The sequence below is a fragment of the Hibiscus syriacus genome, unplaced genomic scaffold (assembly GCF_006381635.1).
Source record: "Hibiscus syriacus cultivar Baekdansim isolate YM2019G1 unplaced genomic scaffold, ASM638163v2 tig00110076_pilon, whole genome shotgun sequence".
In the NCBI taxonomy this organism is placed as follows: Eukaryota; Viridiplantae; Streptophyta; class Magnoliopsida; order Malvales; family Malvaceae; genus Hibiscus; species Hibiscus syriacus.
In genome coordinates this window covers 1181974-1254062 of record NW_024062586.1, presented here as the reverse complement: position 1 = coordinate 1254062, position 72089 = coordinate 1181974, and the positions used below count along the sequence as shown (strand labels likewise).

Below are 72089 nucleotides of genomic sequence, written 5' to 3'. Positions count from 1 at the left end.
ATTCACTAATTTGTTCTTTCTTTTGAGGCCAAAGAGATAACCTTACAACACCCTCAAGAATATACCCCAATTCTTAAGAACACTCTTTCCCAAAGAGAAGATTACAAATTTGCAAACTTACAAGGAAAACCTCACAAGGTAAGATGTTTGCACAATTCTAGAACAAGAAAAGAACACTCACAAATAATTACAAATGAGCACAAATGGTGTTCTTTGAAAGCAAAATGAATATTGAAAGGAAAATTGGCTTGATTTGCACAAACTTGGTGTTTGATGCTTTCTCTCTTGTTTTCTATTATTTCTTATCTTTCAAAGGCTTCAGAACTTGTTTAAATACACCTTGAATCACTTCTGAACGTTGGGGATGATTAGTGGAGATCATATAGCCGTTTTAGTGTGAAAACAATTAATAAAATAGCTTGGAGCGTGGGGGGAATCGGTACCCCCTATGGGGAATCGGTTCCCTAAGTGTAAAATTCAAATATTTCGACCGTTATACAAGGGGGAATCGGTACCCCTTGGGGGGGAATCGGTTCCCTCCGAGCATATTGGAATTCTCGGAGCCAAACCATTCAGGGGGAATCGGTACCCCCTTGGGGGGGAATCGGTTCCCTATGAGCAATTTGGAATTTTTGGCTTTGAAATGGTTCGAAATACTTTGTAAAATTATTTTGAAATTGTTTTAAGATTAAAACTTAATTTTACACTTGAGTAAGGATTAAATATGATTTTTGAAAGATTTGGAGTAATGTTTTGATATTCAATAGTTATATCGAATATACTTAGAAAATTATTTGGAAAATCTTAAAATTCATTTAACTTAATTTGTTATATCGAACTATCAAAATGTTTTCAACAACTGCCCATGTTATATTAGTGACATGTACATTATATTCGTTGGGTTGCTTTATCAGGTGTAATTTAAAAAGGAATATGTAATATTAATTTAGAATTGTTTTGATTTTTAGTTAATTTTAGTTATAATCGTATTTATGAATGAATATTATTATGGCTGGTTTTAAATGGTTTTTAAATTAAGCAATATTTATGCAGTGATATATATATATATATATGATCAGTTTTGAACTGCCTACTTACTGACTGAAATTGAACTTGTTTTCAGCCATTAAATTTATTTTACGGTTTTATACGAATAAGGTTAAGGTTTTTAAATTGAAGTAGAGATGGTTTACACTTAAAATGAGGTTTTAAGTCTTTATGCTCAATAAATGTTCATCATGTTAATGTTACATATGTGGCTTGTATATCGATATATATATGGGCTATGAGTGTTACATTTATTGGTATCATAGCAACAGGTTTAGTCGATTCTCGACCTAAACAGAGCTTGTGTTGTGTTAGAAATATGTACATGCCACTAGGATGTCAAAATTACAGATCTAGTATGGTTATGGTGCTACTCCTTACTAATGTGATATAGAAATAAATGTGTTAGTTATCAAAAGTTAAGAATTAGAGTATGAATGTAGATAATACTTGAAATAGAATCGAGATTAAAACAGATTCAATCGGATTTGGAGAGACTTTAGTATCTTGCCCTAGTAAGGTTAGGCCTGTCAGAGATTTTCCTCTATTTTGTTGAAGATATACCCCTGTGTTTAATATGATAGTTGAAATAGAGGAAACTATCAGAAAGTTTGGAAAGTATATAAGAGAAATCGAGATTTAAAGAGATGTAGGAATTATTGAAATTATCGATGATTTTGGATGTCTACATGTAAGTAAATTGTTTGTTAAAGTGTAAAGAAAGTTAAATTTTTAGTGAATCATATGACAATTATGCTATCTTTTGAAAGGATTTAGAATGAGATTGAAAGAAAGCAGTTGTTGATTCAAAAGACTTGAAGTGTTTCACGATTATGGCAATTGGAGTAAGATTATAGAAATGAGAAAGTATATTAAGAATAATTTCAAATGATAGGGTAGCAATTTACCATTGAGAATAGAATTCTTGAATAAGTTATGCTAATAAAAGATTGCCTTAAATAGACATTTTTTTTAAAATTTATTTATAGTAACAAAATCGATAGGTCTTAGCGTCAGAGTAAAATAGATAAGTAGAAATTTCTTGATAAAATTCAAGGAATGATATTCTCGATGAATTTTATGGAATTACCTTCTGATGAAATTGAGATCATCATGGTAAATGTAATTGACAGTTGAACAACTGAAGTTAGATTAGAGGATATTTTGATAGTTTGAGAAATTTTAGATGTAGTCTCTTATGAATTATTTGGATTACTTCTTGATCGAGGAGTGGAGTCTAAAATTGATATTCTCAGAGTATAGTGTTAATTTTGATTGCGCACATCGGGTGGCTTTGATAAAATTCAAAGAGTTAAAGGTACAACTACAGGAGCTATTCAACCGAGGTTTTATCAGATTGAAAGTATCTTCGTGTGGTATATTGTTGCTCCTTAATAAAATAAAAATGAATAGATGTAGCTATATATAGATTACCATCAGTTGAATAAAGTGACAAAGAAATAAGTACTCCCTTTCAAGGATCGATGATCTATTCGATCAGCTCAACGGAACATCAATACTTTCAAAGATTGATCTTCGATCATGGTATTACCAATTAAAGATCAAGAGTAAAGATATTTCAAAGAAGATTTCTATAAAGATAATATGATTTTGTAGTGATGTCATTTGGACCAATTAATGTTCTAGCAACAACTATAGATTTAATTATCTTCCTAAGACAGTTTTCAGAAGTTAGTATGGACAATATGAGTTTACGATAATGTCATTTAGTTTAACGAATCTTCTAGCGACATTTATGGATTTGATAGACCAAGTATTTCAGTATACTTAGATTAATTGGTGGTAGTGTTCATCAATAATAATTTTGATCTATGGTAAGATCAAAGAAGAACACGATGCATAACTTTGTACAACTCTTCCAACTCTTTGAAAGAAAAGTTGTATGACGTGTTAACAAAGTGTAATGATAGTTATGTAAGGTTGTGTTCCTTGGCCATGTGGTCCTAGTTTAGAGGATAAGAATATATATATCAAGGAAGCAAAAGATATAGTCAAATGACAAAGTCCAAAAAAATGTTTTCGAATTTCAAAGTTTCTTGGGACTTGTTAGTTACTATTAAAGGTTCATAAAGAACTTTTTGATGATTGTTTTCCCTCTAACCAAGCTATTGAGGAAAGACGTGTTATTCATTTGGACATATAAGTGATAAGAAAACTTCAAGATGTTAAAAGGAATACTAATATAAGCTCCAAAGTCAGTGTAATCAAAATCTGGAAGGATTGTGTGATTTATAGTAACGCGTCTCATAATGGTTTAGGATGCATGCTCATGCAAGAGGAAAAGCTAGGGCTTATGTTTCAAAGCAACTAAAGAATCGTGAAAGAAATTATCTGACTCATGATCTTGAGTTGGTAGTAGTTGTGTTTACTTCATTGAATTAACACTACAATCTATATGGTGAGTAACGTTATATCTATGCGAATCTCAAAAGTCAAAAGTATGTATTAACTAGAATGGGTGAAAAAAAGGAAATGGATTAAATTCCTAAAATATTGATGACGTACGTAACTAATACCACAAGGAAATAATGAGGTGACTGATAGGCTAAGCCAAAAGACATTTATATTTTGAGAGTTTTGAATACGTGATTGTCTTTAAGGAAATATGGTGCTCTTATTGTAGAATTAAAGTTAAAGCCTATGTTGCTAGATCAAATAAAGCATTTTCAAAGAAAAGATGGAATGTTCTTGTCAAATATAGAACAAGAATAAAAAGGTGAAACCAAAGACTTTAAGGTTAAGTCTGAGGGATGTTTATATTATCGGGGAAAAAGTTAATATTAGAAGAATGTATGAAAAGAGTTATCACCGACCTTGTTTCTAAAGGGATAACATGTCAACAAGTTAAAGTAGAGTATCAAATGCCTTCTGGATAATTATAACCAATTTCTATCCCTTAGTGGGAATAAGAACGAGTTACAATGGACTTTGTAACTAGAAAATATTATTTAAGACAATCTCAAGATAGTTGTCGATTAACAAAAGTCTTAACCGAATTTAAAAGGGAAAAGAGATAATTCATTAAAGTGGTGGTAAGTATTTCTTAAAGTGTTAATCAAATCTTTCTCATGTTATCACATCGGAGGATATAAAGATGCAATCATAATTTGACTTATGAAATCGATATTTATTAAAGTTTGTAAAAGAAATCAAAGTTGGAAAGCTAATTGCAAAGGAGAAAAGATATGAAAAGCACTGTTTCATTTATTTACATCAGGTACGATTGAAAATTCGAGGACAAATTTTCATAAGGGAGAAAGTTGTAATACCCCAAAATTTTGGTTAGTGTCCAAAATGTAAATTTTGAAAGTTTAGTAGCCAAAGTTTAAAGTTGGGAAAGTTTAGGGACCTAAGTGGTAATTTTCCCAAAAAAATATTCCATAAATGGATATTTTACTCCTGAGATTCTGTTGAAAACATTTTGATGTTTCGATATAACAAATTAAGTATGAATGAATTTTAAGATTTTACAAATGATTTTCTAAGCATATTCGATTTAATTACTCGAATATCAAATTATTACTCCAAGTCTTCAAGATCAATTTCAAACCTTACTAAATGTGTAAAATTGTGTTTTATACTTAATATATTTTTGAAACAATTTTCACAAAGTATTTTAAACCAAAATCAAGCCTAAAATCAATTTTCAAAGTGATGCACCGATGCACCAATCCATGCATCGATGCACCATGGAATAAATTGAACATCGAATGCATTTCATGCATCGACGCACATACTATGCATCCATGCACTCAGTGTTTTATGAAAACATCAAATACATTTGATTCATCAATTCACCAGCCATGCATCGATGTACTCTGGCTATTTTGAAACATCGAATGCATTTCATGCCTCGATGCACTCTTAGTGCACTGATGCACTAAGGGTCCAACGGTCAAAATATTTGAATTTTACACTTGATGCACCGATGCACCTTGGGTATGCATCGATGCACTGATGCTCTCAACTGATTTTATTAATTATTTTCACACTGAAACGACTCTATTGACTCCACTAATCATCCCCAATGTTCAGAATCATTTGAAGGTGTATTTAAACAAGCTTAGAAGCCATTGATCAAAAACAAGAATAAACAAGAAAGAAGAAATCATAGAGAAACAAGAGAGAAAGCATCAAACATGAAGTTTGTGCAAATCAAGCCAATTTTCCTTTTAATATTCATTTTTCTTTCAAGAACACAATTTGTGCTAATTTGTAATCATCTTTGAGTGTTCTTATCTTGTTCTAGAATTGTGCAAACATATTGCCTTGTAAGGTTTTCCTTGTAAGTTTGCAAATTTGTGTATTTCTCTTTGGAAAAGTGTGTGCTCAAGAATTGGGTATAATTCTTGAGGGAGTTGTAAGGTTACTCTTTGTCCTCAAAAGAAAGAAAAAAAATAGTGAATTTGTTGGAAAATCCTTAGTGTAGATAGCTAAGGTAGTGGACGTGACTTTGGTTGAGAAAGTCTAACCACTCTAAATCGCTGTGCAACTTCTTTCAATTTTCTGCAAAAAGCTTCCACCAAATTTTAAATTACCAATTTACCCCCTCTTGGCCAATTCTGTTGATCGATTAACTCAACAATTGGTATCAGAGCCTGACTTATTTGAAGGTTTAATAGCCTCTTGAGTAGATTCGGGAAAGTTAAATCGATAAAGATGGCGTCCACTTCCGGTTCATTCTCCATGGAAGAATCCATACCAATTGATGTGATCCACACTTCAACGGAACAAATTAAAGTCGTTGGAAGAGGTTTATAATGATATTTATCCAAGCATTTGATATGGAAGCTTGGGTGATAATCGAGAAAGGGTATTCTTCTCCTACTAAAAAGGCAAAGAAGTGGAGTGATCAAGAACAAAGGCTATGCACATGTTATGTTGTGCAATTGATCCTAATGTATATAAAGGAGTTTCTTCTTGTTCAAGTTCCAAGGTAATGTGGGATAAGCTTGAGGAGATCTATAGAGATAAGGAAGAAGAAGAACCAATAAAGGTGATGTCTCTATTAGCTCTCACAGAGTCAAAGGTATCTTCTAACTCAAATAAATTAAATTCAAAATCTTTTAATGAGTTAGAAGATGCTTATGATGAATTATTTTTGAAGTTTGAGACCATGAACTCCAAATATAAGAATTTGATTTCTAAATTTATAGCTAAAAATGATCTTCTTTTGAAAGCTAAAACAGACTTGGAAAAACAAAATGAAATGTTGAAAAAGGAGTTAGAGCTTTCAAAACTAAAATCTGAAAACTTTGAAAAAGGAATTTTCAAATTAAACAAACTCCTTCTAGAAACGAAAATGGATTTTGAAAATCAAAATAAACTCTTGAAGAAGGATTTAGAGCTTTCAAAAATGAAATTTGAAAGTATTGAAAAAGAAAATTTTGATTTGAAAGTTAAGCTTGAATGCTTAACAAAAGAAAAAGAGATCATTTTAAATAATTCATCTAGTTCAATAATGAAAATATGTTCACATTGTCATTATCATGGTCATAAGGAACATACTTGTCCTTTAAAGAAAGGAAAAAGATTTAAAATTAGACAAGTATGGGTTCCAAAAAGAACAAGGGGCATTGAAACTAACTTTCATGGATCCAAAGCAATTTGGATACCAAAATCTACTTAAATTCTCTTGTAGGTGTGTGGAAGCAATGGTGATGAAGATGATGATATTCAAGATGCTCTAGCCACACATGAAAAATGAATGGGTAACCTCTAAACTTAATGTTTTTATTTTGTTTGGTTGCTCATTTAGTTTATGCATGCATGAGGTTTTAAATGTTGAATAATTTTGTTTTATCTCATGTATGTTGAAAAACATTGTATGATGAACATAGTAATTTTTGGTAATGTTTTATAAACTCTAGTTCATCATATTAATTTTTGGTCAAAATTGTTTTTAAAATGTAATTGGTATCTCTTTAACAGTTGATATCGATTTTTCAAGAACTTTGGTTTTGCAAAATTTTGACCTTAAATTTTTCTTAATGTTTATGCATAGATTTTTATTTAAATATTATAAAGTTTTAATGCATAACATTTTCAAAAACTTTATGCATGTGCTCTTATTCTCGATAATCAACATTGCATAATGTTTTGTATGTGAATGGATTAAAGCATAATCTGATTAGGTGAATTTGACAAAAGATACAATGTCTTATTTTTAAATTAAGTGTTTGCAAAATTGATTGACATTGCATCTACTTTGATTATTCTTGTTGGTCATAGAATAAGAAACATTTACATGGTGCATTTAGATTCTATAGATATGACTAATTTATGCCTAGTTGCTAAGGATGAGCATGATAGTTGGTTATGACATAGGAGACTAAGACATGCTAGTATGAGCGTTTTGCAATGGCTAATTCAAGGTGATTTAGTTCTAGGGTTTCCTAAACTAAAATTTGATAATGATAAAATCTGTGATGTTTGTGCTAAAGGAAAATAGAAGCGAGTTTCTTTTAAATCCATTAACGATGTATCAACTAGTAGAGTATTACAATTGATCCACTTAGATCTTTTTGGGCCATCTAGAACTACTAGTTTGGGTGGAAAACAATATGAATTTGTCTTGGTAGATGACTATTCTAGATATACTTGGGTTCTATTCTTAAGTACTAAAGATGAAGCATTAGAAAAATTCATCATGTTTTCAAAAGAAATCCAAAACGAAAAAGGTTACTCTATAACTAGTGTTAGGAGTGATCATGGAACTGAATTTGAAAATCTTGGATTTACTGAATTTTGTAATTCAAATGGTATTAGCCATAATATTTCAGTACCTAGAACCCCTCAACAAAATGGAGTTGTTGAGAGAAAAAATCGAACTTTAGAAGAAATGGCTAGAACTATATGAAATTTTTAAAAATAAAAAGCCTAACATTAGCTATTTTCATCCTTTTGGATGTAAATGTTTTGTTTTAAACAACGATAAAGAAAACTTTGTCAAATTTGATGCTAAAAGTGATTAAGGAATTTTTCTGGGTTATACTTTAAATTCTAAAGCTTATCGATTATTTAATAAAATAACTTTAGTTGTAGAAGAGTCTATACATGTTGTTTTCGATGATAATCCCCATCCGAGGAAGGATTCTTATTTGAATGATGATGTAGGTGTTATAAATACAAATGACGTTAGACATGATGTTGGAGAATCATCATTAAAGGAAGAAACGAAAGATGAGGAAACCCATGATCCTCTCGAGAATCCAACCATTGAATAAAGGGAAGTATCTTACCCAAGAGAGTACAACTATGTCAAGGATGGTGAAATTGTAGGTGATCCATTAAAAGGGGTAACAACTCGATCTTCTCTTAGAAATATTTGTAATTTTGTTGCATTTATCTCATGCATAGAGCCTAAGAATATTAAAGAAGCATTAAAAGATGAACATTGGATTATGGCTATGCAAGAAAAGTTAAATCAGTTTGAGAGAAGTAAAGTATGGACATTAGTTGAAAGGCCTAGTAATAAATCTATTATAGGTACTAGATGGGTATTAGGAATAAGCTTGATGAAAGTGGTAATATATTAAGAAACAAGGCTAGACTTGTTGCTCAAGGCTATACTCAAGAAGAAGGCATAGGTTATGATGAAACATACGCTCACGTAGCTAGGATGGAAACAATTAGAATGTTATTAGCATTTGCATGTTTTCATGAATTTAAATTATATCAAATGGATGTTAAAAGTGCATTTTTAAATGGTTTTATAAAGGAAGAAGTGTACGTGGAACAACCTCCAGGTTTTGAAGATTTAAAATTTCCAAATCATGTTCTTAAATTGACAAAAGTGCTTTATGGTTTAAAACAAGCTCCTAGAGCTTGGTATGAAAGATTGTCAAACTTTTTAATTGAAAAAGGTTTTTCAAAAGGGAAGGTTGACACTACATTGTTTTTAAAGCATAAAGGTAAAGATTTATTAGTAGTTCAAATTTATGTTGATGATATAATATTTGGTTCTACTAATGATGTTATTTGCCAATAATTTTCTAAGCTAATGCAAAGTGAATTCGAAATGAGCATGATGGGGGAGCTCTCATTTTTCTTGGGACTCCAAATCAAGCAAATAAAAGATGGCATCTTCATCAATCAAGCTAAATATGTCAAAGATACGCTCAGGAAGTTTGGACTGGAAAATGGGAAACCTCATGACACTCCAATGAGCTCATCAACAAAGCTTGGCATAGATGAAGGAGGTAAATGTGTGGATGCTAAATTATATAGGTCAATAATTGGCTCTTTGCTTTATCTAACTTCAAGTAGACTTGACATTATGTTTAGTGTTTGCTTATGTTCTAGATTTCAATCATGTCCTAAGGAATCACATTTACAAGATGTTAAGAGAATTTTTAGATACCTTAAGGACACTCCTAGTTTAGGACTTTGGTATCCTAGAGACTCTAGTTTTAGCTTGCATGCCTTCTCTGATGCGGATTATGGAGGATACAAATTAGATAGGAAAAGCACCTCCGATACTTGCCAATTCCTTGGAAATATGCTGATTTCTTGGTTTTCAAAGAAACAAAATTGTGTTGCATTATGTACCACTGAAGTGGAATATATTTCACCTGGTAGTTGTTGTGCACAAGTTTTATGGATGAAACAACGACTTTTTGATTATGGAATTGAAGTAGGTATCATTCCTATCAAGTGTGAAAATACTAGTTCTATTTGTCTCACTAAAAATCCCATCCAACACTCTAGAACTAAGCATATTGAAATAAGACATCACTTCATTAGAGAACATGTCGCTAAGGAAGATGTAGTTCTAGAATTTGTTGATACTTTGCATCAATTAGCGGATATCTTTACAAAACCTTTAGACAAAGAAAGATTTTAGAGACTTACGAGAATTAGGTTTAATTGACCTATCATCACTTAGTGTTTAAATTAATTTTAACATTTTTAAGAATAAATGAAAAATGCTTATAATAGTAATTTTTGATTGCATTTATTGCTATTAGTTAGGGGGAGTTTATATTCTTTGGTGAAAATTAATTTTATGTTCAAATGTTGTTTAAGGATTAATTTGATTGATTGAAGATGGTTAATTTTCAATATATGAGTTTCCAATACCACTAGAGCTAATTAATTTAGCATTTTTGAGTGTTTAAAACGGATTTTTGACATTTTTGTGCTTAATACATTGATACACCTAACAGTGAATCGATGCATCCTTGAATGTTCATCGATACACCATGAAGGTGCACCGATTCACGCCTTGAATGTGCATCGATGCACAAGGTCATGCATCGATGCATTATTAGGTTTTGGGGTTTAAAAGGCTTATTTTATCATTTGTCTCAAACCCTAAAACTACACCTTCTTCAGCCGCACGCCTCTCTCACTCTCTAAAATTCTCCTCTTGCTCAAAATAAACGAAATTCTGTCAGAATCTTCAAGTTTTTCATCTATATATCCTGCTGCTATCATTAAATCGTGCAACACAACATCTCATTCTCATCAATCCGAAATTTTCAAGGTATTTTTCTAAAAACTTCTAGTTTATCATATTTTGATCTTAAGAGTCTTAATTAGTTCTAGGATGAACATTATATCGGGCATTGATTGTTTGATAATTTCAAACAAAATTTTACAACCAATTTCATCAAAAACTCACAAATTTTAAAGAATTTTTGAATTTTTGAAATTTAAAAAAATCAAAAATATGAATTTAATTTTTAAATTTGATTTTTTTGATGTAATTATGTTGTCTTCATAAAAACTATAATATTATGATTTTTCAAGAATTATTTTCAAATAGTTTTCAAAACCTTGCCCGTTAGGATTTGGTTTAGAGAACATTGAATTATTGAGGACTCAATTGAGTTTTGGGATTGATTGTTGTCCATACATGTGTTTCAAATTGCATGTTTCATTTCTTTTCCGATTCCTAAACCATATCTAATCCCAAACGCCCTAGAACTTCATCGAGTCGTTCTCATTCAAACAACCTCCTAATCCTATTCCTCCTCCACCTACATCTCTTATAGGATCATGTTTTAATATGCCTGAACGTCATAGAGACGACTTGTACTCTAGGTACATAAATTCTTTCTAATCCTATAGAATCCAGGAAGAGCGTATTCCTTCTCTTCAAGCCATGATAGATATTGACTTCGAATACCTTCCAATTCTTAAAACTTGGAAGTTTGATAAAATGTTTCACCTCAAACCTATCGTCTATCATCAGTTAGTCCGTATTTTTTACTCCAATGCGGTATGCATCAAAACCAAACTCAATATGGAACTACAACAATTAGATCATATCTTTTAGGCCAATATATTAATATTGACCCCAAGACTATAGCTTTCCATTTTGGGTTAGATGACGAAGGGTTATTTAATGAAAATGAAACTGTGGATTATCCCTATATTCTAAACGCTAGTGTTAGTACTCTACGTTCTCATCACGATCATTTTCTTTATTTGATGATCTCTTGGTGGTTTAGACCATCTAGAGGTAGGTACTCTACTCTTCGTGCTAGGGATTTATGATGGATGCACTGTCTCAAGAATAAAAACAAAAAAAATCTGCCCCACATTATTTTTAGTCAACTAGTGGATATCATAAACATTGTTCCCTCAAAACATGTCGAAACATTAGTTTATGGATGTCTTCTTAGTAACCTTTTTATCAAACTTGGTCTAAACGTCTCTCTTGAAAATCCAATTCCTCTCCAAAACCCAATCAATCTCACCTCATTGAAGAAAGCAGATTGGAAACAAGACGAGGAAACCGGTCTTTGGGTCTTTCGACGTGGTAAGCAAACTCCGGGAGTGAGTTCTTCACGAGCTGCTCCTAGCTCCTCTCATGCTCCTCCTTCTCCTCTGCTCTGGCTGCTGATGATGATCTAGAATTTCAGCAGCTCATGCAAGATATCGACGATCACGTACTAGAGTATGAGCCTGCACCGGAACTAGCACGGTAAGAAGATCAAACGCCACCATATTTTCGATCTTTCTTAGAGTCATTTGATCTGAGGTTTGCCTCCATGGAGTCTCAGATTACTGAGTTTCAACGGGAGATACGTGAACGAATGAACGCTCTCACTCTTGAAGTTCGAGCTCATTATCATCCTCCCCCCGATCCTCCGATGGAGTAGATTTGTTTCCTTGTTATGCTTTCTTGGTTTTCTAAAACTTGGATTGATTTTGATGTTTCAGGATTGTTTATTTTAGATCCTTAAATGTTTGAATTTGTCAGGAGTTATGTTTTGGATGCTTGGGTGACTAAACTTATTATATATATTTGATTTGATTTTAACTTTATTATTTTGAGTTAATGTTTCTTAATTTTTGCATCATATTAGTTCATTATGACCAATTATGCCATTTCACATTTGATTATGAATATTGATTACGAAACTAATGGCTAATATCTCTTTTGATATTTGATCTTAGCAGCTTAAGCTATATATATATATATATATATATCAATTGATTATGTTTTTCAAAACCTTGTTTAAATCGATTTTTAAGTCTTTTTGATTTAACAAAAAGGGGGAGAAATGTTAAAGTGTTAAAATGTTTTAAAGGGGAGAAGTGTTAAAGTAAGGGGGAGTAATTTCAAACTTAATTTTTCAAAATTTATTTTCAAAGAAAATCTTAAAATTACACACATGTTTTTTTATATCAAAAAAGGGAGATTGTTGAAGACATTTTGATGTTTTGATATAACAAATTAAGTATAAATGAATTTTAAGATTTTACAAATGATTTTCTAAGCATATTCGATTTAATTACTCGAATATCAAATTATTACTCCAAGTCTTCAAGATCAATTTCAAACCTTACTAAATGTGTAAAATTGGGTTTTATACTTAATATATTTTTGAAACAATTTTCACAAAGTATTTTGAACCAAAATCAAGCCTAAAATCAATTTTTCAAAGTGATGCACCGATGCACCAATCCATGCACCGATGCACCATGGAATAAATTTTCACATACTTTGCATCGATGCACTCAGATTTTTATGAAAACATCAAATGCATTTAATGCATCGATGCACTCACCATGCATCGATGCACTCTTAGTCCACCGATGCACTAAAGGTCCAACGGTCAAAATATTTGAATTTTACACTTGATGCACCGATGCACCTTGGGTATGCATCGATGCACTGACGCTCCCAACTGATTTTATTAATTGTTTTCACACTTAAACGGCTCTATTGACTCCACTAATCATCCCCAATATTCAGAATCATTTGAAGGTGTATTTAAACAAGCTTAGAAGCCATTGATCAAAAACAAGAATAAACAAGAAAGAAGAAATCATAGAGAAACAAGAGAGAAAGCATCAAACATCGAGTTTGTGCAAATAAAGCCAATTTTCCTTTCAATATTCATTTTTCTTTCAAGAACACAATTTGTGCTCATTTGTAATCATCTTTGAGTGTTCTTATCTTGTTCTAGAATTGTGTAAACATATTGCCTTGTGAGGTTTTCCTTGTAAGTTTGCAAATTTGTGTATATCTCTTTGAAAAAGAGTGTGCTCAAGAATTGGGGTATAATTCTTGAGGGAGTTGTAAGGTTACTCTTTGTCCTCAAAAGAAAGAACAAATTAGTGAATTTGTTGGAAAATCCTTAGTGTGGATAGCTAAGGTAGTGGAGGTAGACTTTGGTTGAGAAAGTCAAACCACTCTAAATCGCTGTGCAACTTCTTTCAATTTTCTGCAAAAAGCTTCCACCAAATTTTAAATTTCCAATTCACCCCCTCTTGGCCGATTCGTCGATCGATTAACTCAACAGATTGGGGTTTTATTGAAATTAGATTCTTGATCCGAAATTTGTGTTAAAAACTAGAAAGTGTTAAAGTTTGGTAAAAATTCGATAAATTGGATCGAATAGAAATTTCAAGAAAATTTGAAAGGCTTTAAATTAAGATTAGAAATATTATTTCCACATGTTAAAATGATAGAAAATAATATGGACCATTGGATTTGAGAATTAATTTCCATGTTCAATTTGGACCGTTGGATGAAAATGGAAAGATTGAAATTTTTAGAAAATGGAAAGATTGAAATTTTTAGAAAATGGAAATATTGAAATTTTTAGAAAATGGCATGGGTAAAGTTGGAAAGGGTAATATAATTGGTTTATTTTTACTTCTTATTTATTATATGGTTTATGTGGATTGGTATTAATGTAAATATCAAGTTTCATTAAGGTAAAATGGATATTTCTCATTAAATGAATATTTTATTCATTTAATCTTAAATAAAGGCTAAATTAACATGAAATTAACCACAATTTCATGAAACCAAGCCATTTTTCAGCCACCATTTCGTGCTCCTTCATACCTAGGTAAGAGAAATTTTTATTTTTAAGTTTTGAGCAATTTCCTTTGGAATTGGTCTATTCGAAAATTGTTCTATTCAAAAAATGCTATCATTTGGTACCATTATTGCTTGCTAATTTGGTTTGTGTTCAAAGATCCCAAACTCTAGGGTTTATGTTCACATTAAGGTTTAAGGAATTGGTGAAGGTTTTTGATGTTTTAGAGGTTGTAGAATCATTTCAAAGCATGATTGATGATTAAAATCACTTGTACATGGTTATATGAACATATAAAGTTTTTTTTTCAAACCCTAGCTTTAGGGGAAAGATGTGTTTCGATGAAATTAAGTTAGGGTTTTGATTGTAGAGATTGTATAAGGTTGAATTGATGTTGATTTCATGCTTGAATCAAATCAAAATTGAATAAAATCATGAAACCCTAGTCTTGAACTTTTAAAGTATTCAACCTAAGCTTGAAAAAGAGAGAAAATTTTAGAAAAATTATGCAAGGGTTGGAAATGATGTAAGAAGTATTCCACAAGCCTTAGAAAAATTTAGGGATTATTTGGTAATTTTTGAAATTTTGGGGGACCTATTTGTGGTTTGATGTGTAATTATGCAATAGTTGATGTACTATGCTAGAAATTAATGTTTGAGTGTTGAAATTGATGTTAGAATGTGAAATTTGATTATTTTGGAAAGTTTGTAAAAGTTGAGGATAAAATCACAAAAATGAAACGCTGGAAGCTTAAGTGAAAATGTTTGTGAAATTTGGATTAAATAGAATTTGAATGGTCAGTTGGAAGTGTTAAGGCCATCATTTATGTTGTGATATGGAATTATTATCGAATGAGCATTGAAAGAATTTTTTGGAGTCTATTTTATGTGTGCCTATGTTAGTAAGAAATTTGATATATTTGGTAATGATGTTCATTTAGATTGTGTTGGAATCAAGATCAAAAAATATTAAAGCTAAGGAGAAGCTTAAAGATGGAATGTGAATTTCTAAGGAAGGTTTACAAACTAAGGACACCAGGTGTGGGCATTTATTTCGTATTTATGTTTCGAATAAACATTGACTTGCAATGAGCCAATGTTTGAGTTATGTTAAGAAGTTACTCCTAGTGTTATATGAAATATAATTTAATCTTATATGTTGATTTAATAAGCTAATAGAATTATTGAATAAGTTAAGGACACTAGTTGGTGAAATCTGCCTAGAAATTATGTTCTGAATAGTATGTTTAGAAAATCATCAGAAATTCTAAAAAAATGATTGGGGGATGAATTTTATACCATTGAATTTGTATATAAGTCTAGTTTTTTTAGAAAAAATGGAAACAGATTTAAAAAAGTATACAAAAAGATAAGAACTTTTAATTAATGATAGGTCAGAAAATAGGACAATAGATTCTGTCCAAGATAACTTTTGTCAGTCATTTTTGAAAATATCGCTATAAATTGTACAAATTGAACTAGAAAAATTCCTTATATGGTTAAATTCTCATTCGAGTCTAGTTTCCATTGGTATAAACAAAATAATTTTAAAATTTGTAGATTAATACTTAATAATATTTCTTTGAAGGTAGCACAAACTATCAAAATATGAAAATGTGATAAATTCGTGAAGAAATGAATTGGAAGCAAGAAATGAAGCTTAAATTTTGATGATGTTTATGTTTTGATTTGTATATAAAATATTAATGCGAGTGTATCATAATTTTTTAATTATTCTGATTGAGGATGACTAGCGATAAGTCAACCTCGTATTATTTTATTTTAAAATTATAGTTTATGTTTTAATTTTGGAATTATTTCTATAATATTTTATCAAGTTTCATGAATGAGTTCGGGTATGATTTACCCATTTTATATTCTACGGTTATGATTTTAAAATAATTTTGGTTTGGCATGATATTTTTTAAATGGTTATGAATCAAAGTAAAGCCCATTGTATGTTGCATTGAGAGTCGTGGGTACTTGAGGTGGAGTGATTCTGATATACTGTGGTGTTACCAGAAGGTATACTAGTATATATTCTGATGTGATTGCACTTTGTGTGCACATCAAGATTCTGATGATAGCACTGTGTGTGCTTATATATGTTCCGATTATGATATACTATGGTGTACCAGTGGGTGCACTAGTATATATATTATGATCTGATTGCACTTTGTGTGCACATTATGATTCTGATATGATAGCACTGTGTGTGCTTGTATATTCTGATTATGATGATAGAACTGAAGTGATTATTGCGCTCACTCATCTGACTCATGTATCTTGCATTCTCATAAATATGCATTGGGCTATGAAAATGAAATAAGGAAAGTTCTGAAAGTGACTGAAAGGAAAAAGAATAAAAAAATGAAAAATATGAAAGTTTTGAAGTGTCTCTGAATGGAAAGTATATGCAAAGTATACTATTTCTAATGTTGATTATTGTGATTTTGATGAAATTATGAGAGCATGATTTTCAGGTTTCTGATGAGGAAAAATACGGTTTGGAAAGCCCGGTTTGAAGTTTTAATGTTTTTATTTGAATTACAGTTTATTGCTTATATTTTATGGATTTTATGTTTTAGTTATATTTCTGTCTCAATAAGTTTTACTTAGTGCGTGATGATTTTCATGCATAGGTTCAAACCAAGTAGAGGATGTGAAGTGAGGAGTTTGCTAGCAGCTTATGGAAATCCAACTTACCGACAGTATCAGTAAGACATCCTAACTTTTACTTATTAGTGGCATGTACACACTACAAGAAAATATACCTTTAATGACACACGAACGATGACACACGCTAATTTATGACTTGCAAAACATGTGTGTCATTAAAAAAATGTCATTTTTTAAAAATCTGAACGATTTATGACTTACAATAATGTGTTTCATATTTAATAGTCATAATCCAAAAAATTTACAAAAACACAGAGTACAGTTTTAAATGTGTGTCATCTTTAGGAGTCGTATTTTAATTCCCCCCCCCCCATTATTTTCATCCTTTCCCGCTTCTTCCCCATTGATAATCAGTTCACGCTGTGCTTCCTCCTTCTTCTCTTTTTCCCTTTTTCTCTTTGCATCAGTTCATTGGTTTCGCCATTCACGACAATGCAGACGAAGAAGTCAAAATTCAAGGGTTTCCACAGGTATTCCTCGTTCTCTATTCACGACCACCGACTCTACAGGGTAATCGAGCTCGACAATGGCCTCATCGCTTTGCTGGTCCACGATCCCCAGATTTACCCCGACAGACTTCCTGAAGGTTCTCATTTTCTAGATGAGGCTAAGACTGAAGGGAAATGGTTGAGAGTAGACTTGCTAGTGGGGCTGGATTCGTCAATACGAAAGAGTTAGATTCATTTGAAAAGGTTTCCATTTTTCTTTGAAATAAGTTTTTTCAAAGTAGATTTTATGTAGTTTGAAACTGGCTTCTTTGACTATGCTGATACTAATGGTGTGCATTTGAGTCATGGTGGGGCCTATTTTTTTTGTCATATGCTTTAGGCAGATCTGTTGTTAATGCTTCCATCTTTTTCTCATGAAACCTAGGACGTCATAGCTTTTGCATGCAAAATTCTTGAATGAATGTTAAAATCCCATCCTTTTTCTTTGTCTGTCTCCTGTGTGCACCAGATTCTGTTGTTGAACTGCATTGTTGGATTGGCTGATCACTTGGTTTGTTTTCCATCATACATGTAATCTTTGAGGGAACAAGCTAATGATAAAATGTTTTATGAATAGAAAAAGTGAGATTCCTTGAAAGTAGAAGAATCGTCAGAAATATAAACGCGCACTATAATCATAAAGGTTGAAAATTACAATCATATAGGATAGTAGTAGCTACGAAGCCCACTTTACCATCAATAAACAAACATTACTGCAATATAATGTTTGGCACCGATTATCAGATTCCCCATGACCTTATAACTAGGTGATGCTTCTTTCTCGATTTATACCGGAAGGATTTAGCACATGTTTTTAGAAATCAAAACCTTAGTTGATACCATGTGGAAACTAAGAAAACATGTTTGTTTTACAGTGTTTCTACATTTCATTAAAGTTTACAGAGTTAGTCTTTGTCCGCCTAGTTTTGCTCTTTTAGGAAACCTTACAACTATTACAAAACATTTTAAATTTAAATTAGAGATAAGGTTAATCCAATCTAAACTAACTAAGAGAAATAACAAATAACAAGTTGCCTAAGTAAATCTACAAATCACAAAGACATAATTGTTTTCTCCGTTCTCATCTTGCTGCGGCTCTTCTGTTATGCTTGTATGGATAGAACTCTTGCTCTCATATTTGCCGCAGTCTATATGTGCCTTATTTTGAACTTGTTGAATTGTGGCATCATGTTGGTTTCAGGCATTAGAGAGTGTTGAAGAAGCTCTGAAAAGACTGGAAAACTTGCTTCAAGAGTTGCATTGTTCAAGTTCTTACTCCGAAAAAGAACAATTACAGGCAGCTTGTTTGACCTTGAGAAAATAAGGAAACGAAAGAAAGAGGCATAATTTTTGGAGGCATCTTTCAGAGAAAAAGAAGCTTTTCTTCGACAGGTTTCTTCCTACCCCTCCTACCTCTTTTTCTGTTAATCTTAATTTTGTTAAATACTGTATATTCTAGTAATGCCTTCCCTATGGAATTTGTGCCATAATGGCAAGATGGCTTTAGTTTTTCAGTACCACATTAGAAGATAATTTTTTTTCCTTTTGCTTTAATAAAAGTGCACTTGGTACATGGCCAAGAAAATTGATATCAAAGAAAATTTCCTGCTATGTGTATTTGCAAATTAGTGTAATTAGTTTCATGGTGTTAGTTGTCGATCAACACTAGACTACATGAGTGGCTTTTCCTTTTTTGGTAAATTGCATGGTTGACTTTGCAATAATATAAATTATCTTCTAATGTGGCACTGAAAAGCCAGAGCCATCTTGGTATTTGTCCAAAGAAGGTAGTGCATTGCATATATTTTATATTTCATGTAGCTCATTGGTATTTACTAGAATGTCTTCCTTTTTATCCTGGCATTGCTAGAACATCAAAAAAGTCTTATGGACATAAAAGTAGACGAGAAGGTCCACCTAATACTAAAGCTATTCCTGAAGTGTTGGTGTTTGTTCTCATTGGATGCAGAGCTTTATTAAAAATAGTAGATGGCTGGAAAACCCTATTCTATTTTTTTGTGGGTTTCAAAGTAACAATCTATGCAAAAAATGCAATGTTGTTTCAATGTTATTATTACTTTGCTTGTTTTACTTCTTTTTCTATGATTTTAGTGGTAAAAGGTGGTTACATATCTTGGAAAGAAGTTCATAAAAAGGTCAATTAGGATGCCTAATCAATTTAACTGTAACCTGCTTCATTCTAGCTCATTTTATTATCCGTGCTTCCATCATTCTAAAGGAAAAACCTAAAAATTGTTGAGGAACTTTCTATTTTGTTGCTTTCTTGTAATTCTCATGCATTTAGTTTCCTTCCACATAATTTTTTCCCCTTAGTTTTTGGATGATGTTAGTAATTAATTCTTATCTTTCAGGTGTTAATTAAATTTGTATCTTGTAATCCATTGTGTCTGTTTTGATCATGCAGGTTAGGTGAAGTAATTGACAGGATTTTGTCTATATTTACGTGTTATTGTAACTAAATAAATTTGTTACAATTTATTATAGTGATAGTGAAAGAATGTTATTTGTCATAATTTTTTATATTGAGAAATTAATATTTGTTATAAATTGTTATTATGATCGGGCAAATTTGTCAAAAAATAACATAATTGTTATTTTGAGAAAATGTATTAAGTTACAAAAATAACCGATTTCTGCCCCCCACGTCGATCGCTTGACCTAACTGTTCACCGTTTTGGCGCTCCATCTCTAAAGCTTAGATCGACTTCTGAAAACATGTTGCATGGTCAATTAGAGACGGTACAGTTACAACATTTTGGAGTGACATATGGATCTCTGAACTTGGAACTCTGCGCAATCATGCTATGTCAAAAATCCTCGTCGATGATTCGATCACAGTAAACAATTTTACTAAAATATCAAACGGTGAAGTAACATGGAACTGGAACCTTCTGAACCGAATCCTTACCCCCAGCAACCATTCCATTCTTCTTTAATTCCCATCTACCATGCATCTCCTTGGATCGAGATATCTGCTACTGGAACATAAACATCGACGAATTTTAATAGTGAAGAATGCCTATGAAACAATCTCAAAATCAAGTTGGAATGACCACAACCCGAACTGGAATCTAATCTGGAAACTTCAATCTCCAGATAAAATCCGATGCTTTCTTTGGTTGGCTTACCGTGACAGACTCCTTGCAAATCATATCAGGCGTGCTCGTGGATTTACTCATGAGTCATGATGCTTCTTGTGGACAATCCATATCGCCTGACGAGACGTTACTTCATATTCTCCGTGATTGTAAAATTGCCCGAGATCTCTGAAAACAACTAGCTCCAAGCACATATGTGCCTGCATTCTACACCCTTCCCCTACAAGAATGGATCTTAGAAAACCTTCGCACCACTTCCCAAAGTGTTGCTGCTAAATGCCCCTGGAGTTTCACATTCTCAGTCACGACTTGGCACATTTGGAAAGGACAAAACTCAGCCATTTTCCAAAACATACTAAACACAACAAACTCCTTGCTTCGAGCAGGATTGACGTGGGCAAAATGTTTGAACGCCTCATCTACTAGATCACCGGTAGCTATGAATCGCACTCCTTCGATGATTCAATGGAGCCCGCCTAAAACGGGATTTATTTGTTTAAACACAGACGGAGCAGTCTCGACGGTCTCTAGACAAGCTGCAGCAGGTGGAATCTTACGAGACCACCTTGGAAATTTTCTATTGGCAATTAGAACCACTGTTGTTGTTGCTTATATAATGATCTTACAATATGGAAAACATCAGCATCATCACCTCTTCAGATTCGTCGGAGACTTATCCTCCCGTTGATGAGGCATGCTTATAATAAGGAGGCATAAAGGAGGCTTATCCTCCCGAGAGTGCTGAACAAGGAGACATGCTTATAATAAGGTGTATTGAATCCATTGCTTTCGAGGGAAACATCGGATACTTATCCTCCCGTTGATGAGGTTTTAGAGGACGGAGAGATGCGGCGCACAAAGAGGATAAATGGCCAAGTGAAAAACAACACGCATGAAAGGCTAGGGTTTTTGTGTTCTCATAAATATTTTGTATAATTAGGATACGAGTCCTTTTATTATCATGTATTTTCATTTTTGTCCCTTATTGTTTTTTCTTTCCATTTGATCACTGAATGTTTCTTTACTATTTATGATCGTGGTTCACTGTTTTGTTTTACTACAATTTAGTCATCATTTTATGCTATTATGTTTTATTTTTATATAACTATTACCTTTTTATTTTATTACATTTTAATCCCATGGTTCTTTTTGTTTGCATTTAATTTCGTTGGATAATTTATATTCCTTTCAATGTAGTCATAGAATCTTAATTTTAGATCAAATCCTTAGGTTTAGATTTCTTTTAAATAAATCCCTACTAGAGTAATTAGACATAATATCAAAGAAAAAACTCGTTTTATTTTTGCCTTCATGATGAAAGAAGAAATATAAAGTTGGAATAATGATCTGAAACGGTTAAACTGAGGGTTTTAAAAAAGTATTTATAACATAAATACAAATAAATTTCTCAAAAACAATTTCCCTTTACAAATCAATTTCCTTTAAAATAAAATATAGGGAAATTTCTCTCCTAAATAAAACCTAGGTATCCGTATTTTTGGGTCATCAATACCGTATTAATATTTATTTAATTTATATTAATTTTCAGAAAAAAATACCTAAGGCTCTTGTACATTTAAAAATTCAATTTGACTATCAAATTACTGTTGCATTCAATGCGATCTTCAAACTTAGAAAAAAAAACAATTAATATGACCCTTTAACCAACAGCTTCTATCATTAACCATTATGAAACTATATAATAAAAAATATTAAAAATTGGTATACAACTAAGAAGAGTATTGTAGTGAATATAACATGATAAACGGAAGAAAACTTTACCTAAACTTAATGTAAAAAATTTAATAGGAAATTTGTCCAACTATGGTTAATATATATTGTTCAAAACTTACACGGATCGCCTTATATGAGGGCTTAAGTTAGCTTGTTCATTCTCAATCAATATATATATATAGTTCAATTTTTTAGCAATTTAATTTTCATTTTTACTATTTTATTTTTTGTGTATTTTAGATTTTTGTTATTATGAATAATATTTTTAATTAATAAACAAGCCTATGAACTTTTTGATAATATATTTTTGTTATTATATTTTATTTGAAAATTCCATTTAATTATATATATATTATCAGAAAAAAATTAAATTTTTTAACATTTTATTTTTTTATAATAATAATTATATTTTATCATTATAATTAAATATATATATATCTGAAAACATAATTTTTTATAAAAACATGAATCTTTTATTAATTTAAAAAAATGAATTTTTTTGTGATAATTTTTCTATAAGAATAATTATTGCATATAGTTACAAAACGTGTCACTATATAACATTTTTGCACCAAAAAATAGGAAGAAATATTTCTAATAGTATAAGTTTTCATAATTATTAAAATATATAACAACAAAAATAATTAATTACAAAAAACTTAAATTTTATTAATTACAATATATTTTGTTACTATATAACATTTTTGACACTAAAAAATAGGGAGAAATGGTTCTGATAGTATACGTTTTCATAATGATTAAAATATATAAGTACAAAAATAATTTATTACAAAAAAGTTGAATTTTATTATTTGATGTGATAATTTTTTCTATAAAATTACTATAAATTATAGTTATAAAAATTGTCAATATAACTTTTGAAACAAAAAAGTGGAGAAAATAGTTATGACAATTAATATATGATATTACTATAGTTAAAATTTATAACTACAAATATAATTTGTCACAAAAACATGAATATATTATTTTTTGTGACAATGTTTTTTGTAATAATTATTAACATTTATATTTATAAAAATTTCACTATGTGATTTTTTGGCACAAAAAAATATGAAGGAAAATCTTTGTGAAATATTTTTTCACTATAATTAAAACATATAACGACAAACATTGTTTTTTACTAAAAACTTGAATCTTGGTATTTGTTGTGAATTTTTTTGTAACAATAATTATAGCTTATAGTCACAAACATGTCACTATATGATTTTTTTTTGTACAAAAAATTGGAGATAATCATTTGTGACTATACATTTTGTCACTATAATTAAAATATATAATTACAAACAAAATTTGTAACTATAAGTTATAATTATTGTTACAAAAAAAGTTGTCACAACAAATATGAGATTCAAGTTTTTAGTAAAAAATAGTGTTTGTCATTATATGTTTTAATTATAGTGACAAAATATATTGTCACAAAGATTTCTCTCCATATTTTTTACGCTAAAAAAGTCATATATTGACAAATTTTGTAACTATAAGTCTTAATAATTATTACAAAAAACATTGCCACAAAAAATAATGATATTCACGTTTTTGTGACAATTTTTTTTTGTTATAAATTTAGCTATAGTGATAACATATATTGTCATAACTATTTTTTCCACTTTTTTATTTCAAAAGTTATATTGACAATTTTTAAAATTATAATTTACAGTTATTGTTATAGAAAAAATTATCACATCAAATAATAAAATTTAAGTTTTCTGTAATTAATTATTTTTGTACTTATATATTTTAATCATTATAAAAATTATACTACCAGAACCATTTCTCCCTATTTTTAGTGTAAAAAATGTTATATAGCAACAAAATATTGTCATAAAGATTTTCCTCCAGATTGTTTTGCCAAAAAACCATATAGTAACAATTTTTGTAACTATAAGTGTTTATAATTATTACAAAAAACATTGTCACAAAAAATAATGATATTCATAATTTTGTAACAAATTATACTTGTAATTATAAAATTTTAATTATAGTGATAACATATATTGTGATAAATATTTTCCTCCAGCCAAGAAAAGCTCAAACAAGCATAGAGCCTGAAGAAGAAGAAGAAAATGAGATATGGGGGAAAGGAAGACTCAGATTCACTTTTTGTCAGACAGGTAAAAGAAACAAAGTCGGTGGCTGCAACAAACAAGAGTTGCCTCGCCAAGCAACGACCTTTTGTAATACCCTAATTTTTTCTGAACGATTTAAATCCGTTGAAGGCGGTCGAGTGTCAGTTTAAAGACGTTCACACATGGTTGTCAAATTGGTTCGAGTGGCTCACCTGAGCGAAAAGAGTTTTGGGCTTTGAGAAATGTCAAATGTTTATTTGGGTTCATTAACCATACATTTTTATGATTGAATTTTAAAGCTGAAACATGGGATACCCAAGTTAAGTACCAAATTCAAATATCCATTTACAGTCCATTATACAAAATACAACCGAAATTAAATTTTCATTTCATATTTAACCCTTCACCCACTTCAATTGTACCCAATCCCATACAATTTCAAGACCCAAATACTGGCCCTTACAAACCCCAAGCCCGTCTAGCCATCATCAAAACTTTTGTGAGATAGGGCAACTAAAAGGGGGACTCTCATTCTCAACTGATCCAGGGAGAGCAATAAGAAAATTCTCACATTCTCTCACTTCTGCTGATCGAAAAGAAAATTAGAAGTGTTACGATTAAGGTTCAGATGCAAAACGACAAATTTTCAACCGTCTATGGCGACCTCGGAGGTAATCAGCCGAAAGATCACCAGAGCGATGGAGTTTACTCTTCCTCCACCACGACCTCATCCTCCTCTTCCGCCGCCTTCGCGTTCCGCTCTACAATCCTCGCATCCTCATGCAGCAGCAACAAGATATGGTCAACCACCATAACCTCTGTCTCACTCGTCTCCGTGAAGCTGCAATAGAAGCTGAAGAACTCCGTCAAGAGAATTCCTCTCTTCGATCTGTCAACCAAGACCTCAACAAGCAACCCAGCGTGCTGATCCAAGCCTCTGTTTAGAACCATTTCTCGTCGTCTGATTACGACACCTCGCCGTTTGAGTTGGCGAACGCGTTGCAAGGACTTTATCTTGGTGGTGACGCTGTAGGTGAGGTGGATATTTCTGATGAGAGTCCGACAAGCATGATGGAAGGTGCGAGGGACGTGGAGCGGGTTATGTTGGCTAAAAGCATTTCCATTAGGTCTAACGGATATCTGAAGACGATGAATCAAGCTAGAGTGAGTCATCGTGTTATAACTCGTGGACTTACTCGGATTGTAATACCTCTCAACTCAGTGGAGCGGTGAGTTTATTTTTCCTTTTCTTTTAATCTTTCTAATTCTGTTTTGATTCAAATTCGTTATTGCAATTAATATCTTTTGTTTCATATTTATGGATTTATATCTAATAAGTGAATACATATGAATATGCTATAACCATTCATCCAAAACAAAGTTGGCTGAATTTATTTTTATCAAATAAAATTTTAATTGATGTGTTATTATATGATTTATTAAAAATATAATATAAAATCAGCTGTTTAATAGAAATAGCCGTCGTAACTGGTTTTCGCCTGGGCATGAAAATTTTACTTGGCGGAATGGTTTTTTTAAAATATTTAAGGAGTCACCATCGGTCTTTTGGGTCAGGTAGGTCGAATACCTAAAAATTATCTTTTAAAAGAATTTTTAAGAAAACATCAATTAAAAGATAAACTGGTCTGTTTTTTAACAAAAAAAATTGTTCTTTTTAATAATAAAAGGATTCGTGGTCGATTACGTTTGGGGAATGATTACCACTCCCACAACGCTAAAAAATTGATACTCATTAATTATAAATTGTCTCATTATTGGAAATCTAAAAATTCAAAAATATATTTAATTCATAATCCTATTATTTTAAATTTATTAATATAATTTTAAGAAAATATATTAATATATATATATATTTATTTATTTATTTTTATAAATAAGATATTTATTTATTTAGAAATATCAGAAAATGACTTCTAGGTGCTTTAAGACAGTCAATTTTTTAATATTAAAAAATAAATAAATATTAATAAAACATTAAAAAATAATATATATAATTTATAAAAGTAAAATATTTATTTAAAAATAATATATATAATTTATAAAAGTAAAATATTTATTTATAAAAAAAATATCAGAAATGGACATCCAGTTGCTCTAAGACTGCCTTTCTTAATATTAAAAATAAATAAATATTATGAAATTATTATATGATATTTCATATAAATATTAGTGAATAAAATAATAACAAATAAATAAATAAAGTACTAATTTAAACATATTGAAAAATAAAGGACAATATAGAAATAGAATAAAATTGTATTAAATAATGACCAAAATGAAATAATTTAAAACTGTGGAATTAAATTGTAAAATATATAAAAAGAATGGTCAAAAATGAAAGTAATTAGAATCTCATTGATTAAAATATAAAATATCAAAATTAAAGGACATAATTCGAATTATTATAAAAATATAATTAATAATAATGTAATTTAACCTAATTAATTATTGGGGATCAAAATAAAAGTAATTAAAATTACCAGGGACTAAATAAAGTATTTACCCTTAAATATTTATAACTTACAGTGCAGTGACTAAAATATAATAAAGTAAAATTGAAAGTTGTAATTAAAAGGAACATAAACTGATTTCAGTGACTAAAATAGAATCTTACAAACTTCAAGGGTCTGCGTATGTGGTTTACCCATTATGAAATTACGCATATACCCCTCCCCAAAGCGGTGTCGTTTGGAGAGGGGTATATAAGCCCAAAAGTCGGCCGACAACCATGATACGCCGCCAAACACTGCAACGGTGGCCGGAATTTATAAAACCATTCCAAATCAAAGCTCTTTTAACCTTAAAGCCAAATCTGGTATCCTTTTCTCCTAAAATACCCTAGTATTTCCTAGATCTAGGAAATTACATTCGAAATACGAAGATTTTCGGCGATGTTTCGAAAGCCTCCGATGACAGAGTAACCTCTTTTTTTTTTCTTCTTTCGAATGGTTATGCGTTCGTCTTTGTTTTTGGATTGCTCTCTGTTTTTTGGGTTGCTCTCTGTCTTTTTGGATTGCTCTCTATCTTCTCTTTTTCCTTTTTGTTCTTGCTCGCCACCTTCTTCTTTTGTAGGTGTGATGGCTTTTATATCCATGGAGGTATGCCCTTCGAACTGGTTCCAGTGGTGATTTCCGGTGAGTCACCATACTATAGTGGTGACTCACCTTTGTAGCCACGACGTGGAGGGGGCAGATGGTGATTCTGGAGTCTTCAACGGTGAGGTGGCGTGGCACTGTAGTGTCGGCAGCGGCTGGACGAGACATCTGGCAGAGGGAGTGTCGGCAACGAGCGGCGTCGGGTTTCTGGAAGCTTGAGGCGGCGTCGCGTGGCCCTAGGGTTATGATACCCTAGGGTTTCTTTGTTGGACTGTATCAAGTTCGTTGGATCAGATTAGATCCAACGGCTGAGGATCTGCGGCGGCTGGGATAAGATGAAGGAAACCCTAGAAGGGTTCTGCTAGGCCTGGATTAGGCCTGGACTGGATTGGGCCACCGTGTTTGGGCCTCTTCTTGGGCTCCGGGATTATTGTATTTTGTAATTATTTATTTATTTAATAATAAAAATAAAAATATATAATTAATATTAATAATAATAATTTTAATAATAATGATAATGAAATGAAAAAATTAGTGTTTACAACTGCCACTCTTTGCTCATTCTTGTGTTAACAAGAATAGAGCAAAGACGAAAAAGACAATAATTTTTTCATTTGGCTTCTTTTGGAGTAATGCACTGAAGGGCTTACAGATGTTTTGAAAACATCATGCACTGAAGGGCTTACAGATAACCCGAAGGTTTGGAAACATCATGCACTGAAGTTTTGGAAACATCATGCACTGAAGGGCTTACAGATGACCCGAAGGTTTTGGAAACATCATGCACTGAAGGGCTTACAGATGACCCGAAGGTTTTGGAAACATCATGCACTGAAGGGCTTACAGATGACCCGAAGGTTTTGGAAACATCATGCACTGAAGGGCTTACAGATGACCCGAAGGTTTTGGAAACATCATGCACTGCAGGTCTTATAGATGTTGGAAATAGTTTACTAAGTAAAAAAACTATGGAAATCGTTTTCTTACTTTTCAACAATTTCATTTTTAGAAAAGATTAAATGAGAAACTTTGGAAAACGTTTTTCTCATTGAAATAACTTGTTGATTGGGTAACATGCCCCAAAATAATACTTCTTTTGTCGATTGCGTCCATCTATTCTTCAGATGTTTGCGTGATTCTCGCATTTGAGGTTTTGAATTCTACCTTCTTCTTGTAAGGTATTGTTCATCATGAATCTTCTTTTTCATATGAAAATCCGTAAAACCTTATGTTTGAATGCAATTAAATGTATCAATGTAATGTTTTTTCTGTTATGCAAATGATGTTCTTATGAATGCATGAATGTTTAGGAAATCTTCATTTGACTTCAAAGTGGTGAACTCGATCTTCCTTCACTTCATCATTTATTACTAGGGTTACCTTTGGATATCAGTGTAGCAACCTATGCCATAAAGCTGAAGAACCATATGATCAATCTTGTATCTTTGTATCTTCTTTGCTTGCATTAAAATCTCAGAAGAAATGTTTCATTTATGGAACTCTTGCCGTAATCAGAATTATGACCTTGATTCCCCATTTTTATCTTTGATAACATCGACTTTATTTGCTTGGACTTGTGTAGAAATCCAATAAAGGTTTCATATTTGAAAAAAGAATCTATCATCTTTGAGAAAATCTATCATCTTTGAAGAATGTAGATGTAGATATGCCTGACTCAACAGGGATTAATTAGGAGATCAACGTCTGTTTTGATTTGACTCTTGCAACACATTATAAGGAAGATGTATCATAATTCCTTTCATGTCTCCACATCTAATCAGATCTAGAACAACAACCTGTCATTCAACTTTAGTTGGCTCCACTAGTTTCTTGTTGTTAAAAATTTCAGCTTCCCTTCTGTGGAAAGAAATCTTCATCATATCTTACTTCTAACCTTGAGGTTGAAAAAAACAGACTTTATCTTGCATCAATAAATGGAAACCATATGATCACAACATTCGTTCAACATCAGAATAACTGGTTCGTAAAACATTTGACAATATTCATCCAACTATGGCTTCTGCACAGATTTCTGGTCAATGAAACTCTTTGCATAGTGTCAAAGCTTTTGTATGATGTCACAAGACCACTTGAGAAAAAAACTCAGTGGGAATACAAGTGAAATGTTGGCATGTTTCATGACCAAAAAGTTGGTCAAATTCACAAAATATGCTAGTACTAAATTGAATAAGAGATACCAACTGATCTTGATATCATCTTGAGCAAGGCAAGTGTGATATCGATCACGTTTTCTTCCGTAATGAGCATTGTAGGACGTAGAAACACATCAACTATAGGAGCCATGTACAGAAGAAGGTTCATGGAAATCTTGCTGGTGTAGATGAAACGCACATGATAAAACAAAATAGATGAAAACTCAATTCAGCCTGGCTGGCAATGATAACCCCAGTAACAACGGGAATAAGAATAACATAAGCTGAGCCTCTTTATTCAATGTCATCAAGTAAGCGAAAACCGTTGTGAAAAACATCTTCGTATCCCCAACAATATGATTGAAACTAACTGTAATGAATCTTAAAGAAATATTTCTAATCATCACGACACACAAAATACAAAATTCAAAGCTGAGATTTTGAGGAATTGAACCCTGGATCGAGTAGTCTATATGGGGATCATTTTATTCATACAACCGTGATGTATCTTAACAAAGAGCACGTTGTCATGTGATACATGGTTAAGAAGATTGGGTATTTGAAACCATATTTGCCGAGTAAATATTTGTTCAACAACAGGACCCTAATACAACTGCCTAATGAACGAGGCAATTATGTATAGTCAGCTCTACTGTCATTGTTTCATTATCTTCTTTTTTCATACCTTTATGTCTTATTGGAAATATTTTCTCAAATCAATGATCTTTCCACAAGATGATATAGGCCTTCAATATGCCCTAACAATTGTTGATATGAACGTTCAAAATGTGTCAGCATTCCTGATTATGATTGAAATGGGCTTTCAGCATACCCCAACATTTGCTGATACAAACGTTCAAAATGCGTCAACATTCCTGATTCTGATTGAAAGGGGTTTTCAGCATGCTCATTTATTTGCTTCTTGTTAATCCGAGCCTTCAAAATAACCCATATGGATCTGTCTGAAATAGCCTTAAAAATGCCCCAACATTCTAAACCGTAAGGCTTACTCTCAATATTTGTTTGATTTGAATCTCATGATCCCCACGAGGTCCAATTTTGACAATGCACTGTTGTGGGTACTTGTAGCTTTATTCATGCCTTAAATCTGTTTATCTTGAATACTCTCATTCTCTTCTGAATGAGGTGCCCATTTTTGGATCTAGAGGGATCTAGTCGGACAGAGTGGTATAAATCGCTTGGTAATTCATTTCAGGCTGACACAATGAACCTTGTTTTCAGTGAAGGCTCTTGAAAAGTTTGTATCCATGCAATATGTTGATTCTGATAACTACTCATATGATTATGAAGCGATCTTTCAGGATGATTTTGCAGATATTGATAGTTCTTCTGATACCGAGGAAATCCTGAATTGTGATTATGATGAGGAGAATAAACTGTTATACTTGACGAAAATGTGGTTCTCAGAGGCTGAGGCTTTAATAACCATGGAGAGATGTGGTCCGGATTCATCAATTGCAGAGTTGACAGATTTTATATGTGCTGCTCAAATGGTTAAGGCTGCTGACGCCCTTCTTCCGGTATAAGATAGGAAACCATTATGCAATAACCCCAATTACAAGAAAAGGCTAAACTCGGGTTATGATTTTTGGAAAAGGAAGAAGCAGAGGAAGCTTGAAAAGAAGCTTCTTAATAAAGACGATCATATAGTTCATCTTCCAAACCAATGATTGGTTTTGGGGTTCCTACCGAACCAGATCAGATAACTCAACAAACACTTCCAGAAGAAGTTATTGGGCCTCTTTATTTCTACTATGAGAATATGGAACTTGCTCAAGTTGGTGTTTGGACCGAAATTTCATGGTACTTATACGATGTAGAGCCAGAATTTGTATATTCGAAGTATTTTTGTGCTGCTGCATGGAAAAGGGGCTACATTCATAATCTGCTAATTGAGAACAGATTTCCTCTTATTCTGCTTCCTCCACGCACCATACATGACGCTTTTTCATTGACAAAAATGACCTTCCTGGGATACCAAAAACAAAGTTGAACTATTTACAAACATGTACAGGAAGTGTCAAATTGACAGAAAGGATCCGTAAGGCTCTTGAAGCTTATGACGATGAGCCACCTTCGAGTGTCTAGAAGTATGTTCTTGATGAGTGTCGAAAATGGAATATGGTATGGGTTGACAGGAATAAAATTGTTTCACTTAAACCTGATGAGGTGGAAATGCTTCTAGGTTACCTAAAAACCATATACGAGGAGGAGAATCTGCTAGAGACATGTTCCCCGGTGGTATCAATGTCATGTCTCTTTTCTCTGGGATCAGTGATGCAAAGGTTGCCTTATACTGTCTTGGCATACCTTTGAAAACAGATGTGCAAGAACTGAATGGTGATCGGTTGGAGCAATTGATGAGATGTTTTGATTCGACCTTGTTGTTAGTGGCATCCAGTGTAACAACCTTACAGGAAGAAATAAACATCATCGGGATGAACTTGAAGATTTTTGTTGGTTTCTTTTCTTGCAATGATTGCTACAGTGACTGCGTCTTCTGCTGCTTCAAGATACACACCTCCATATCCCACTCTTCAAGTGTAGAATCTGTTCTAATGTCTTATTCTGTAGAAGTAGCAATAATGTGTCAAGACTTGAGCCAGTATCACAGTATAGCCAGAGTGCAGGTGATAACTTGTCCATTCCCATAATACACCTTAATGGGACTTATATATTTGTGATTTAATCTTCTAGAGAACATGGATTGATGGTTGGGGAACATAATTTGTCTGGTGATGCTTATCGCCCTTAGCATGAGATGGATTGCTAATGATGTCACAGAAGAGCGTCACAAGTTCGATTCTCCGGATTTTTTGGACTCTCAGACCCCTTGCCTTCAAGAATGTGAAATGCTTCATCTTTTGGGATCACTTTATTTTTCTACAATAGAACTAGAATAGACAACAATTTACTTTAAGGACCTTCCTCATTTGAGATTGTCCTGTTTGAAAATGTTTTTCTCCATTCTTTATTGAAGAATGACACAATTTTGTAAAGTATTGCCCTTTACAGGTTCACAATAGAATTAAATCATAAGACATGAAATTAATGAATATCAAATAAATCAACTACTCTTTTAAATCATTCAAAAATCACAGTCCTATGGCAAGTGTCAAAATTATTGACTGATTTAAGGTGTAGGTTGATTATGGTAAAGTGAGGTCTCTCAGGTTAGTCCAACATATATGTCTCTTTGGGTTTCCATTAACTTGAAGAAATGATTGTTATGCTTATCTGATAGAGATACTTCTCGTTGTTATGCTCATCTCATAGAGATACTTCTTATTTTCAGACTCTCAGGAACATCTTTGGGATGTGTGGTGCTTCATTAAGAGCTTAAGATCGTCTCTTATATCGTTGTTGCACCATTTAATATTCGAGCCGCCTTTTCAGGTTTTCAACTCGAATCCTCCTTTGGTTTCAAGATGTTATTCAAAATTTACATCTTGAACCCCCTTTTATCATTTTTCATATCATGCATTAAAGATTTTAAAAACCAATTTTTGCAAATAAAAATTAATCTTGAGAGGCGGAATGAATTATGAAGATATTCTCTTTTAATTAGATGCCTTCAATCTTACTTTGCTGGGGATTTTTCTATAAGATTCATTCATCTCCAGTATTTCTTGCGCTTCTTGTTAAATATGAATCTTTGAACTAATTGTACTTGATCAATTTTGTAACTTGAGGCTCCATAAGTCACTTATCTTGGTTCAATTTTTTTCCTTTTTTCTTTTTTTTCTTTAAGTATAATATTTCTTGACAGAATCTGAGTTTATTTGGTTTCTCAGAACTTTCCCATCCATTTCTGGCAAAATCAATGCTTCTCCGGAAAAAGGCCCTTTTTTTACAACATATGACCCTTCCTAATTATACATCCATTTCCCATGGAAATCTTTATGTATAGGCAAGATCTTTTTTAAAAACTAGATCACCCTCTTGGAACTCTCACTGATGTACTTTCTTGTTGTGATCTTTCATCATCCGTTTCTGATGCATCTACCCATGGTAAATAACATTCAATCTCTTCTCATCAATAAGGTTTAATTGATCAAATCAAGCTTGGGTCCCTTCAACCTCCTCCAATTTTACCTCCTTCAATATACAAAGTAGTGGGAACTCAACTTAAATCGGTAAAACTGAACAATAAGGTATTGCCCTAGTGATGATCGAACAGTATTTCGATATGCATATAAGGCAAAAGGTAGCTTATCGTGCCAATCCATGTAAGTTTCAGTGGTCTTTGTAATGATCCTCTTAACATTCTTATTTTCTCCTTCAACTACCCCATTCATCTTTGGGCAATATGTCACTGAGTTTGCATGCTTAAACTGTGCGAAAAGTTCAGTCGTCTCATACATAGAATTTTTTGTAAAAAGAGGTATCTCCAGGGGGATGAATATTCAAGATTAACTTTCATTTACATGCAAACAATGTAATTAATGCATGATATATTTATTTAAACCAATCCTTTTTTCTTCTTTGAGTATGCCCCAATAAATTGATCTCTGATGCCTCATCTCGTCTCTTCTTGCATGAAGATTCACGAATAATTGAAAGTTTGGTTCTTTTGAAGTCTTTTGGTTTTACCAGTATGATGGTTTTGTATTTGGAAGGACAAACGTTTGACTTATGAAGTCATGTATATGGTGGAAGGTAGTATCATAAACCAGTAAACATATGGAGTTGGTCTCTCAAAAATATGTAGAGACATTTCTTCAGAGTCTCAGATAATTGTAATGTCAGGATTTGGTTTTGGTAAGGGTTAAGTAATTGGCGTTGGATGAGATATGGAAGATATAATTTTACCACTTGCCAAAGATCTATAACTCTTGAAAAATTAAAACAATATTTAATCTAATTGATACTCAAGAATTTCAAGATTAAAACTTAATTCCTTGTTCATAACCATAAAAGCAACAAAAATTTATTTATTGTACAAAAGGCGGAGAAAATGAACAAAAAAACAAGTTCAAACAAGATGCTGAAAACGAAAGGTACTACTGTGGTAGATATCAACTTCCACTTGTTTTTCTATCATGCCTCATTATTCCTATAATGTTAGGTGTGTAATAGGACCAAGGTTTTTGTCCTTATTTGCCCCTTATTTCTTGATCATCTTTTGTGTCAACTTTTTTGGATAATCTCTCAAATGCACAAATCTTTGTTTCTTCCTGATCAGTCTCTATCATCATCTTTTTCTTCCCCGAGTGGAAATTGGGCTCAATTTTATGTTCAGAATAGCTTCCTTTGGTGATGACAATTTTGTTCTGATTCTGAATGTATCTTGCAGCTGTGATTGGAGTAGTATTCACCAGACTCTTTATATTGCCCACTGCTTCACTTGTCCTCATAAAATCTGATACAAATGTTTGAGGTTTCTTCAGAGTTACATTTTTCCCATTCATTCTTAAACCTGTGGGCCAGTCTCGAATTACCTCTCTTTTCATTTCTTTCTCATTTTTTAGTATCAGAGAAGTATCAGGAGTTGAATCTGTCATACATACTTCATATTCCTCAATTTTGCCTTTTTTCTTTTCAATATCTTCTACTGTGAGATCTTCATTTACTTTGACCTTGTTAACTTTATTTTAGGGTTTAAATCCCAATTATTTGATCAAAATAGATTGACTGTTAACATCCACTCTTATGATTTTATGAACCAAAAGGTCTTGAACTTGTCGTTTGAAGTTACCGCAATTCTCGATGAAGTGTCCTCGGATCCCAGCATGATATTTACAAAAGACTTTCTCATTATACCATATCGGGTAAGGAGGTAACAAAGGCTTAGCCTGACATGGGCCAATAAGATGGGCTTTGAGTAACTCAGGATATAACTTGTGCATGAAACTGAAGGAAACTTGGGTAGAATTTCCCCTGACATCACTATCACATTACAATCGTTTACTTTGCTTTCTTGAAGACCTTGTGATGACGATCTAAATGTTTGCTTTGTTTAGCTTTCTTCAATGGCACTGAAATTTCTTCCATCCTTCTCTTCAACTTGATATTTTCGCATTTTCTGGGGTCATACCGATTTTTGGAGATTTATCGAATTTCCACATTCCCTGACAAAGTTCTGGTCATTTGTTTCCATTGTATCAGCTACATCATTCATAATCCCATTCAAATCTTTCACAACAGGATCCTCTAAGGGTTTCTCTCCATGGATTACAATATTCACCAGGTCTATCAATTTGGTTAGTAGTTCATTTGAATCATCCTGGAACTTTTTTACTTGATCAGTCATTGCTCTTGCAGTTTCTCGAATCTACCAACGCTTGCTAAAATCTCATTCATGGCTATTATCCTTCTTTAGGAAGACCAAGTTAACTCCACTTTGATTTCAAAAATTCTGTCATGGAATTCTCCACGAATTATTCCAGTTGTCATGATTAAATGCATGTAAAATAGTTTGAAATAAAATGTAATTATGCAAATATGCAAATGCAAAAATGAAAATATGAAAAATACAAAATGCAAATGCAAATGTAAATATGTGAATGTAACAATAAAAATGTAAATTTTTGCAATACAAAAGCAAACATAAAAGTATAAATGACAATGTAAAGATGCAAAATGCAAATGCATGTATGAAAAGGTGTTACTCAAGAGTGATCATCTTAGAACAGATTTCATTAAACACAAAAGTTTCCGTGCATCAAACAAAACTTTACATATAGGGGACAACTTTCAGTCCTATCTTCAATAAAACTTTACATATAGGGTATAACTTTCCCTCCTAACTTCTCTAAAGCCAAGTTAATTTCCATTCATGCTCAACAGTTGAATTATCAGTCTGCTTCAATTCCTTGTAAAGTCATCTTGGTCTATCAGCTTATGGGCCATATTGCTTGTATGAACTGCAGCTTCTTCCCTGACATTCTCTTTTTCCTTCATCTTCTATGTCAATTCTCGAAGTTACTCATTTTCCCTTGAAAGAGAACCTTTCTGTCCAAGAAGTTCTTGGATAAGATCTTCATATATGTTGCAATTCTTTTTCAGTTTGGTAACCACTATTATCCATTCTTCTAGAGTGTTTCCTATACCAGCTTTTTGAAAGGTTTGACTGATCTTTTGGAAATCTTCATGCATGGTTTCCTCTTCTGTGCTCAATTTCTTGTTTTGGTCCTTCAAGTCCTTCAAATAGCATGCTTGAGCTTCATAAAAATATCCTTTATTTTGAATGCCCCGACTGACGTTCTTACTGTAGACTGCTTTTGGTATCAATCTGGAAGGATTTTTGTGTAATACTTTTAGTATTAATATAATAGGATCTCTGTGTGTATTGCTCGTTTCTATCCTCGGAATTTCTCAGGATGTCTTTCCTTGGCTACGTCATATTTTATTTGAGCATAAAACTTTTTGTCCATTTACGATTTCTTTCCAATTTGATGAACAGTCTTTCAAGTCAACACCTTTTAATTATGCTATGATCATGTAATGCAAGCATAATAAACCAATATAAACAAATTAGAGCAAAATGAAATGTATGAAAAATAAAAATGAGAAAGGAAAAAATAAATTGGTTAGTACCAATTAAAAGAAAAAATCCTATCTATCAAGGTATAACTCCTAACCTATGCTTTCTAGTTCCATGCTTTGTTTGGAAAAATTAACCTAACTGCATGATTTCTATTTTGCATGCATTTATTTAAAAAATAAAATAAATTAAAAGCTAGAGTTTATTTCTCCTTTGTGTACACCTACGGACATGGCTTTAGTATTGTCTTAAATTAGGAGGAATTTCTAGGGTTTATTATATGCAGGGTTTCAGTTCTAGGAGTAAAGGTACTCGAATTGTCCTTGTTGGTGCCCCCTTGGGCTGCCAAACCCTCAATCCTAGTCCTATCACAGACTTAAGCAGATCGAGTTCAATTCGAGGGGACACATTTCCCTATGCCTGACACAGAGAATAAATTCTCACGAAGATATAGAGCATATGAACCCCGAAAGCTACTTGCTAGGTCTGACACGGAGAATAAATTCTCACAAAGACGTTGCTTTCACTCCCATTTAAAAGGGACAAGCTTAATTATAAAGCTTATGTTATGCAATGCAATTGTTGTGTGTGAGAAGAAATATTCAAACCTCTGACAAACAAATAAAAAATGAAATTTAAATACTTAAAATAAAATAAAAATAATTAATAAAAAATATGTAAATATTATGAAAATAATAAGTGTATATAAAAATTTTGAAAGGAAAGAATTATAAATTAAATATATGAATTTTTAATTTCTAATTAATAGAGACAATTTATAATTGATTTTAAAGCTTGACCAGTCCCCACCGGAGTCGCCAAGCTGTCGTAACAGGTTTTCGCCCAGGCACGAAAATTTTACTTGGCGGGAAAAGTGATGTGAATAAATGGTTTTCTAAATATTTAAGGAGTCGCCATCGGCCTTTTGGGTCAGGTAGTCGAATACCTAAAAATTATCTTTTAAAATGGTTTTTAAGAAAACATCAGTTAAAAGATAAATTGGTCTGCGTTTTAACCAAAAATTCGTTCTTTTTAATAATAAAAAGGGATTCGTGATCGATTACGTTTGGGGAAGGATTAACACCCCACAACACCCAAAAATATATTAAATTCATAATCCTATTATTTCAAATTTATTAATATAATTTTAAGAAAATATATTAATATATATATATATATATATATATTTATTTATTTTATAAATAAGATATTTATTTATTTAGAAATATCAGAAAGGACTTCTAGGTGCTTTAAGACAGTCCATTTCTTAATATTAAAAAATAAATAAATATTAATAAAACATTAAAAAATAATATATATAATTTATAAAAGTAAAATATTTATTTAAAAATATATATAGTTTATAAAAGTAAAATATTTATTTAAAAATAATAAATATAATTTATAAAAGTAAAATATTTATTAAAAATAATATATATAATTTATAAAAGTAAAATATTTATTTATAAAAAAAATATATCAGAAAATGGACATCCAGTTGCTTTAAGACTGCCCTTTCTTAATATTAAAAATAAATAAATATTATGAAATTATTATATGACATTTCATATAAATATTAGTGAATAAAATAATAACAAATAAATAAATAAAGTACTAATTTAAACATATTGAAAAATAAAGGACAATATAGAAATAGAATAAAATTGTATTAAATAATGACCAAAATGAAATAATTTAAAACTGTGGAATTAAATTGTAAAATATATAAAATGAATTGTAAAAAATGAAAGTAATTAGAATATCAGTGATTAAAATATAAAATATCAAAATTAAAGGACATAATTTGAATTATTATAAAAAATAATTAATAATAATGTAATTTAACCTAATTAATTATTGGGGATCAAAATAAAAGTAATTAAAATTACCAGGACTAATTAAAGTATTTACCCTTAAATATTTATAACTACGGTGCAATGACTAAAATACAATAATGTAAAATTGAACGTTGTAATTAAAAGGAACATAAACTGATTTCAGTGACTAAAATAGAATCTTATAAACTTCAAGGGTCTACGTATGTGGTTTACCCATTATGAAATTACGCATATACCCCTCCCCAAAACGGCGTCGTTTGAAGAGGGGTATATAAGCCCAAAAACCGGCCCCCTTAGCCAGATTTCTTCATTTCTCTTATTTGGTTCTCTCTCTAAGAGAGAGAACCCTATCTCTTCTCTATAAACTCTCTCCCTGGAGAGAGAGCCGGCCATCGGTGGCGACCATGATACGCCGCCAAACACTGCAACGGTGGCCGGAATTTACAAAACCATACCAAATCAAAGCTCTTTTAACCTTAAAGCCAAATCTGGTATCCTTTTCTCCTAAAATACCCTAGTATTTCCTAGATCTAGGAAATTACCTTTGAAATACGAAGATTTTTGGCGATGTTTCGAAAGCCTCCGATGACAGAGTAAGCTCTCTTTTTTCTTCTTCTTTCGAATGGTTGCTGCGTTCCCCTATGTTTTTTTATTGCTTTTTGTTTTTTGGGTTGCTCTCTGTCTTTTTGGATTTCTCTCTGTCTCCTCTCGTTCCTTTATGTTCTTGCTCGCCGCCTTCTTCTTTTGCAGGTGTGATGGCTTTTATAGCCATGGAGGTATGCCCTTCGAACTGGTTCCAGTGGTTATTTCCGGTGAGTCACCATACTATAGTGGTGACTCACATTTGTAGCCACGATGTGGAGGGGGTAGCTGGTGATTATGGAGTCTTTAACGACGAGGTGGCGTGGCACTGTAGTGTCGGCAGCGGCTGGACGAGACATCTGGCAGAGGGAGTGTCGTTAACGAGCGGCGGCGAGTTTCTGGAAGCTTGAGTGGCGCCGCGTGGCCCTAGGGTTATGATACCCTAGGGTTTCTTTGTTGGACTGTATCAAGGCCGTTGGATCTAATAAGATCCAACGGCTGAGGATCTGCGGCGGATGGGATAAGATGAAGGAAACCCTATAAGGGTTCTGCTGGGCCTGGACTGGATTGGGCCACCGTGTTTAGGCCTCTTCTTGGGCTCTGAGATTATTGTAATTTGTAATTATTTATTTATTTAATAATCAAAATAATAATATATAATTAATATTAATAATAATAATTTTAATAATAATGATAATGAAATGAAAATAGTGTTTACAATAGCAATAATAATTTCCTCTTTGTTTTTCTTTCATTTAATAAATGGCTTCTTTGGCTCGGCAATGAAGCAATGAATCAACTAAAACTCAAGTATGTTAATATGGATTGCTTTGAATTGTTTGTGTTGTTCTAGATTTGTTATTTCTTAGAAATATTTCATCTTTATATGTATTTATGTGATATTCGTGTCGGTTTCTCTTGCAAGGAAGAAGTTCCGGTTACCCAATCTAAGGCAACACCCATTTTGGGTGAGCCACTAGACATCAACTCGGTCTTGCCCCTTGTGGTGAGGAAGTCGCAAGCTCACAGTGGTCGTGCATGCGGCTGACACGAAGCCGCCAAGGCGATCGAAAAGCTCAATGCACACCTTTGCATTATAGCCGATGACTGTGACCAACCAGATTATGTTAAGCTGGTTAAGGCGCTTTGTGCCGATCACAATGTTAAATTGCTACATGCCCCAAGTTCTAAAACTCTCGGAGAGTGGGCTGATGTAAGTGACATTTCATTGCTCGTTTACGTTCGAATTATTTTGAGTGACAAATCGAAAGTGACTACCATTGTTGTGAATGTTGATTATGCTTCATCTTTGCATACAATTATGTAAGATAGACTCCGAGGGGAAGGCACAGAAGGTTTTTGGTTGCTCCTGCATAGTTGTGAAGGTATGCATATATACATAGAAGTACAATCTAGTTTGCTTAAAAATGTATTTGTTTCTTCGATTTAGATTGATTCAGATAATGTACAATGTATGTTTTTCGCTTAAGAGTTTAGGTATTTTATTGTTCCTTTTTCTGTAGGATTATGGTGAAAAACACGAGGTAGTTGAAGTTGTTCAGCAGCACAAGGATTAAGTGATCATAGGACAGTTTCTTTGGTAAAATCATAGTTACTTTTCTGGATCATCATTGACTTTTGGTAGTAAACAAAGGATTAATATGCATGAGAATTTTCTATTTTCGAAGTCGTTACAGTGTTTGAACTGCTTGGTGTTTCATATGCATGCAACTATGATGCTACTGCCTTTATTTATTTATCTTTCTCGATATAGTAAAACGTTCGTTTGAGTTTGCCATTATAAAAAATTTGGGTTTGAAATTCAATCTCGTTTTCAAAACTTGAGTTTGATTTTATTCGATTTAAAGTAAGGTCGATAAATATTTATTGGATTTGTGAATTATTTTAGTAAACATAATTACGAAATAGTTTTTGTGTTTGATGATAAATTAGGCTAACCTCATGCACACCTACATACAAAGATACTCGTCTGTAGATACTCGAACTCGGATCACCTAAGAAGAACTACATATCATTTACCTGTTTTCATTGGTTAGATCAAAATGATGTCTTTTAAAATGTTATGGATATAGCATAGGCCAAGGCTCATACACAAGGCAGTTTAACTGTTCGAGCTTTTTGGTGTGAATTTACACTGTAGAAATTTAGGAAAACTATTTTTTTGTTACTCACCTATTATTTAGTTTCTATTTTGGGCACTAAATTATTATTTTCAAGGGTAAATTACGTGTTTAGTACCCAAACTAAATATTTTCGATTGTAACTAAATAAATTTGTAACTAAATAGAAGTTCTTTTTGTCACAATAACATAGTAAATTTAGTCAAAATAAAAATTATGACAAATTTATTTAATCCAAAGAAATAATTTATAACAAATATTAATTTATCATCATAAAAAATTGGGACTAGTAATATTCTTTCACAATAACAAATTGTATCAAAATGATTTAGTCACAATAACACGTTAAATTTAGTCAAAGTAAAAAGTTATGTCAAATTTATTTTGTTTTAATATTGTCAAAATAAAAAATTGTGACAAATTTATTTAATCAAAATAACAATTTATAATAAATATTAATTTCTCATTATAAAAAATTGTGACATAATATTCTTTTACAATAACAATTTGTAACAAAATTATTTAGTCACAGTAAAAAGTTATAAAAAATATTTGGTGACGAAATAAAAGTAGTGAGAAAATAATTTTTTTGTAGTATGTCTTTTTGTCACGAAAACCTTTTTTTGTTTAATGTTATAATTTAACTTAATTGTGATGAAATTTACTTTTTGTGATAAAATAATTATTTTATTTTAACAAATATTTTTCTTTGTAAGTTACATTTAGTGATAAAATAGCAATTGCGACAAAATAATTTTTGTTGCCTTATATATTTTTGTCACAAAAACCCTTTATATTTGATGTTTAAATATAAGTTATTTATGATAAAATGTACTTCTTGTGATGAAATAGTTAATTGATTGTGATAAATATTTTTTTTGTGATAAGTTAATTATAGTAACGAAATTTGATTGTTACAATAAATAATATAGAATGGTAACAAACACAATTTTGTCACAATATACTTTACTTGACAAGGTTGTTCTAACAAACATTGCAACAAATAAAATTGGCCAGAATAAATATATCGTGACAAATTTAGTATTTTTAGTGATAAATAATTTTGTTGAAACAATCAAATTTTTGTAGTGAAACGACACTGCTCATCCATGTTGAAGAGTTCTGACCATTTTCATATGACGCTGTTCCTTCTCGTTGAGGAAGTCGGGTCATTCTGGAGATAATATGGTGTTGAATATGTTCTAGAAGTATTTGTGTAATTTGGAGACAACACAGTTCCTTCTTATTGAGGAAGTCTGGTTATCTGAGGATGACAATGCTCATTCAAGTTGAGGAAATCTGGTTGGTAGACGACATTGTTTCTTCATGTTGAGGATGTCTAGCCATGTTAAGCAAATCTGATTGTCTGAGGATGACACTTCTCCTTCGCGTTGAGGAGATCTGGTCGGTGGATGACATTGTTCCTTATTGGTGAGGAAAACTAGCCTTCTTAAAGAATTATGAATCTGAAGGCAATGTTGTTTCCTCTTGCTGAGGAAGTCTAATGTCTAAAGATGGTTTGACTTTGAAAACGAAATTGATGCTTCATGTTGAGGAGAGTTAATCGTTGTTTGGCGCCAAATCTAATGATGACATTGCTCCTTCTCGTTGAGGAGATCTAGCTATGGTTGCCAATGATTGTCTTAAAATGAAATTTTCTTATTCAACATGGGTTTGTGGAATGTAATTTTCTGCTAGCTCTTTGAATTCATGTCAAATATTCAACATTTGAGTGAAATCAAAATGAGTGGAAAGAAATTTGTTTCAAGAGAAGCTATCTCAGGCGAGATAGAATTTTGTTTCTAGGGAAACAATTTCAAAATTTATGTTTCGAGAGAAAACTACCTCAAGCGAGACGAATTTTGTTTAGGTAAATAATCTCGAATGAGATCAATTTTATTTTAAGAAAAACTGTTTCAAAATTTGTGTTTCAAGGGAAACTGTCTCAAGCGAGACGAAACTTTATTTCAAAAGAAACAATCTCAAATGTTAGTGTCTTAAGGAAGATTGTCTCAAGTGAGGCAAAATTTGTATTGAGAAGAGCAATCTCAAGTGAGATCAATTTTGTTTCAAAATTTTCAATATTTTTGGAAAAACTGTATCAAGCGAGACGAAATTTGTTTTGTGAGAAACAATCTCAAATGTTTATGCTACAAAAGAACATGTCTCAAGCGAGATAAAATTTGTTTGGAGAGAACAATCTCAAATGAGATCAATTTTGTTTAGGTAAAAATTGTCTCCTACGAGATGAAACTTTGTTTCGAGATAAACAATTGCAAAGGTGACAGACAATCTGCTCCTTCCTGATGAGGAGATCTGGTTGCTTTACTAATTCTTTCTCTCAAGAAATCTGAAAATGACATCATTCCTTTGCGTTGAGGATGTCGCGTCTTATTTTGACGGCTTAATTTGACATGGTTCCTTCTTGATGAGGATGACTAGTCATTTTGAGTATGTAGACAACATTATTCCTTCTCGCTGAGAAAGTTTAGTTATCTTCAGATAATTTGTCTTTGAAAGCGACATTGCTCCTTGATGTTGTGGAGAACTAATTGTTGCTCAGTGTCAAACCAATTATGACATTGCTCATTCTCATTTGAGGAGATCTAGTCACCTTTAGAAGATCTGATCATTCACTTCAAGACGTCAAATCTGTGAACGATGTTATTCATTCGCTTTGAGGACGTCTAGTCATCACTAAATATTTTTCTTTCCTGAAAGATCTTTGGAAAATGATACATTTAAAAATGACTATCTTGGATGTTCTTATGGATGTCAAGCTGAAGTTTATTTCATGTATTTGATTTGATTTTTATTTTGATAAAAATGACCTTTTTGAATTTGTCCTCATGAGAGGAAAAAATGATACTGAGAAAAGAAAATTAGATGATGTCCTCGAGAAAGGAGAAAAATGTCTTTTAAGAGAAATGAAATAAGGATTTCAGGGAAAGCAATCTTAAGAATGAGTAGATTGATGTTCTTAGACAAACAATCTTGAGAAATATGAAATTAGTTTCTCAAAAGCAATTATAAAAGCATCCTTAGGAGAAGGGAAATACCTTTTTTATTACAATGTGATGGAATGTATGATGCAAAGATGCAAATTCATGTGACATATATGCTTGTTGATGCATGTTTTCTTGATCTGTGATGGGAATGGGTTCATGAACATTCTTCATTCTATCCCTGATTTGGTTATCTTCATTCTTTGTTTGCACCTGCGTACATCCTTGTAATTCTTGACTCGTGTCAATTTCTTATTGCCCCAGTAATTTTTTTCCCTTTATAAGATTGAATTTCTCTGCCTAAACTTGTGTAGAAATCCAATAGAGCTTTCATCTTTGAAAATATGATCCATCATTTAAAGCTTTGGAGACTATGTATGTGTTCCTTGTAGCGAGAAATCAAAGGACACTGCTTGGAGCTGACCACCGCAACAATTAATGGAATATCAGATTGCCCAGAAGAGCCATGAGACATAACTATGCCAAGGATGATGGTTGGAACCTTAGGCAACTGGAATTGAAGATGTTTGCTTAATTGATAACATCGAATTCAGTCATCCAAGATTTGCATTGATTTTTAGAAGCAAATTAGTAGGGTACTGATCATTAACCCTAGTTGGATCCAAACACCGTGTCACTGTGCCAAACTTGACAAGATTCATAAAGATCATGATTTTTCTTATCAGGTAAAACAAAAAGGATGAACTGTGGAGCTCTAGGAAGTTTAGATTGGATGTCCTCAAATATTTTATCCATTCTAACAACAAGAGAGCATCGTCTATTCTGATTTGACTCTTAAAACAAAAGGGAGGGTCTATCCTAATTCCTTTCATGTCTCCACATCTAATCAGATCTCGAACAATGCTATTTGTATCACATTGTGCCGAGAAGTTAACAACAACCCATCGTTCAATCTCAGTTAGCTCTACTGGTTTCTTACTGTTAAAATTCCATCGCTCATTCCTTGGAGAGAAATCTTCAACATTCCTCACTTTTAACCTCGTGGGTTATATAAGACAACCTTCATCTTAGGTGAAATTAGGATTTATGGAAACACCACATGATCGGAACATTGATTCAATGCCATAGTTACTAGTTCGTAAAACATTCGACAACTTATTCATCATTCCCTGTGACCTCTGCCTAGATTTTTCAACCATGGAAGCTCTTTGCATATTGGTAACAGCTTTTGTATAGCGTTGCAATGACACCAAAGAGAAAAATTAGTGGCAATATAAGTGGGACACTTTGGCTTGCCAATATTAATGCATGGGAAATCACCAGAATAATGCAACTGCATGTTGTGATAATGGACAAAATATTCATATATAGTAAACTCCACTGTCTCTACTTCACCATTTTTAGTCGTCATGCCTTTCTGACTTATTGAAAATAAATGTTTGCTCAATTCGTTGATCTTGTACTCCTAGATAATATGTGCCTTCAATAATGCCCCAACATTTATTAATTCTTGATCCAATACTGACTATAAGCACGAGCTTTTGTGTTTGGGAGATACGTATCAATTTCCATGATCTACTCAAGGGAGATTGTCTTGTTTGAAAATGCTCTTCTTCTTTTATTTTCAAAATTTGAAAAATATCAATTAAAAGAATTTTGAAAAATGTTTAATCAAAAATTTTGAAAAAATTACCCCTTTCTAGGTTTCATAATTGAGACAAATCATAAAACCAGAGTTCATTGGATATCAAAGAATTAATTACACTTTTAACCCTTCATCTATGGTAGCCTTTTGTGATTGCTATAATTTAGCTTCTCAATCTTGTTACATTCTCTGTAAATTCTCTTGCAAATCTTCCTTCATTTTTTGAAATTATTTGTTCCCATGTTTTCATGAATGATGCATGTGAAAATGCTTAAATAAATGCAGTGCAAAATGCAAATATGAAAATGCAGATGCAAAAAATGTTGATCCCAACGATGAATATCATAGAATAATTTTCAACAGAGATAAAAGTCTTTACATTACAAGATAGTGCATTTTACAGACATGCTTTCAATTAGATACTGAGTCTGAAATGGGTCGGTGCTTCATCTCGGAGCTTTGTCCTTAAAAATTATGCCCTCAAGCGCTCTATAAATTATCTCGATTAATGCCCCATGTGGTGTTAAAGTCACACATCACTTCTTGGTGGTTAACAATGGAATGATCGTAGATAAGACTCTACTACTGGATTACTTCTCTGATCAATGGATAATTTTTCTAGTCTCGAATATTGCATGATCTTCGAGCAAGTTTCCTTCTTGTACTCTCTGAACTTCTTTTAGCTCTAAGTGCATGTCTATGTACATGACTGCTTGATTGAAAACTGTTTTCTCTCCTTGTGAAATTTTTCACTTAAATATCCCCTTGTGGATCAACACTTTCGCATGATGTCATGTTGATGAAATGCAATGCAAAAATGTGAAAATGACACAAAAAGAAAAGAAACGAGTTAGTACAGGAAAGCTAATCGATAGAATTAAAAGATGATATTTAAATATAACACCTACCCAAGCATGCTTTCATTAAATAGAAATCCTACCTGGACATGCTTTCTACCCAAAATGATTTATTTAAAAAAAATAATCCTATCCGCATGGTATATAGTTCACAACTTTCATTAAAAAAGAAATCTATTCTATGAATTTAAAGAAAAATGTAAATGTTTAAAGTTATTCCTCCTTTGTGTACGCTTATTTTGGTACCTATTAACGGGCATAGGTTCTGTATGGCTCTACCTAGGGTGACCGTTCTACGGTTCACTACATGCATGGTTTCGGCTCTAACGGGGAAATGTACTTGAATTTTCCTTGTTGCTGGTGCCCCCTTAGGCTACCAAACCCTTAATCCTAACCCGTTACAGGAATAAATAGATCGAGTTCAATTCGAGGGGTTTCACTTCCTTAAACCCATATGAGAAATAAATCCTTACGAAGATATAAGGTATGTGTACCCCAAAGGTTATTTGCTAAGACTCATACGAAGAATAAATTCTTACGAGAGTAAAGCGTTAACTCCTACTTACTTGGGACGAAGTTCGAGTATAGAGCTTATGTCATGCAGATGCACATGATGTGTTTGAGGAGGAACATACGAACCTTTGACCCAAAAAAAGAAGAAAAAACTCTTGACAAAGTTGAAAACATAGATTAAAACATTAGTATGATAAAAATATAGAATTTAAAAAAAAAATCAATAAATGGATCATAAGTTGACTATAATCTCGAACTTATAATTTCCACCACTATGAAAATATATAAGCGACTTACAGTCTGACTCTCTAAAGTGTCTCCAGTGGAGTCGCCAAATTGTCATAACCATTTTTTAAAACAATTATATTTTAAAAAACAATTATGACTAATTTGAAAAATCAAAGATTTTCAATTAATTTGAATTATTTTTGAACAAGACTCGCCATCGACCTTTGGGTTAGGTTTGTCAAATACCTAAAACATCTTTTAAAACAATTTTAAGAATAATCGTTTTTAAGACAAAAATTTGTCTGTGTTATCAAAGATTCATTTTTTAGGATCCGGGAGTCAATTACACGTGGGAAAGGATAAACACCCTACAACACCCAAAATTGGTACTTAGTCGCTTATATATTATCGCGGTGGTGGAAATTATAAATTGAATATAAAGTTAGAATATGATCCATTTGTGAAAATTTAATTAATTTGATTCAAATTATTTATTAGGAGAAATCCTTTAATTCGAAAAGAAATATCGAGATGCTCATCCTCCGACGGGAAGACTATCTCTTCTATATCTTGTCTAAAAAGATTATTCCCTCTTCGATTTATCAAAAAATACAAATCAAATATAAATTGAATATCAACATTTGCATAAAATAAATTATTACTTAAAGAAACATGCATTGCATCATTTGAATTAAAATAAAAACGAAATTAATTAGCACTTTTTTCAAAATAAACTCGATTTATTTCGAGTTCACATTTCGTTCGAATGTCATTTTGAATCACACCACTTCTATAAAGTAATGCTTTTCATGCCCATTCTACGACCAATGTTCTCGAAAATGTTCGAATAAACCACTAAAAAATATCAAATATAAGGGATACACATAATATTGCCAAAAGAATATTTCATAAATCAAACTAAAGTAAATAAGATAGAATGAAATCATAAAGGTGAACATTATGTAAACATACAAGGTTAAGAAGCATTGAATGAATATGTATATATAAACATACAACACGATAACATAATATACATGAATAAACACAAAACATTTGATATTACAAGAATCACAAAGATCTAAAGGAGTAAAATAATATTATATTTTAATTAAATAGTTTTGAATAAGTAATGATTAAAATAAAATGAAATGACAAATGACAAATGACTAAACCAACATAATAAATTTTTAATTACAAAATGAATCCACGAAAACTTATATCAATAAGCAAGAGCAATGACTCAAATAAATTCCTAGAAAAATTAACGGGTCCTAAAACTAGAATAAAACATGTGATTTAACATACAAGGAAGAGGATTAAAATGAACTATGGTAAAAATATCAACTAAAATCAAAGATTAAACCAATGTACTAATCAAGAATTAAATATGGACTAATATGCATTAAATAAAAAATGAATAAGCATAACAGTTATTTACCCCATGATAAATAATAAACAAGTAGTAACCAACATATAAGTATAACAAAATTCGGAGCTTAAAGTAAAGCATGCAAAAGTTCCATGTAATGACTAAAATGAAATGTGAACTAATTTAGCATGTATATAAGGATATTTAACCTAGAAGCAATAATAAACAGAACAATGACTACAATAGAAATACAACAAAATGAGTGATCAATTAAAAATATTTGGAGTCTTTTTCAGTGACCGAAATGCATGAATAACAAGATATAAAACTCGAAATATAACCTTGAAATGTGCATTAAGTGACTGTAATGGAGCTTTTACAAAACTTTGAGAACCCATGAAGGGTTTACCCTGTCACTCAACACACGCCTATTCCCCCTAGATGATGTCGTTTCATGTCACATATATAGCAGAGACCATGGCCTATATCCGTCCATTTCCCCATTTTCTTCCATTTTTTCTCTGGCCTAAAAGGGAGAGAGCCGAAAGCTCTTAATCTTTATCTTCTTTCTAACATCCTCCGCCAAGGAAAAACCCAAAAAAATGTCTAACCACCGTGAATCGGTGGTCCCATCGGCGTGTAAAATTAAACCACACATCTTTTACTCTCATAGCCCTTTAGAAACCAAATCGACCAACCTCTAGACCTAAACCCCTAAACAACCAAAGACCACAAACCTAAAACCAGACCCCTTAACCTAAAAGGTAAGGGTTTACCTTTGGTGGTAAGGATAAAATCTTCGCTCCGATGAAGCTACAGTGACCATATCTTGCTAAACGGTGAGCTTTTTCTCTTTTTTCTCTCGGGGATTTTTTTATTTTATTGTTTTTTTCTTTTCTTTTTTTCGTTCTTTTTCTCTTGTATTTTTCTTTTCTTTTTGGTTTTCGAATCCTCTCTCTAGTTTCTCCCTTTGTTCCACTGAATAGCCCTCTTTTTGAAAATGGTATATTCTCCCATTTTATGGTGTTGCATGTTAGATGTGATGAAATAGGGCATGGTTGTCCTATTTCGGCTTGTGATAGAACATATTTCCTCGGGATTTTGCTGCTTGCAAGTGGATATTTTTTTATTTTTTCTGATTTGTTTGATTGATTTTGTTGATGGATGGATGAAACGGCGATGGTAGGAGCAGACAATGGCGGCTCGCATGACTGAAGGAAACCGAGGGGTTGAACCAGTGTTCCACACGCCGGGCGGTGGCTGATTCTTTGCTGGTAGCGGCAGTTACTGTTGAGATTTGTTAGGGCAAACCCTATATTTGAACGATCTGGACTGTTGGATGGGTCTAGATCTAACGGTTGGGATTAAAGGCGGCTGGAGCTAAGGGTGAAAACCCTAGTTAGGATGGACCTGTTGGTTTTAGGCCGGGTCCGGGTCTGTTGTAATATGGATCCGGGTTTGGGCCTCCTGCTTGGGTCTTGACACAATTGTAATTTGGACCTATTTTATTTGGGTCCAACTTTGATTTGTAATAGGGTATGCAAAATGTAATAATAATAATAATAATAAATAATTAAAACTCGGATAAAAATGGGTGTCTACAACACTATTTCTTCTCTTTTTCTACATCATTGGAAATACTCTAGCAGAATCAGTTTTTCAGCCGATCTTGTTGAAAGGAAGCTGTTTGGTGGCAAGCAAGGATGCAAGCAACAATTCAGTCGAGTAAATAGTGAGAGCATTTCCTCCACTATTGTTGTTTGTTGAGATCCTTATTTTACTATTTTTTTAAGTTCAAAATACTTTGAATAATCTATATAATTGGATTTTGATTTCTGTTATAAAATTGTGATTCGATGCTTGGTTTATTGACTCCTAAATTTTACTTTCATAGACCCTTATTATGTATTTGAGTCATAAACTCTGTTATAATTGTATTTACATATTTTGTAGGAGGATGTTGGGAGCTCCCCATATTTTAAATACTTATATTTTGTAAACATATTATATTTTGGTTTTATGTCATATGCATATGTTAAATTGGTCAAAAATTTTCAAAAAAAAAAATGGTTAGACATTTACCACCGGATCGAATAGGATTAGGGTGTTATATCCACCGATGTACGATGATCGTTGGGCTTCGATCGGGAAAGGGGAGAGTGGTTGAGAGAGTGAAGAGAAGCAGTTTTTTTTTTTTTTTTTTAGTTTTCAAGTTTAAAAATGAAACAAAAAAAAATAGCATTTATATTCCCCTTTTTAGGAATTGGTAAATTTATGTTTAGGCCATTCATAGTTAGCCGTATTTTTGTATTTTAGTCCCTAAAGTTTTTTTAATTCTTTGAATTTGATTCACTGTTTTCATTTATTTATGAATCGATCACTTATTTTGTTATATATTTTAATTCTAATTTTGATACTACATTTTATTTTATTTATTTTATTTTTGTCCTTTAAATTCTCCATTTAATTTTCTGCATTTTTACTCCATGCACCTTATTTTCTGTTTTATCTTATTTTAGTCATTTTGTTTAATGTATTTTAATTTTAGTATTTAAATTTCAATTTCTCTATTTATTGCAATTTACATTCCAATAGCTTTTTTTTGCTTTTAATTTGAGGGTATTATCTTATGTTTATTTTAGTACTCCTGTTGGTTCATTTATGATTTGGTTGTATAATTCCTTTTCATTTATATTCGACCTTGCATTTTTCTATTTGTTCAATTTGGTCCTATAATATAATATTTTATATTCGATTTATAGATTCAAGATTTCGTTTCTCTAATTTCCTTTTTATGTGGTTTTTTCTGTTTATTAGTAATGTTTCCAAATTTATTTTGAGTTAATCTATTTCTCCATTTTCCCTTATTTTGCCGACCACCGTTGTTGCTAATTTATTACATATTTTAATTTTGTTTCCCTAAAAATAATATTTCCTTTATAATTGAGATATGGTCTCATGATTCCTTTATATATATATGTTAACTTCCCTTAAAATACGTGCCTAATTCATGATCTTTATTCTTTCTAAGTTCGTTTTGTTAGATTAAAGTTTAATTTAGTTTGATTGTGTTTCCTTTTCTTAGTTTACTTATTATTATCATATTTTACATTTATATTTTCTTAAATTGTTTCACAGTGTTTGTTAGCATGTTTTTTAATGTCGTTTACTAGTTTCCTTTTAAGTGTAGAGTACTGTACATAGATAATTAGAGCCTTTATTTTAGCTTACCTTTCACTTTATTCCCTTAATTTAAGGAATATTTGATTTGGTCCTCGTCTTAATGCCCGATGGTCCATTTCAATTATTCGATTTAATAATTAGACATAATTAAATAGGATTATTAATTAGAGCCTCCACTTTAGGCTTAATTTTACTTTTAGTCCTTTAATTTAAGGAATAATTGATTTATACCTCGTCTTAGTGCCCGATGGTCTATTTGATTATTTGATTCAATAATTGGTTAAAATCAATTACGATTAATATTAGTGCCTACATTTCTAGGTTTAGTCCACTAAGTTCTTTAAATTACATAATTTGACACTTCAGGTTAGAAGAAAGTCTTAATTAACAATTTAGTATAACTAGGCTCATAAATGGTTGTTTGACTGCATCATTTTTTAAGAACAAGGCAATATTCATTTACCAAGGAAGAAATAGTGTATCCTCCTCGTTATGCACAAGGGGTGACCACTGACAATTCCCGAAGTAAATTGACATCCTCTTCAAAATCCTTCATCATGTTTTCTTACTTATTGAGGTAATGTTTGTTTATTGGGATCAATAACTAATTTTTGCATAAATGCCCGAGGGTGGTCATTATTGATCTTGGTATATCGACATCCTCTTCAATACTTGCATATGTAATGGATTTTAAATTAAATAAAACCTCGAACTCAAAATGTCCAATTTTTTTAGCACTGTAGGGGTGTTAATCCTTCCCTATGCCAGTGTAATTGACTCCCAAATCCGGTTTCTAGTTTTTGCACACAAAAATTGGTATTTTTGATAAATTAAAATATTTTATTAAAATTATCTGACTTTAGGTATTTTAATCGCGTCTTAAAAATGATTGATGACGACTCCCAATAATTCACAAAATCTTTTCTAAGAAAACCCATCATTTCAAAAAAATGGTGTCCGACAGATGTGTTTCTTGAATTTTTTTCATAAACAGTTTAAAAAAGCATTTCGAACATTATGGGTTTACGTTCAAAATATGTTGCTTATATGACAGGATTAATGATTCCTAGGTTGAGGTCGTCGAGAATCGGCAGAACATGATCTCAGATTAGACGATCTCAATCGTTTATCTGGTATTGTGGCGTTAATGGTGCTTGTAATATATGCTATAAACCATCATTGCCTTGGCCAACAATTTCACCATCGATCAAACTTGATTATTCCTAAAATTAATTTCTCTTTTTCGTTCGAGTAATCTCTCCAAAAAGTTCTATCTATCTTAGGATCGATCGGGAGGACTTCGTTATTAGTGCTTTCAACAATTCTATGTCAGTACAAAGTTATGTCTCTACAAAAGAAAAGGAAAATCAAATTATTATCTAGTTCAAAAGTAAAATTTAAGGCAACATAAATAAGAAACAAGTAAAAAACTAGTCCCCGACAATGAAACCAAAAACATAACGTGTAATTTAACATTTGGGTGCAAGCATATATGTCATCTCAAGTAATAAAGTGGACAATTGGACGTGTGGATGCCGATCCCTCGAGGACTAGGTTACCTATCAAATAGATATATTGCACCGAGTTAGTAATTAAAATAGATAATTAAAGTGTCGATATTTATGAGACAATAAATATCAACAAAGCATTAGACTCACTCGACTAGTCTACTCCTCTAGAGTACGTGGGATTTACCCGGGTCACATATCAACAGTACAATATCTAACTATCATTAAAGTACACCAGCACTTAATTGGATATATCCAGATAATCCTTATACTATCACACTACCATCATTTAAGTAACCCAAGTGTCGTCGTTGTTTTCTTGAGCATCAAGCAAAGACATAAGTCTTATTGAATCTTACCTCATTAAGACCTTATGTTATCACACAATTATTAAGGTTTTAACTTGTATTCTTATGGAACAATGCCCCCTCTTAATAAAATCCCAACATCTTTTCTCTAACTCAAACTAGACTTACTGCCTTCTAGTGGTGTTGATACTGTAACACCCTAGACCATTATGACACATAGTCGACCGGCTAGGATGCTACACGGAGCCACCGGAGTAGCTGACCAACTTTTACTTCTACTTCTCTTGCTATAAATGACTATTTTAAAAACCATTTTCACTCAAAAACATTCATAAAAAGAATTAAAAAATTAATACATTGGAGAGCTCTAAAAATAAATAAATACATTTAAAAAATATACAGACCGACTCTTAACTAACTTTACAACTCAATACAACAGGGTTTATGAATATACATGCACTTCAAGAAACTTGATGATGCACTCTTCTTGTCTTTGAAACTAGACCTCGATCACTTTGACTCTTCTCAAACTGAAGGATTTACTAACCTGCCAACAAAAACATCCGAAGATTAGCTCAGCACCACACTAACAACTAGATCATACTAAAAGTGTATCACCGAAAGGCTCAAGCTATCAACTCTACTACTTTGCTTTAGTGAGTATACTTGTACACTCACTTTCTACTCTATGGTAGACATCATGGTGCAGCTGAGGGTTCTGCATCTCAAAGCTCACACACCCATCTAGTCCACCAAGGATGGCCCCCCCAGAATCTCTACATCGGGCACCACACCCTTGACTAACCCACCACATGCAAGTGACAATCTTGGCCTTAGTTAGTCAGCTTAAAGAGCCTTACGCACTCCCTAAGGATATATCCAAACTGTATCTATACTTTCGACTCTGATAGCTTTTATAAAGAAACTCAGGTGTCCTGATTGTTTCCCGAGCATTTAAACAAGACTAGACTTATTTGATCCTACTTTTTTCTTGTTTCTACATTTGAATTAATCATTAATAATGTTCTCACTTATAGTCTTATTTAGAGGTAATTATAAGCTTTTGGGAAACCTCATCTCTTCTTAAATCTCTCTTGAATTTATTGTCTAAAACATCACTTTGGTATCGATATGACCTTGCAGTATCGATACCCTTACTTCAATATCAATACCCTACCTAAGGTATCAATAGCCCATCTGATTAGCCTTAAAGTTAAAGAGGAAATATCGATACTCATATGAGAGTATCGATGCTGAGACCTTGGGTATTCTGGAATCCCGGTCATGATATCGAGAACCCTGGTCTCGATACCAGATCCTCAATATCAATACTCCTTTAAGGGTATCAATACTGCCTCATAACTCTATGAATTTTAAGTCTGAAACATGAACAATATCAATACTATTTCATGCAGTATCGATACCAACCCTTAAAAATACCATATTTGGACCCGAATTTGCTACTCAAACCCCTTAATTTCCTTACCTTGAGGTTTCCCAATTAGTTATTAAATTTTATGTGATTATAAAGGTTATAAATAAGGCTTGAAAACATGATTTAACTTTAAAACATACAATCTACCATTAAAATCTACTTAACATGCTCAAACTTAACTTTCTAGCTATCTTTCATTTCTATTGACCCATTAAGGGTATGAAAGAGTTGTGAGTGTGTTACTTGGCCTTCTTGGTTGCTAAAACTTCTCTCAATTCAACTAGAATTCATCATTCTTTAATCTCTAACCTTGAACTCTCTTCTATCTGTTTAACTAAACCAAAGCAAGAAAATGGATTACTACTCAACTAGAGGTTGGATTAAGCTTAAATAAAACTCATATAACTCACATCTACCCAAAAAATAAGCTTAAAACACTTGACTTCTTTCAACTCTCAAAAACCCATTTCCTAAATCCTTACACAAAACCTAAGATTTGAGGCTTAAATTGAAGCTTGAAAGATGAATGTTAAGTCTCTTACCTTGATTGACTCTAATTTGGTTTGAAATCTCAAAGGTTCTTACCTTTTTATTGCTTTTGCAAAGGAATAAAAAAGATAGAAAAGGAAGATATTTAGGGAGCTTTGAGGTTTTTGAAAGAAAAACTATTGGCTTAATGGGCTTTTATCCTTTAAACCAAGCTATGGGTAAACTACACTTTTGGTCTCTCTCATTCTAACTCACTTTTAAAATCATCACTTCTCCAATACTCTTGGACCAAACTTTTAGCCCAATACTCTTTTAAATTGGTCCAAACTAATCTAGGAGATCTAATGGAATCAACTTATGGTATCAGGTTAACCCGAACTACTGACTAGAGATTCGTGGTATTATAATTCTCCCCTCCTAATAGGAAATTCCGTACTCCAAATTTTGACAAGGTATCTACGTCTAATCTCAACAAATAGGACATCAAATTCTAAAGGTTGGATATTGGTTCAACTAGGACATCTACTGGAATAGGAATCACGGTAAGGTTATATGAGATCACATCAGGTACATCGTCCTCCTCCTAAGCTCTAATCGTAAACTGATGAGCAGCAACTATAGGCTCCACACTAGCTCTGGACTGAGCTACACCCCTACCGGCCTTACAAAAAGAACTCCGTCATCTCTGAAATCTTCCGCCCCTCTGAACTGTCGGAGTTGACTGCTAAGTTGATGATAGAGTTACACTATGAACTTCTGGGCAATCTTAAAGAAAATGATCCAGGGATCCAAAATGGTAACAATCTATGGTTCTATATGTACATACTCCTAAATGCCTCTTGCCGCAGGTAGACCAATTAGGCTGAAACTATGCCCTCACAGAACCTCCAGAACTAACTAAAGAAGTTGTGGCCAACGATGTCCTATGTCGATCATGTATACCTCTTCTTCTTCTAGCATTGTTCTCTGACATACTAGACTGGTATGTTGGAGCCCTCCAAAACCTCTGAGACTCTCTCACCCTCTTAGATGGCTGGATGGGTTCTACTGTATCGACCACTTCTCTACTCTGACCAGAGGTGGCACCTTCTCCCACTACTTTTCTTCACCTTCTTCTGCTACTTTCTTTCCCACAACTCTTTCTAACGCCTTTGTCTAACGAACAAGCTTGGTAAAAAATAATGGGGGATTAGTGGCTAAGTGTGTCAAAATATCCACACACAGACCTTCTTTAAACTTTTTGAAGCAATTATATTTTGACGAAACCAACTTTGGGGCATATCTACTCAGCCGGAGGAACTCTACTTCATACTCAAAGACTGATATGGAACTGGTCTCTCATCGCATCCATGTGGGCCTTTCTGACATACTTCTGGCAGAACTCATCTAGGAATCGGTCCCCGGTGCGTCGCTCGGGCTCTAAAAAAATCTCCATTGTCTTTCGCTAGTCTACTGTGCCACCTTTCAGAAGGGAGATGACACACTCTAAGATTCCCTCAGGGGTGAGATACAACTGACGAAATGTCCCAAGGGTTTCTCTTAAGCACTGGTCGGGTACTAATGGATCATCATCTCCTGACCCAAAGAACTTAGTGGTCTGGTACTTCTAGAGCCTTATACTAGGGTTTCATGAGGTGTTACAATTGGAGGAAATGGTTGAAATGATGGGGTAGCGGGTGTCTGAGGACTAGCTCTCGGTATACACTCTAGAGTAGAGGTAAAATTTCTATAGAATGCAACCTCATCAACTCCTGCATCTCTAGGCTCTCCATTCTCGAAGTTTGGGACAAACTCATCTCCAAAATCACTGGCTAAGGAAGATCTACTCTCTTTCCTACCCCTCTCTATTATGGTCTGGGCTCTCATCCATCTCTAAAATATGAGATTAAGAATAAATCGAGGAATTACTTATACTAGTGAGATACAAATGTACATCATTACTTTTTAGGACATGTATACTCATAAACTCTATATCGACACTGGCCCGTGGGTCATAGGAACACCTAAATCTTTACTCTGATACCATTAAATCACCCTAGACCAGTACGACACATAGTCGACCGACTAGGGTGCTACACGGAGCCACCAGAGTAGCTGACAAACTTTTATATTAACCCTCTTTTTATAAAAAGAATTAAAAGCTTAATATATCGGACATCAATCAAAATAAATAAATACTTTTAAAAAATATATAAACCGACTCTTAACTGACTGTACAACTCAATACAACAAGGTTTATGAATATACATGCACTTCAAGAAACTTGATGATGTACTCTGCTTGCTTTAAAACTGGACCCCGATCACTCTTACTCTTCTCAAACTGAATGATCTACTAACCTGCCAACGGAAACATCTGAAGGCTGAGTTAACTAGCTCATCACCACACTAAAACTGTATCAATAAAAGCTCAAGCTATCAAGTCTACTACTTTTCTTTAGTGAGTATATTTGTACACTCACCCTATACTCTATGGTAGATAACATGGTACGGATGAGGGTTCTGTATCTCGAAGCTCACACACCCTTATACTCTACCGAGGATAGGGCCCTCAGATTCTATCCAACGGATACCACACCCTCGACTAACCCACCCCTTACGAGTGACAGACCTTGGCCTTAGTTAGTCAGCTTAAAGTGACTTATGCACTCCCTAAGGATATATCTATACCAAATCTATACTTTCAAATCTGCTAGCTTTTCTAAAGGAACTTGGGTGTCATGATCATTTCCTGAGCATTTAAACAAGGCTAGTCTTATTTGATCCTACTTTATTTTCGTTTCTACGTTTTAATTAATCATTAATAATATTCTCACATGTAGTCTTATTCAGATGTAATTATAAGCTTTTGGAAAACCTCATCTCTTCTTAAAGCTATCTTGAATTTACTGCCTAAAACATCATTTTTGTATCAAAACTGACCTTGCAGTAACGATGCCCTTACTTTAGCATCGATACTACCCTACTAAGGTATGGTACTCCAACTGATTGGCCTTGAAGTTAAAGAGGAAGTTTGATAATCATATGGGGTATTAATACTGGGACCTTGGGTATCGATACTCCCTAGAGTATCGATCCCAATATGATGTTATGAAATCCCAGTCTTGATACCGAGCTCCCTGATCTCGATACCAACCTCAGTATTGATACTTCTTTAAGGGTATCGAATACTGCCTCTAACTCTAAATTTTAAGTTTGATACATGAACAATATCGATACTACAGTATCGATACCAACACATAAAATGCATATTTAGGCCCAAATTTCCTACTAAAACCCCCAAATTTCCTTATTTTAAGGTTCCCAATTAGTTATAAATTTTATGTGATTATAAGGTCATAAATAAGGCTTGAAGACATGCTTTAACTTTAAAACTTACAATCTACCATGAAAATCTACTTAACATTCTCAAACTTAACTTTCTAGCTATCTTGCATTTCTATTGACCCACTAAGGGTATGAAAGAGTTGTGAGTATGTTATATGGCCTTCTTAGTTACTAAAGCTTCTCTCAATTCAATTAGAATTCATCATTTTCTCATCTCTAGCCTTGAACTCTTTTCCACCTCTTTAACTAAACCAAAGAAAGGAAATGGATTACTACTAAACTAGAGGTTGGATTAAGCTTAAATACAACTACTATAACTCAAATCTACCAAAACAAAAGCTTAAAACGCTTGATTTCTTTCAACTCCCAAAAACCTATTTTCTAAATCCTTACCCAAAACCTAAGATTTGGGGCTTAGATTGAAGCTTGCAGGATAAAAGTTAAGACTCTTACCTTTGTTAAGTCTAATTTGGCTTGAAATCTCAATGGCTCTCACATTTTTATTGCTCTTGGGAAGGAAGAAGAATAGAGAAAATGAAGATATTTTGAGAGTTTTGGGATTTTCATGTGAAAAACTATTGACTTAAGGGGTTTTTATCCTTTAAACCAAGTTATGGGTAAATTACATTTTTGGCCCCCTTATTCTATCGCACTTTTAAAATCATCACTTATCCAATATTTTTGGGCCAAACTTAAGCCCAATACCCTTTTGAATTGGTCCAAACTAATCTAGAAGATATAATGGGCTCAATTTATGGGTCTTGGGTTGACCCAGGATTTTGGGTATTATAGATACTCCCATGGGTATCGATACTGATTTTACCTTTGATGTTTGGAAATTATTGTCAATATCGATACTTGCCTCGGAGTATCGCTACTCACCTCCTCAGTATCGATACTCCCATGAGTACAAATACCAAAATTGGCTATTGGAATCTGATTTAGGTTCCTGAGTATCGATACTAACTCCCAATTATTGATACCATACGAGCATTATCGATACTCATTGATGGAGTATCGATGCTATTCTCACAAATCCTTTAAATTTTATCCTCTCCCAGTTGGCTGTATCGGTACTGCTCTTACAGTATCGATAACTCATAAACTCTATTTTCTCTCATAAAAACTCTCTCAAATTACTCCTAAAGTTATCCTAAGGCCTTCAAATGGTGTTTAAAGCTTATATATGGTTAAAGGATCATGAAAGGTCATTACTTTAAGCATAAATAAAACTAAATTCTTATTTTCATGATTTAAACCCCCAAGTGCACATAAATGGCTCATACACACAAAACAAGGAACAAACTAAACATGCTGATCTACAAGTGGTAGAGGAGGGTTAAGAGTGTGTTACCTTTCTCCTGGGAATTGGGAAAGACACCTTCAAGCTAACCAAAAGCAAGTTTCTCCTTGCCAATTCCCTTGGAGCTCTCCCCCACTTCTTGCACTAATCACAAGCAATGAAGTGAGTTATCTACTCAAATAAATACTCAAGGAGATTAGAAATATGATTTTCAATACCCTAAAAATGGATTTGGGGTACTAAGAACCCTAAAACTTAAAACCCATCTTAAACCCCCATTAATGGTTTTCCATGGCCAAAGCTCACAAAAGAACACTTGGATGAAAACTTGAAGGATAAGGATTTCATATATTACCTTAGATTTTCGGATTGGAGAGGAAAAGGTTCACAAAGTTTATCATCTTTGCTTAATCTTCAAGAGAGGATAGGAATTTGGGAGTCGTAGAGTAGTTGCCCTGGTTTTTAAATAGAGAGATAAGAAAGCAGACGAACCATGAAGAAAAAGAAACTTTTTCCTTTAATTTTTTTTATTAATCTATGGTAAGTATAAGGAAATATATGTTCAAAGATAAATCTCAACCATTTAATATTAAACGCCCATACCCTTGACATTCCTGATGCTCAAACCCGAGACCTCAAGAAATAACAACAACTTGTTTACCACGACGGTCACGCGGTTCATGCAAAAACTAGTTTAGAGGAGTTAAACGGTGCCAATTCACTGGTTTAACATCCACATCAACATTATGTTATCTTTGTAATGGTTGTTAACGGTGAGCGATTGTTTTGTTACAAAATTATAACGTTAGTGATTAATTTGTTACTTTTTAAACTTCAGTGGAAAAAACAAAAAATTATTCAAACATTAGTGACCATTTGTGTAGTTTACCCTATTTTATCCAAGCAACACATTTTGTATAAAATTATGCCAGTATCTTTTATTATCAAATCGTTAAATTTATACATATTGTGTATAATGTTTTTATTAAAAGTATACATTAAATATTTTTTATTACAGAGAATGTACTTTACATTACACGAGTTTAAAATTAGTTCTTTCTTTCTTTAATCTCAAGATCAAGCCTGAAAATCATTGAATCTTATTTTTTTTACTAGCTTCTATACTCCAAGTGTTGAGATCTAAATATAACAAAAATCTGAAAAGAATAAAAAAGGGACAATGTCTTTGTATTACGAGGGGTACTAAAATGAAACAAAAAGTAAATATTATATATGATTTTGAAATAAATTAAAATTTAAGTACTAAATTGAAACAAAACTAATAATTTAAGTACTAAATGTGTAGTTTACAAATATTTTTTATTACGATGAAACTACTTTACACTACTCGAGTTTAAAATTAGCTCTTAAATGACTGATAATTCTCCAAAAGTATTACTATTTAGAGTCTCTTTACTTAGCTTTAAGCTTGTACTTTAGTATATTATGATCATATTTAGAATATTTTAATATATTTTGCATTACATTCATACTGGGAATGAGTTGGTAGATTTTGAGTATATTTTACTGTGACACTCCTATGATAGAACCTACTTTGATGTTGCATGTTCTTTGATGTTGTCAGATATTGCTGCGAGCAACGAGAGACAAAATAGTTGTTCGGCTAGAATCAGTGTTGAAAGCATCGATTAGTCAATAGGCGGTTAAATGAATTTTTTTAAGAAAGAAGCCAACTATCTAATCTATTATACAAAGTACTGAAAATTAAGAAAAATAAGAATTTTCCTATTGGTTACTAGTTTAACATTGGAGGCTATAAATAGAAGCACCTATCAGACCCGTTTTTTAGATTTTAGTGACATGAGACGAATATAGAAATTAGGCTCCTAATATGAAGTATAAAAAATTTGAATCATAAGGAAAAGTAAAATTAAATAAATTTGCTTGTAAATTATTTTTTATTACGTCTAATAAATTATCTAATAAATACATCAAAATTTAAATAGAAAATACCAAGAAATTTTATTAAACACCCAACTACTCACACAACAAGTATGATCCTCTTTTAAGAAGGTACATGTTAGATTTTAGTATCCTTTTTCTTTTCAAAAAAATAAAATAAAAGAATAATTAAGTAAAAATGAAAAAAATTAAAAATGCGACATCAACATTAACTTCGTCGTTAATTTTCTAAAAGTGGTTGACAAAAAAATAAATAAAATATAACGTTAAGTATGATTTCGAAAAAAATAATAATTAGATGGCCAATACATAAATAAAATAATAAATGAGTGACTAAATAGATAATTTATCCTTTTTTAATTATATGTGAATTTATAATTTTGAGCTCTAGACAAGAGGAGATCTGGACAAGTGCCTTTTTGCCCATGCTCAGAGACGTGCTGCACCTATCTTTTTCCTTTACACACCTTTCATCTTGAATTTCTTAGCCTTCTTTTGTATTTCTTCTCTTATTGCTAATCATGGAAATTTGAGCTCTTCGGAGAGAAGAATACTTAGATGTGGTGGAGATTGTACCCGAGAGAGAGGTGATCAATGACAGATTAGGCATCAACTTATTAACTTTAAATCGAAATTGAGAGGGAGCATAATATATTTATTTAAGTTGATTACTTTAATTTGGATGAAATGTTAAACTTTAGATGTTTTATTTTGAACATATTTGATGAAATGCATGTTTAAATTAGTTGTCTTTTTAGTTTGATTGATGTTGATTGATGTTCTTTGAACTTCTTTTACAACATTAGTATAGAGGTATACACTGTCAGCCATTACATCGAAGATGAGTGACATCATATGTATCATCAGAGTTGTGAGAACAATATTTCAGTATAGAAAGATTTAGTTGATTGTTGTCGTAGCATACTTACTAAACTTTTCTTATTGAACATAGATATATAACATTTTTATAAGCTTTTGGGTGAATACCTTCAAGAGAGAAAGAATATGTTAGGTTAATGCTGGACACATCAATCTCATTATAATAACATTGATGATTACATGATATTTCACAATCTCTTACCTAAATTGATTTAATGCTCTCATTACTTGTGTTGTGATCTCCTCTTTTCCACAATATTTTCAGTTTACATTGTCTTTACTTTGCTCACCACATCAACCACACAAATTTTATATTTTGTTATTTAGTTTATATCATACAATTCGTTAAGTAATATTAGTTACTATGGATACGATACTCAATGCACTAGTTGTATCTACTTTTATTACTTGATATTGATAGCTTATGCTTGCACTTATTGTTGTTCATTATTCAAAGCATCAATAACTAAAATAGAAAAAAATTGTAATATATTGGTGACTGATGATGTTATTTATCCTAACATATATTCTTAAAAACACACTAAAATTTTGAGTTATTCAAGTTAACTCGAATTTTTAGTTTGAATTTCGAATTTGAGTCGAGTTTGAATACACAAAGTTTGAACAATCGAAAAAAAACCCTTAAAACAACAACATTTCAATCTTTAGCTAAGTAATTTGATTGCTTTTGTAATGTGGTCCCTAAGTTCCTTGTTTCTTCACTTTATCTTTCGTTTTTAGTCCATTTTTTTTATCAATTTTAAACCACATGTAGACTTGCCAATTTTGACCTAAACTCGATACTCAAACCAATTTATCTAGTCTTAGACTAATATAGAGTTGAATATGATGACTCAAATTTGATTCAAAACTTCTACTGAATCGAAACTTACCCAAATTTAAATGGGATCGGTATGAACTTGAATAACTTAAATCGAAACTATCCCAAACCAAAAACAACATGAAATGAAAATAACCCGAACAAAAAGTAAATCAAATTTAATTTGTCAAAATCTGATCAAATCAAACATCGAACATATTTTTTAGCAATATGATAAATAATAAAATGGTAAGATAATATTCAACGATATATATATTTTTTGATTTGATTTGAACTTTCTTCAATTAGTTTTATTATAAATACCTATTGTTAAATTTTAATACTTACTTAAATATCCAATAATCAAGTAACCCAAATTAATTTTAATCTACAATTATTTAAATAATTAATTATGATGAAATAAATTTTTCCTTTAAATGATTTTTATATAATTAAATTTAAATTCCGTAAAAATAATAATAACTTTTATCATTTTAGAATTTATGTAAATCTTTATTTAATTTTTTATTTTAATTTAAAATTTTAATTTAAAATTGTATTCATTTAATAATAATTTAATATCCATTTTAAATTACATTAAACAATGATCCAAAAATATTAATCCAATATCTAAATCATTTAAATAATTATTTATTAATTTAATATTAATCCAAAATTAAATAATTACTTTTCTAATCATTTAAATCAAATCATGATTAATTAATTTAATATTTTACTTCGAAATCAATTATATATGTAATACCCCGAATCCAGGGTCAGTAGTTCGGGTCAACCCTTCTAGTTATTAGTGTGACACTGAGCTAATTAATTCAGCGTTTAGAATTTGTTTCCTTACGCATATTAGTTGGAGAAGTTGAAGAGATGTGATAACTCCGTAAAAGGCTATATTTAGAGCCTTTTCACTTAAGTTATTGGATATCTTAAAGCACATATGGGTTCATATAGATACATTTAGGAGCATATTATTGTATTTGGTGGTTTAGATTTGTTGTGACATATTATTTTGTAAATGGTGTTGTTTTACGGGGAAGGTTGTGTTTTGTTGATAATGTGCAGGTTGATAAAACAAAGGGTGAACATGGAGAATCGACGTAACATTCCTAGATAGTGAGCAAAGGAGAATTTCCAAGGTAATTTGGGATGACTCATGTGTGCAAAAAAAGATAAAAACGAAGAAGATATTTTTATGGAAGCTGCCACCTATCCAACACTCACGTGTTTTCTGCTGCTAACCACCTTGGAAGGGACCACTGCCACCTTTGTACCCTTATTCATTTAAGGGGAATGTGCCTTATGGTACTATGAGAATTTTTGCACTAAAACCTAGGGCATTCCCCTAGTATAAGTAGAAAAGATGGCCACACAGGTAAAAAGGATTTTTGGAAGGAAATAGTGAGCTAAGCAAGAAGAGAGCGCCTGAAAGTTTCCAAATTTCTTTCCCTTTTCATCTTTTCAAAAGGTTTCCTCCATAGCCAAGCTTGAGGGAGTGGCGAGAGCTAGCACACTAAGGTGTCGTTTGTGGTAGTATGAGGAGCAACCGACAGCGCGCGTTGGAAGTTTCCTCCACCCTTATGCTTTTATTTTCATTTGAATATTTGGGTTATATGGTTTGGATTATTCTTTTCGATATTTTGAACCCCACCATGAACTAAACCTTATATGGTGTGGGTTTTTTTATTGATGATTAAATATTTGCTTTAATGAATATTTTAGATTTTATGTTTATCTGTTTGTTTTGCTCATTGTGTTTAATAACTTAGGATTGTAAGAGCTATGAGAGTAGCCTTTTCTTAGGTAGAACACTTAGTGTTTTAGAGATACTACATGAAAGATCCTTAGTGCTCGAGAGAAACTAAGGGAGGATCAACGTGAACAATGAGTTTAGCTACTAAGTAAGACCTAATCCACCTTAGAGATAATGATAGGATTTCAACGACTAAAAGGAGTAGAGCTTATTCGATAGGTTTAATGTTATTATTCAAGCCAAGAGATATTATCGTGTCATTTTTATCTATCAAGTGCCATGACTAGAGATAACGTAGGGGTACTCTTAGTAAACTCTATTGAGAAAATAGACCACAGAAGCTTGAATCATTCTAAGAGGAAAGGTTTAGGATTCCTTAGTAACCCCACCATTCATTCCTATAGTAGCTTGTTGTGCGAGGATTATTAAGTCTGCTTACTTATTTCAGAATTATCAACTTGTTTTGTATTGACATTTTTAGTTGTTTGTATTTCAAATACATCTTCAATTGACACGACATTTCCATTTTCTACACTACCACATTGCCATCACATTTCCACAATACCATAAAACCCCTACTGCACACATTTTATTTCTCCACAACATTCTCATTTGAGCATACCACCACACTAACTATACTTAGATAATTTAGTATTTGTGCTTTAACTTTACTTGCAATTTTCTCCAATCCTCATGGGAACGATACTCATTCACTCTTTATTTCTTGTGTGATTGTGTATACTTGCACATAATTTGCATCCAATTTATAACACTCACAACATGCAACAAGTTTTTGGCACCGTTGCTGGTGATTGACAATTGGAAGTTTAACAGTTTTGTTATAACATTTTCATTTTTATTCTTTATTTCTAGTATAGTTTTACTTGTTATTTTCTTTGTTTTTTTTACGCTTTGGCTTTGCATGACTAGAAGGACTATTGAGGAACCTCTTTATCCTATAGTACCTAAAATTGAACATTTATTCTGTCGATGACAACGTGCTCAAAGTGCTAATAGAGTTATGTACAACGTTTAGAACCAAGGATTACCTCAAGTGTAAGATCCTGCAAATCTAAATGCCTCATGAAGCACCTGAGATTCAGGTAGCCCACTTTGGGCTCAAACCAGTCATGTTCAACATGTTGAACTCTATAGGAAAATTTGGTGGCATGCCTCATGAAGATGCTAGACAACATATTCATGCTTTGTTGGAAGTTTGTGACTCATTTATACAAGAAGGAGTGCATGAATATGTGTTGAAGCTTAAATTATTTCCTTATTCTTTGTGTGATCGAGCGAGGGCCTGGTTGAGTGGAGTTCCATCTGGCTCTATGGTGACATGGGTTGATCTATACAAATTTTTTCTGTTGATGACATAACATATTTCCATCAAGCTGATGACGAGTCAATGTATGATTATTGGGACTGATACAAGGGATTAGTTCGTAAATGTACTAATCAGATTTCAAGATTGGAATCAAGTTGTGTTATTTTAAAATGGAGTCAATGCACCCCCAGGATAATGTTAGATGCCTCGGTAAATGACACTTTGCTAGACAAATCACCTAAAGAGGCTTTTGAAATTCTTGATAGGAGAGCAAACAATGACTACCAGTTTCCCTATTCAAGGCTTGGAATTGGGAGGAAGCAACAATGGAAATTTAAGCTATATGCCAAGGATTCAATGTCCGCCCAACTCTCCGCTACCACAAATATGTTGAAGAATATCCAACGTTCTAATGAGGTGAAAGAAGTGAAGGTGGCCATCTCAACATGTCTATTATGTTGTAGTAATAACCATGAAAGTGAATGCCCAAACAATCAAGAATCCATCTACTATGTGGGGAATTTCAACCAAAGTAACAATAACAACCCTTACTCCATTACCTATAACCCAAGATGGCGTCATCATCCTAATTTTTCATGGGGAAATCAAGAAGCCACTAATGCTAGTCATCTTGGTTGGTAGCAAAATGTAAATGAACCACAATCTTTCAAATGAATATGTCATGACATAATTCTAACAAAGGGGCCGCATCTTCATCTAACACCAACTCGTTGGAGGCTACCATGCAATAATTTATAGCCAATACAAGGACTATGCTGCAAGAACATTCTCAATCTATCAAGAATAAATGAGCTTTTCTATAAAGTCAATGAACATTGCTGCAAAGCCACAACACATCTCTGAGAGCTATTGAGGGTCAGGTAAGACAAATTGTGGCGGCAATATAAGAATGCCAGCCAAGTCATCTGCCAAGTGACATTGAAGTCACTAAACCTCATGACAAGGAGTAATGTACTGCACTTATATTAAGGAGTGGCACCCAAATTAATCAACAAGACAAGTTTGGGGGAAGAAAGATTGATGATTCCAACCCCATTATTAAGCAAGAAGAACCCGAGTTGTAAGAAAAGATGCTTATAGAGAAGGACAAGGATGAGGGCACAACAAGTGAACCCACTGAATGAGCAAATAAAAATGCCACAGCAAAAATAGTTCCCACACTATATGTGGAAGAAGTCAGACCCCCACCGCCTTTCCCTCAATGGCTGAAAAAGCACAATTATGATGTGCAGTTCAAGAAGTTTATGAACATCCTTGATCAGCTTATATCAATGTCCCACTCCTGGAGGCCATTGATCAAATGCCCACATATGCCAAATTTCTCAATGAAATTATCACCAAAAAGAGAAAAGTCGAGAAGATTGAGACAATTGCCACGTCAAAAGAGTATTGCTCTGCCTTGAGAAAGCTGCAACCAAAGAAAAATGATCCGGGCAGCTTTTTCATTCCATGTTCTATAAAAGATAACTATGTTGGTAAAGCACTATGTGACCTTGGATCAAACGTGAATATGGTTCCCAAGTTAATATTTTTAAAGCTTGGGATAGGCAATGCAAGACTCACATCTGTTATTCTGCAACTAGCCCATCATTTCTATGTTCTTCCTAAGGGGAAGGTTGAGGATGTCACAGTGCGGGTGAATAAATTTGTGTTCCCATACAACTTTCTTATACTTGATTGCTAGGTTGACACAACTACACCCATAATTGTGGGAAGGCCTTTCCTAGTTACTTGTCACATTCTCATTGACTGTGAAAAGAGTAAACTCACTATGCAAGTAGCAGACAAAAGTGTGACCGTGAATGGTTTTAGTTCTCACAAGTATGTGGATGACTCTGAAGAATGCCAGAGTATTATGGAAACAGACTCAATGATAAAATGGGAAGCAGAAAAACTTTGCCATAACAATTTCATACAGCTAGATGATTATGAAAAGCTCTTGGAAGAGGACAACAAAGAGGAGGCTTAAGACTTTCCATTGGAGGTACAACAGTCTAGCTTACTCTAAGCTAGACCAGGTACGTGTCTTGAACTTTTAGATTTCATTGAATTTACTCCTTCCAAAACCTCACTTGAGTATGCACCCATATTAGAGTTGAAGTCTTTACCTACAACCCTTAAGTATACTTACTTGGGTTGCAATGAAAATTTGCAAGGCACTAAAAACCAAGTAGTTTCCCATATTTCTAGGCTAGAAATTATAAAAGAACTAAGGAATGATTTTGAAATTAAGGCGGAACTTCCTAATGAGAAATTATTATTTGTCGCAGTAATTTCATGGTACGCTGGCATTGTCAATTTTCTCGTTAGTTTTATTTTGCCATCTGATTTGAATTGTCAAGGAAAAGTAAGCTCATGTACGATCTTTGATATAATCATTGGGATGAACACTACCATTTACCTTCATGTGAAGAACACTCTAGAGGAGAAAGGAATAATATAAAGGTCCTACAAATTGAGTTCTATTAGCTTACACTCTTCAAGGATACCCAAAATTTCTATAAATCTTGTCATAGAAGCTAAGAGACAAAGAACAAATATAGAAGAACGAAACACCCAAGCAAAATATTATAAAGGTGGAACTTTTATATATGTGGGGCATTTTGGTCTATATTGGTGCTCCAATCGAATGCGACAAAATTGTCATACTAATTCAGGATGTTTTGGAGTTTGCATCCCTTCAACCCTTTCTAATTTATGCTATAGTATTTTTTTGTTTTATTTTGTGTGTTTGTTTTTCTTTACTTTATTTTTTTATTATTTAATTTTAAAGTTAGTTTTTTAGTAGGATAGAAACCCAAGCTGATCCAGACCATCCCATGTAGGCGCTCATTACTATTGAACAACTCCTTGAAATGATGCCTCACCAGGAAAATAAGTGCGTTCAATCCCCATAAACTGAGCCTGCATCAGTCTCAGAGCCGAGCCCACCCAAGTTTAAAAGGTGCACCAGGTGTAACACAGCTACTGTGACACCACCATTATCTTAGATAAGTCACGGTACCTTGTATTGCATTGCATGGCATTTAGTGTAGTTTTTTAACTCAGTTTATTTTATTCATCAAGGACAATGCATCCTACAAGTTTGGGGGAGGGAGTGTTCTTAGTAGGATATTTTCATAATAGTGTTAGCAGAATGAATTTGCCATGGCATTAGTAAGACATAGGATAGTTTGTTGGAATAAGTTGATGATGCCCGATGATGATACTTTTTTATGGCTATTATTAACTTAATGCACATGACTTTGGAGTTGGATAGGATTTTCTCTAGGACTTGGTTTTTTGTGCTTTTAATCATTACACGATTGTATGCTCTCTTTGCTTAGGAATTTTAGAAATTTTTTTAGGAAAGAAAGCTTGAATGCCTTAGTGTGTATTAATAAGAGTGAACTTAATTGTTAAACTCATGTATACTTGTGAATAGTTGTAAATTGTGAATAAATGCTTCGACATAACTGTAGAGGGATATTCCTCTTTGTAGTGACATTGCATGGATACCACATTTTAATAAATGGAAGCCATGGGCATACGAGTGAATAAAAGTAATCACGTGATGACTCTATCTAGCTAGCTCGAGGATGAAAGGTATGCTCCCATTCATCTAGAGTATGGAATGGTAGTTGTGATAGGCTGACCCCATCATAACAGTGACGTAAAAATATATAAATATTAATTATGTGTTAAGGAAATGGGAGTAATGAACTTGTGCTTAAATTTGAAAACATGCTACAACAAAATAGTAGACTTTTCTTAGAATTTTTCGAACTTGACTAAGCATAGATTAGATATTGTCACGAACACACACTTGCAAAAGACATTGTCCTAAGGTAATATTCTTGAAATTTCCACTTGTCTAACTTGTTGATACCGATACATTTCTATGGGTTGAAACTCTATCTCACATAACTTTCCTGAAACTGAACCTTGCCATGACATTTTTCTTTCGCTAACTACTATACATTGCTTGAGTATAAACAATAGCTTAAGTTTGGGGGTGTGATAACTCTGTAAAAGAGATATAATTAGGGAGTTGTCACTTAAGTTATTAGCTATCTTAAAGCACATATAGGTTCATATAGATGCATTTTGGAGCATATTATTGCATTTGGTGGTTTAGATTTGTCGTGGCATATTATTTTGTAAATGGTGTTATTTTACAAGGAAGGTTGTGTTTTATTGATAATGTACAAGTTGATGAAGCAAAGGGTGAGCATGGAGAATTGCCACAATGTTCCCATATGGTGAGCAAAGGAGAATTGCCAAGGTAATTTGGGATGACTCATGTGTGCAGAAAAAGACAAAAATGAAGAAGATATTTTTATGGAAGTTGCCAGCTGTCCAACAATCACGTGTTTTCTGTTGCTAACCATCTTGGTGGGGAACACTTCCACCTTTGTACCCTTATTCACGTAAGGGGAATGTACCT

At 32.6% G+C, this 72089-nt stretch overlaps 1 pseudogene; it reads left to right on the top strand.

Annotated features, from left to right (window-relative positions):
- The first annotated feature begins 24994 nt into the window (after positions 1 to 24994).
- LOC120214601 lies at positions 24995 to 40067 on the top strand (annotated as a pseudogene).
- Positions 40068 to 72089: the final 32022 nt, after the last annotated feature.